Source organism: Bactrocera tryoni, unplaced genomic scaffold, assembly GCF_016617805.1.
Source record: "Bactrocera tryoni isolate S06 unplaced genomic scaffold, CSIRO_BtryS06_freeze2 scaffold_206, whole genome shotgun sequence".
Lineage (NCBI taxonomy): Eukaryota > Metazoa > Arthropoda > Insecta > Diptera > Tephritidae > Bactrocera > Bactrocera tryoni.
In genome coordinates, this window is record NW_024395929.1 from 68,186 (window position 1) to 140,274 (window position 72,089).

General features: G+C 36.3%; 2 protein-coding genes, 1 long non-coding RNA gene and 1 pseudogene across 3 annotated transcripts; 2 read left to right on the forward strand and 2 right to left on the reverse strand.

Moving 5' to 3' along the window:
• Positions 1–13,981: 13,981 nt before the first annotated feature.
• LOC120780166 lies at positions 13,982–14,402 on the reverse strand. The gene is made up of 3 exons (XR_005705827.1): positions 14,339–14,402; positions 14,120–14,275; positions 13,982–14,045 (listed from the first exon to the last, which is right to left on the reverse strand). It is a non-coding gene; the product is annotated as an uncharacterized LOC120780166 (long non-coding RNA).
• Positions 14,403–14,628: 226 nt separating this feature from the next.
• On the forward strand, positions 14,629–15,749 carry LOC120780170 (annotated as a pseudogene).
• Positions 15,750–16,038: 289 nt separating this feature from the next.
• On the reverse strand, positions 16,039–18,122 carry LOC120780171. Its single transcript, XM_040112448.1, has 4 exons — positions 18,089–18,122; positions 17,955–18,023; positions 16,610–16,791; positions 16,039–16,542 (listed from the first exon to the last, which is right to left on the reverse strand). The coding sequence occupies exons 1-4, from the start codon at positions 18,120–18,122 to the stop codon at positions 16,039–16,041; spliced, it is 789 nt and encodes a 262-aa protein (XP_039968382.1).
• A 763-nt stretch (positions 18,123–18,885) lies between these two features.
• Positions 18,886–49,417, forward strand: LOC120780173 (proton-associated sugar transporter A-like). The gene is made up of 5 exons (XM_040112449.1): positions 18,886–18,916; positions 20,657–20,680; positions 48,707–48,979; positions 49,032–49,133; positions 49,191–49,417. The coding sequence occupies exons 1-5, from the start codon at positions 18,886–18,888 to the stop codon at positions 49,415–49,417; spliced, it is 657 nt and encodes a 218-aa protein (XP_039968383.1).
• Positions 49,418–72,089: the final 22,672 nt, after the last annotated feature.

A 72,089-nucleotide genomic window follows, 5' to 3' on the forward strand; every position in this document is an offset into this window, starting at 1 on the left:
GGGTGATCTTTATTTTGCCTCCTATCGAGTTTGCATGAAATGGGCTATTATTTTCTATTATTTTCCTTGCTAAATGAGGCTGTATGTAGTTCTTGTTAGAACCTGTGTCTAGTAGTATTTTAAGAATTTCTCCGCTCCTTGTTCTATATTCGAAGTAAGGAAGCGAAGAAGTTTTCATTCTAAAAAATTTATATATATTATTCTGATTGTAGTTGAGAGAGTCCTGGTCAAGAATATGGTGGTATGTTGGTTCTTCAAGAGGGTTTTGCAGAGTTGGGGCCTTCCGGCTGTATCTGAGAGCAGTTTATATGGAAATTTCTTTGAATTTTGCGGGGTGGATTCGTAAAATTCGAACTTGGTCCTTCCTGTCGTTTTCCGGCATACTTGAAGTTCGGTCTATTGGCATAATTTATTGCGTTTGTTCTAATACTTTGGTCTATGTCCATTGGTTCCGGTTTTGGTAATGGTTTTTGCGCTAGAGGTCTTGGGGGTGGATTGTTGTAAGGATTATATTGTGGATTGTTATAGGTGTTATACTGTGGGCTGTTGAATGGTTGATAGGTGCGTTGCGCGAATTGTTGTGGGCGGTATGCGTTTGGCGAAAACGCTTGTTGTGTGCGTGGCATATATGCAGAGCTCTGGGTGAAAATATTGTTGAGAGGTTTGTGTATAGACTTGTCTTTGGAAATGTTGGTGTTGTGGCTTTGGGGGAAGTTGTGAGTCACCCATTCTGTAGGGTATATTGTAATTGTTCGCGTGTGTGGTTCTAAAATTTTGATTTTCTAGCTTCATGCAAAGCGTGCGCAGAGCTTCTGGCAGGTCGGCAGGTTCTTTCATACCAAGCAATTTGGAGAGGTCTCCTGAAAGTCCTCGTACGAATGTATCGAGGGCTTTCTCCCTATAGGTTCGAGAAAGAATTTGTATTGATTCTTCGCTCATCTCCATACAGGCGATTTTGTTAAGAATTAGTGGCAGATCTGCGTACACTTGCGAATAGAAGCTTTGTACCGATCGACGTCCTTGGATAATGCACGTCATTTGATATTCCAATGTACTTAAATCTCTTTTATCCGCGTAATGCGTTGTTAAGCATTTAGAGATCGCTGTCCAATTCAGCGGTGTGTTGTAAGATTCGAGTACCGCGTCGGCCTTACCAACTATTTTATTCCTAATTACGTTTAAAATTCCAAAATATTTTGGAGTGCCTATCAAATTTTCATAGATTTTGAGGATGCGCTCAACGCTTTTCCTCCAACTGCTAAATTCGGTGGGGTTTCCGCTAAATTCTCTAAGTGACCTGACAACGTCTGGGATTTTGTCCATATCTAAAAGATTGTTCCTATAACGTTCGTCAATCGTTTGGTCCACTATGGGTGCTTGGATCATGTCATTCTTAATTATACTTTGTATTATGTTTCGTCCATCTTTGAGTAGTAATTGACCTAGTAGTTCTCTTACTTGATTTGCTAAATCGGGTTGTGCAGGATTTGCTACGTTGTGTGCAATTGGATTAGGTGAGGGTAGTACTGGTGGCCTTATGAGATTATTTGGATTTGCCATTTTTTTTTTCTTAACCCTTCTAGGAAAGGTAGCTTTTCTACTTTGGAGGGTCCCTTGGGTGGTGAATCGCAGAGTTTTTATAAATTATTTTTGTAAATTATTGGCTCTACAAGCCGTGTTTTATATTCTAAGATTTTAAATATGTACCTAAATCTAGTTTATTTGATTCGAACTATGTATTCGGAGAAACCAAAAGATGAAAGATATTGTCTTCTTATTTTATAACAAGATCTAGTAGTGCTTATTTTTAGATAAATTTATTAATATAATATCTATTTGGTTAAAGTTTATTAATATGGTATTTATTTAGCCAAGTTTGTTAAATTTATTAAGTTTGTCTCTTGTAAACTGAATTTAGAATTATATATTTACATTTGAAATGTAACGTGAGCATTTATTTATTTAAAACAAAGGTGTTCAAGAATATTTTTATTTTGTTTGGGTTATCGATTTACTTACATTAATAATATTTTGAGTCGCATATTAATTAAGGCTTCTGCTTTCCGGGCTGGCTGTCCTATGACGTCCTGTTTGGATTCGTTTATTATCCTACTGAGGGCCTTTATTTCCCGTGATGCTGCCTTGTTATGTTCCTCGGGTGGAGTGTTGTATTCTGGGTAGCACTTTCTGCTTTACCCGTGGTACCATAGCACTGTAGTATGTGGCACTGTAGAACTGTAGTTTATAGCACTGTTGTACGTAGCACTGTTGAACTGTTGTTTATAGCACTGTTGAACTGTAGCACCGTTGGACCGTAGTATGTAGCACTGTTGAACTGTAGTATGTAGCACTGTTGAACTGTAGTTTGTAGCACTGTTGAACTGTAGCACCAAGTTACTATATCCACGCGAAGGAAACACTTTCTTTTAGCGCGGGCGCCAATTATTCATCCTTCCACTTAAACGTGGAAAAAAAAACAAATTTTTTTAAAGTTTGATTATGTTTTATTGAACTCTACTTTTCGACTACTTAATACTAACAATAATATCTTACTTTATACCTGTCAATAATTTATGGTCACATTGCACTTCAATGTGACCGTATAAAACTCGGCTGCGCTGTCGTTGTAACTCTGCTGTGGTGTTGTTGTTAATTTCCGCAATTTGTTATTTTGCGTTTCCTGTTGTTGAATTAATGCAGACATGTCGTCAGCAATATTGGTTTATTAATTTTATTTGAACTTTGTGTTTTTATTCGCTTGTGTTTCCGTGCTTGTATTATTGCTGTGTTAGCTAGATTTTGGTGTTAACTTGCACCTTCACAAGCCAATTCCTGGAAGTGCATCACGCCACCACACTGCAGGCTAGACGGAATTTAGGTATAAAATTATGTTAAGCACTAATTTTAGACACATTTTATGTCAATCAATAAAGTAACGCGGTCGCGCTGCCATCCATGCAGCACCATTGTTAAACGCGAAAACAATTTTGTTTTTTTTTTAGCTTTCTCAACGAGAGAAAGCTTAACTGGCGCCCGAGCGAATTGCAAGCGAGCGTAAAGCTGTTTGTACTAAAATTCACGTAAAGTGCAAGGACAATTTAGATGCAAAGGAGCGTAAAGCCACCTGTATCACGCGCCGTGTAAAAGTGTAAAAACTTAGCTAAAAAGTTAGGCGTAAAGCTATTTTGCTAAAAACAAAAAGCCTCGATCGGTCGGTTCCTTAGTAGCTTAGGCAAAAAGGAGACATTACGTGTCGGCCTAAGATCGCGGATATAAAAAAAATTTTAAACTAGAATAATAACAAAAAATACTGTAATAAAGTGTTGGACAATAAAGAAGAAAAATCTATATAAACAATATCCCTAAACGATCAAGGATAAAATGAGCATTGAATGTGTCAAAGAAAAAAACTGTGAAACAAGTTAATAGAAGAGAAAAATCTAAAAGTGAACTATTAAACAAGTTCTGTGAGCAGCGTGAAATTCTATATCGAAATAGTGCTGCTACCAAATCCTATTGAGCATTATAATCACACTATCAACTCCATATACAGCTTTAACTACAGAATCCGTAACAAGCACAAAACCAGCGCTACAAGCAGTGAGTCGGTGCTATATTTTTTATTATTTCTAAATATATTTATAATTATATACATAGTATTTTGTAAAAATAGCAAATCACAATAGCCTAGTTCGTTCGCCAATTCTTTCCTCAACTGAAACTTCTGTCGCCCCCCACAATCTTCTCAGTTATCAGTAGATGATTTGACTAGGCTAATATCGACAATTGCCACAGACATACTTAGACAACAAGGACCACAGGTAGTACAGTCAGTACTTAACCCACCTCCGTCGCAAGTAGTAGACCAACAAATCGAGGATAGACATAGGAACAATTTAGGGGAATTAGATAAAATTCCTGACATAGTTAAATCCCTTAAGAATTTTTCGGGAAAGCCAGGAGAATACAACTCCTGGAAGAAAGGTGTTGATCGAATTTTGGCCATATACGAGCCATTGAAAGGACAACCAAAGTATTTTGGCATATTAAGTGTGATAAGAAATAAAATAGTCGGCAACGCCGACATCGCCTTAGAATCTTACAACACGCCGCTTGATTGGCAGGCCATATCAAAATGTCTAACGATGCATTATGGCGACAAGAGAGACTTGTCCACTCTCGAGTACCAAATGACGACATTGATACAAGGGAACAGACCCGTCCCTGAATTCTACCAGCAGGTGTATACACACCTTTCGCTGATTTTAAACAAATGAGGATGCCTCGAAATGGGTAATGAATCCTTGTGCCTCCTGACACAGGCATACAGGGACAAAGCATTAGACACATTTATAAGAGGACTAAATGGGGACTTACCCAGACTCTTAGGAATACGGGAACCGGCGGACTTGCCACAGGCTTTTCAAATGTGTATGAAACTAGAGAACCAAACTTTTCGCACAAATCATGCGACTAACGCAAGGAAAGGACAACCCCTCAGCTGCCACCAAGGAGAAACTTTGTGCAGCAGCAAACATAACAATTTTATCCCCAACTGGCTCATTTTCCCAAGCCAAACCAACCTACTTGGCAACCACGGCCACAATTTCTTGGTCAAATAGGGCAGCATAACGGCAATTACCCCCCTAGACCACCCAAACCCCAACAGCTGCCAGAACCGATGGATGTAGACCCAAGCATCCACTCCCGTAGGATAAATTATATGAATAGACCCACCCAAAACCAGGCTTATGGCAAAAGACCTCAGCCGACTGCTCATCATCAACCAAATAAATATCAAAGAACTTTTCATCTAGCCACAGAACAGGCGGAAGATGAGAATATCGTTAAACAAACGAGCTTTAATTTTTTAGCATGATAGGCTCTTCGCTACCCTATTTTGAAGTAAAAGCGGAGAGCGGAAAAATCCTTAAATTTTTAATAGATACGGGTTCAAGCAAGAATTACGTAAAACCCGAACTTGCAAGGAAGCGTATACCAAACAAGGTGCCCTTCTATGCAAAATCCGTTGTAGGTTGCATAAAAATATGCGAGCATACAAAAGCAAAGTTGTTTGATATGAATGAGGAGATAAAATTCTACCTCATGGCTTCTTTAGTAACTTTTGATGGCATACTAGGTAACGACACTCTAAAGGAGTTAGAGGCCGTAATTTACACAAACAAAAACTACATGAAAATAAGAAATGGTAACGCAATAAGATTAAAGCAGCTGCCTTCTAAAGCAGTCAATGTAGTAAATATAAAAGAGGAAACGTTGGCTCCTCAAACGAAAACAAAAATGAATCACGTTGTCAACTCCAACGAAATCTTTTCTCAGAACCCGATGAGAAACTCACATATACAAACAAAGTTGTTGCCCAAATTAGGACAACGAGTGATTCACCAGTTTACACGAAATTCTACCCATACCCCGCAGCTCTAAAAGGCGAGGTAGAAAACCAAGTAAAAAAGCTTCTAAATGATGGTATAATAAGGCCGTCAAGGTCGCCGTACAACTCCCCAGTTTGGATTGTACCCAAAAAGGCGGATTCAGCGGGAAACAAACAGTACCGGATGGTCATCGACTACAGAAAGCTCAATGCAGTCACGACTGCGGATAGGTACCCTATCCCCGAGATAACAGAAGTTATCTCCCAGCTGAGCAACAGCAATTTTTTTTCTGTACTTGATCTAAAAAGTGGTTTTCACCAAATTCCACTAAAAAAATCTGACATTGAAAAAACCGCATTTTCCATAAACAATGGAAAATACGAATTCACGCGTTTACCTTTGGGCCTGAAAAATGCGCCATCCATATTCCAGCGCACATTAGACGATATATTGCGAGAATATATCGAGAAATGTTGTTATGTCTATATTGATGACATAATAATCTTTAGTAAAACCGAGGAGGAACATCTCGGACACATTAAAACAATTTTTAGGACCCTAGATGAAGCCAACATGAAGGTGCAGTTTGATAAATGCAACTTTTTTAAAAGGGAAACGGAATTTTTAGGTTACATCAATACACCAAATGGCATAAAAACCAATCCGGCAAAAGTGGAGCAATTTCCAATTTTCCACAGCCCAAAAATTTAAAAGAACTCCGTAGCTTTCTAGGTATGTCAGGATATTACAGGCAATTTGTTAGAGATTACGCAAAAATCGCCAAACCCTTGACATCCCTTTTAAGAGGGGAAGAGGGCCGAACGTCTAAAAACAAATCGGCCAACATTAAGATTGACCTCGATAAAAATGCAATCGAGCCTTTTATCAAAATTAAAAATTCCCCAACGTCCAAGGACATTATCCTTGCTTTCCCAGATTTCGAAAAGGAATTTGAACTGGCTACTGATGCCTCAAACTTCTCCATAGGCGCAGTTTTGTCGCAAAACGATAAGCCGATAGCTTTTATATCGCGAACGAAGTGAGTAGAGCCGAAGAGCACTACGCAACAAACCAAAAGGAGATGCTTGCAATAATATGGGCATTAAACTCCTTCAGAAATTACCTATACGGTTCACGCAAGGTAAAAATCACGACTGAACACCAACCTTTAACCTATGCGCTAAGCAACAAGAATAGCAATAGTAAAATGAAGCGGAGGAAGGCGATCCTTGAAGAATATAACCATGAGTTATACTACAGGCCTGGCAAGGGTAACGTCGTAGCTGACGCCTTGTCTAGAATACCTCATGATACACCATTGAATTCGCTCTCTACAGCGACTCATTCGGATGGAAGTTCATCCCACAATTTAATATATAGCGTTGAAGCACCTATTAATGCATTCAAAAATCAAATATTCTTAAATAAAGACGTAATCTCGAGTTACCAATTCAAAATTATACTTCCAACGTATCATCGCCATCTAATCACCGAACCCGAATATACTGATGAAAATTTGATAGATATTTTAAAAGATACCTCAATCCGTCCGTCATACATTGCATAAAACGGATGAGCATATTATGGGAAAAATTCAGTTATTATTTCCCCTTACACTTTAACAAATATAAAGTTAGGTTTACCCAAATAATGGTAAAGGACATAACGAATGAACAAGAGCAAGAAGAAATAATAGTTAGCACCCATAATAGAGCACATAGGAATTGCAGGGAAAATAGAATGCAGATCCTAGAAAAATATTATTTTCCTGCAATGGCAAATAAAATTAAAAAATTATGAAAAAATGCGAAACATGCAAAGTTAATAAATACGAACGGCATCCGCCAAAGCTGCAAATACAGGCCACTCCAATTCCACGGTTTCCTGGTCAAATAGTTCACTTAGATATCCTCATAATAGGAAAACAATTGATTTTGACAGCCGTAGATAAATTTTCAAAATTTGCTGTCGCGAAACCCATACAATCTAAAGCTGCAGAGGTAATCAGGCAACCTCTGAGAGATATACTACTTTCCCTTATACCGGAAACGGTAGTATTTGACAATGAAAGATCATTTAAATCTGAGTCAATAAATTTTATGATAGAGAATGAGTTCGGCATACAAATATTTCGAACAGCCCCTTACACCAGCTCCTCAAATGGACAGGTTGAACGATTTCATTCAACTGTACAGGAGATCATGCGTTGCTTGCAAAGCGAAAAAACGCATAATTTTTTTAACGAATTACTGGAGAAATCGGTAAAAGAATACAATTATTCAATTCATTCCACTACCGCAAAGAAACCCGTAGAAGCTTCTTTTGGCAGAAGAGTTTGTAGTGACCCAAAATTACTAGATAAGGATAGAGAGGAAACTGCTAGGAAATTATTAACTAAACAGAATATCGACCTTTTGTACCATAACAAAGATCGAACCCCGTTAAAACAATGCGTCAGAGGAGACGAGATTTTCGTAAAAATAGACAAGAGAATAGGAACAAAGTTATCTTCTAAATACAGAAAGGAAATTGTAGAGCAGATCTACAATTCCACAATTAAAGCTAAGTCAGGTAAAATCGTTCACAAAAAAAATATTAAACAATGTTAAAATTATTTTTCCAGTTAGTCATAATGACCCGCTACTATACCTTTCTGATTCACCTAACGATAACATTGATCGTGATCACACAACAAATCGACATACAGGATCTTACCAACAACAACGGGTACCTACCCATTAAGACAGGAGAAATGGGACAATCAACCATTACGACAAAATTTTACATTTCATCAATTTAACGAAATATGAAGAAACGCTATCGCTTATTTCAGGCAACATTAACACTCTAAAAGCAATCACTTTTGAGGACAGACAATTTCTTGACTCAATCCATAAAAATTTTGTTTTATTAGAAGCTAAGTTAGACGGTTTGCATCCGCACTTTAAAGTCAAACGAGGCTTACTCAATATCGTAGGAAAAGGACTAAAATTTATAGCAAGCTCCATTGACAGTGACGATGAAAAAGAAATTAGGGACGCTCTCACAGTTAGACGGTTTGCATCCGCACTTAAAAGTCAAACGAGGCTTACTCAATATCGTAGGAAAAGGACTAAAATTTATAGCAAGCTCCATTGACAGTGACGATGAAAAAGAAATTAGGGACGCTCTCACATCATAATAACGAAGAAATTACCACGAATAATGTTAACAATTTAATGCAAATTAGCGACTTTCTTTCTGGACAGATAACGAACATTACAGACCACATAAACAAACAACAAACTGTTATTGGTAGTTACATAAACGAATTTACTGAATTAGCACAAAATAAAATAAAGACAATAGAGGACGAAATTCAATTCATCATGCATACTTACCAAATTAACAACGACATATCGCTTTTACGCAATCACGTAGATGACATCGGACAAATCATTTTTTCAACTAAATTAGGTATCTTGCCGACGGACATTCTAACCCCTACTGAACTGAATCATATTAACAATTTTGAAAGTTACAGCCACATTAGAACAGCCGTACTATTTCAGGAAAATACAATCATCCTATCCCTCCTCATACCTCAATATTCCCAGAATACATTATCCAAAATAAAGTTTGAACCCATCCCAAACATTAATAATAAATCAGTAATACTAAGCCATTTAGAAATCCTTGTAGACGAGGACAATAAAATGTACCAATTAGAAATTAAGGATAATTTAGAAAAGAATATTATAAGAATTGAAGACACATGTATAGGCAATATATTAATGTTTAAAGAAGCGAGCTGTAAGCTTGAAAATTTTAATAAACCTGATGTAATAGAAGTGCTACCAGGCACCCTTGTATTTAAGAATTTTAATTCAAATACAACCCAAATTGGAATAAACAAAAGATAAGCCAAAAAGGCACATTTTTATTAAAGTTCGAAAATTGTGAGATAAAGATTTCTAATAGAACATATTTCAATGTAAACTTGAGGTTATTTGAAACATTTGTATTACCAAATGTAATAACAAAAATAAATGATACAAACGAAATTAATAAAGAAATTAAGATGGAAGCATTGTACATAAAAAAGCTTCAGCATGAAAATAATTTTAAATTACTAAAGAATGGAAACAGTGTATCCTCAATAATTAGCTTAAGTTCTGATATTTCAATTGTTTTAATTATAGTAGTCATTACTGCAATTTTATTTTTTATTATCAAAGAAAAACAAAAAACGTACATTTCGCTTAGCCCAGAAGCAGAATTTATTGCAAACGTGCAGAAAGGCCCGTTCCTGCAAATTACAACATCGCAGCCCAACAATAACACCGATCGCGGACGATCAAATTAAGAGGGGAAGAGTTAATACAACACCTATCCACAATTCGACAACATAACTTGCGCAACTGCTACATAACTTACTGACTTAAGCAAATCGCCGCAGCAATCTCAGTAACAACGACTTGACTTCTGGCACGCGCACCCGAAATGCTTATGCAGCTTCACAAGCCAATTCCTGGAAGTGCATCACGCCACCACACTGCAGGCTAGACGGAAGTTAGGTATAAAATTATGTTAAGCACTAATTTTAGTCACATTTTATGTCAATCAATAAAGTAATGCGGTCGCGCTGCCATCCATGCAGCACCGTTGTTAAACGCGAAAACAATTTTGTTTTTTTTTAGCTTTCTCAACGAGAGAAAGCTTAACTTATACATACATTTGTTGTATGTATGTATGTACTCTATGGAATTTCCATTATACATATAACATGCGTGCATATATACATACATACATGTATATACAAAAATATGTATTTGAAATAGATCAAAAGTGCAGTAATAAATCAGTGTTTAGGGGATGATATACAAACCAAACTCAGTCGATCATTTCAATCATTGAAGTATGAGTTTGCATCAGGTATAAGCTGATCGCTAGTGATTCAAAGTTGTTCTCTATCGCTGATTTGAAGACAAACAGTGCGCTTCGTGTACATGGACTGAATTGACAGAATCGGACAGAGTAACGGATCAGACTTAAGTATAAACAAAAATTTATTACTCGTTGCAGTTCCCATTGTTTCGTACAAGGAGTCACAACATTGTGTTGTTGGCAGAAAATCCAAGCTGTGCCGAAAAAAATAAACGAATGGCCGCCGATTGTAACCTCTTCCCTTGCCGCTATACACCTTCGCCGACACACCAGCGTAAATATGTATGTTTGTGTGTGAGCTTGCATACATATCGACGCAGATTTTTGCGAGCCGCGTAAAAATATTTCAGAACTTCAAAATATTTTTTACATTCCTTGACAAATACAGTCAATCCCAGTTATGTGCCACAATCAATGATACAGATTTTTGTGGTTTGTTAAAAATAAAAATATAGAATGGTACATAAGCGAGTGCGGATACTTAAGCGAGTCGTATTTAAAACAATAATTTCGATGTATTTAAAAATACAAAGCCTGAGATGCAGCAAGACATAGGCAGCTAAGAAGGATGATTTTCATTTAAGCTGAGTACTACTTAACCGGGATTGACTGTGCACAAAAATCAGAAGAATATTGAATATTTTGTTTGAAAAATTCCTTGACTTGAAATTCGACAAATAAACTATGTTGTCAATTTTATTCTAATATATTTAAATATACTTATATTTGCGGGGTTGTCACTTTTTCCTTCTCATATATTTCAGAAATATAATCAATTTATAATTTTTAGCTTTTGGAATCGTCGCGAAAAGGCGCTTGTTGGCAAGGCATGCTCGGGGAGAGGTGTATGGAATTGGTTTTATGAATGAATCGAATTTGCTTTTTGAAAGTGCGTTTGCGTTCATGAATGAAAATTTTGTTGTTTTGTAATTTACTATAAATTTTGACGTCGCCATATTGATTTCTGATGCTATTTGAGACGATTGTTATTTTTGTAGAACAATATTTGTAATTTTCGCGGGTGATATATCTACATGTGAACGCATATAAGTATGTATATTGTGTATGCATTCCCTACAAGAACGATGATAATCATATGATCAATCATATGACAATCACTAGTGACACAATTTTCTGCCACTGGTTGAGTGCAAGTTTCTATCACAGTTTTAAGGGCAATATGAAAAAGTTTACAAAAACTTTTCTATTCATGTAATATTGCATTTCTTTCTTACATACTGGGTTTAACAACTTGAACAACATATAGCTACACTGCTCACTCCAACGGTGTTTAGAATAAAAATTTATATCATTAATGATAGGTATAAATTAGATATCTGCATGAATATACCCATATCTAGCTTAACAGACCTGTACAGTAGTGTAGTGTTCTTAAAAATACTGCACACATTCTTTGCTGTACAGTATTCTTCTTAGGGCAGAAGTAGGTAGCACAGCATTTTTATCGTTCTCGCTTAGAGTGAGAACAGTATATGGTTGTACTCTTCGTGAATCAGTACTACATTTGTATTTTTTTAATACGAGGGACATCAAGCGATATTATAGGGACAGTTTGTGTGTGCTATTGTACAACTGTGCAGATGAGTTCAGTATTATTAACACGTGCATAAACATGGATTTTAAGGAAAACGAGGCTCGTGCAATGAACGCACAAGAAAATGTAAGTTTTTGTTGCAATGAAATTCTCACATTTTGATGGAAAACAAAGAAATATATAGAATTCAAGATATTAATTTAAATAATATTAGCGGACTGGTGAAACTTCTTGCTTCGTTTGAGGCTTGTTCGAAAAAGCTGGAGGGTAACAATTATCCAGCGTTGCATTTGACTATTCCACATATTAATAACCTAAAAAAAATATCCACTTCACAATACAATGACATCGAAACAGTACAAAAATGCAAGTTTTCACTTTTAAAATATTTTGATTCCATATTTCATTATAATTTAAACAAATTTCACAAAATTTTTTATTTTTATTTCCACCCACAAATAAATTGACAAAATTCATAGATTTAGAAAATGAACAAATTATCTGCAAGATTTTAGCAATTCCGGCGAGCAGTGCAGCATCTGAAAGGGTTTTTTCTGTAGCAAAAAATTTAATCAGCGAAAAACGCTCAAAACTTGCCACCACTGAAGGCTTGGTAAACAAAATAACGTTTCTCCATTCCAATATTAATGAATTAAATATAGAATCATTTGTGGCATAAAATAATTAATAAAAATACTTTGAAGTAAAATATTATTAGTTGCTAAGCTCTTTGTTTTATAATAAATACATTTTCACCGAAAAAATAAAACCAATATTTTTTTATCTTATTCTTGCATATGACATACCAGTTACGAAGATTCTCTCACTGTACAGTAAGTAAACTGCACACCAATTTTGCTGTACTCATTAACAGCTGTACAACTATGGAGTGTCAATACAGTCAATATTTCCATATTCACTCTCACTAAATTATACTGTGCAGAAAAAGAAGTGTGCCCACTTCAAGAATAAGTAATTCATTTGCCGTAAGTCTAATATAAATCTCTGTCGTGAATGTCTGTTATGCTTGATGTCAACATCATGCATGTGTGTCTATCACATATGATGTAAAAATCATGCATTTGTGACAATCATATATGATGTAAAATTCAGGCATGTGTGACTATCACATATAATGTAAATATCATGCAGTTGTGACAGTCATATATGATGTAAGCACATGTAAAAATTATGCATTTATTAATTTATTGTAATTAAGTTTATTTAGAAAAAATTAAATTCATTTTAATTCATGTAATATTAATTCATTCATTAATTCATATTATAAAAAAATTGTACAAAAATAATAAAAAAATTATGTAAAATTAAAGCTTCATTTTTATACCCTGAACAGGGTATATTAAGTTTGTCACGAAGTTTGTAACACCCAGAAGGAATCGTCGGAGACCCTATAAAAGTATATATATAAATGATCAGTATGTCGAGCTGAGTCGATTTAGCCATGTCCGTCTGTCTGTCTGTCCGTCTGTCCGTCTGTCTGTACATATACGAACTTGTCTCTCAGTTTTAAGATATCGTTTTGAAATTTTGCAAACTTCATTTTCTCCTCAAGAAGCTGCTCATTTGTCGGAACGGCCGATATCGGACCACTATAACATATAGCTGCCATACAAACTGAACGATCGGAATCAAATGCTTGTATGGAAAACTTTCACATTTGACAAGATATATTCACGGAACTTGATATATGTTATTTTCTAAGGTAACAATGTAATCTCCGAAGAAATTGTTCAGATCGGTTAACTATAGCATATAGCTGCCATACAAACTGAACGATCGGAATAAAGTTCTTGTATGGACCACTTTCACATTTGACAAAATATATTGACGAAATTTGATATTTGTTTTTTTTTAAGGCAACACTGTAATCTGTAAAAACTTGTTTAGAACGGATTACTATAGCATATAGCTTCCATACAAACTGAACACATAGTTACTAACAGAAATGCACCTGTGAAGGGTATTTAGCTTCAGTTCAACCGAAGTTAACGTTTTTTCTTGTTTTGTTTGAATTTGTTTAGTTTTTAAATGTAGTTATTGTTTCCGTTTGTTTTTTAAATAAGTACGCTGGTTTAATTTGTGATGGCTGAGCAGTATTGACCGCTTTATATTTTGTTCGAAACTCCTACACCCTTGTTGTTGAAACACATCTAAATTAAAAAAATATATATATTAGTAAACATTTTATGTAAACATTAAGTTGAATTTATATATATGTATGTACTTTTTAAAATGGTATCAACCAGCGCCAACTTGAATAGGGATTCTTGCTCCATCTGCCATCCTAATTATATCCTTCGAAGAGCTTATCTGAGAAAACCTTCGGTATTACGTCTGTTACATTATCACTGGCGGTTTTAAGTTTATGGAAGAATGTAGTCTTAAAAGAAGTAAAAGTATTGTAACTAGTAGTAAACTTATTATATTTTATTTTTTAGGTTACCATTGTTTGGGCATAGTCTTGGCTTTGCAGTCTATTTTCCACTTCCGCAACTGTTGCTTGCGACACCATCGGAAAAGTGCTAGCGACGTCGTCCAGCTCTTTGTCAATCACTTCGTCGGTCATGTGGCACACTGACTGCTCCAGTCGTTTTAAGAGAACTTTGCATTCTCTGATCGACTTATTTTACAAATTTTGTTATCGATATTTTCCCATTGTTTCCTCATTCTAAACAGCTGACAAGCATCTGAGAGGCTTTTATTGAAAATTTATAAATATTGTAAAATGCCATTTATTTTTTCAATTGCTTGTTTTGAAGCCAAAAGAAGGCGTAAAATTATGGAAATTAGGCGTAACAGACATCTGAGGAATGCCTCTAGCATTCTTAAAATTTCTGAAAAACGGTAAGTTAAATTCAACAACGTATTTGTGCCCATAATAATAGTGGCGAGTTTTACAGGTTTATTCAGTCGTTCTGTCTAAGTAAGGAATTATTTTTATTTGTTTTAAATAAACTAAGTCCCCATTTAAAGCCATCGAGGCTGTCCCACTCAATCCAATTGGCTGCTCTCCTTCGCTATCTGGCCATTGGTTCATACCAATTGGCAATAGCAAAGGACCACCATATCAACATTGGCAGAAGTACATTTGGCAAAATACTGCACAAAATTATTCGAAAATTGGAGATTTTAATATGCAACGATACCATTACATTGAAAATGACACCGCAGGATATGGAAAAGTCAAAGGAATATTTTAACAACAAGTTCCAGCTTCCTAATATTATCGCATGCGTAGATGGCACACATATCCGCATAAAGAAGCCCGTAAATAATGAATCTGTATATTTCAATAGAAAGGGATACTTTAGCCTTAATGCCATGGTGGTATGTTCTAAAATCAATATATTTGATTAAACAATTGTAAACAAGGTTTGTAATTACAACATGGAGATAATTGTTATTGATTGTACACATCCTGGGTCCTGTCATGACTCTTTTATTTGGAAGAACAGTCAGGCTCGGTTATATTTCTCCAGGGCGCTAAATGGACACTTTGTCCATTTGAGAATTTCGTTTTGACTCCATTTAGGAGGGCTGAAAATGGATCTCCGCAACATATTTTTAACAAAAAACATGCCGCTGCTAGAAATATTGTAGAGCTCACTATTGGCCTACTTAAAAGCAGATTTAGATGCATGCAACGGTCTTTAAATTATGAGCCCGGATTTGCATGCAGTATTATAAACGTATGTTGTGCTTTGCACAACATTTGCCGCAAGAATACTGGACCATTACAAGATGATTACTGCAGCTACGAAAACTTTGACTATGAAGACCCAGCAACTGAGTTCGAAGATCAACAAGATGGCACTTCAATAAGAAATGAAATAGCGCAATACTTGTCACAGTAATTGGCCAAATTCAATACTTTTTAAACAAGTCTTTTCTCTTTATCAATTAACTTTAAATTATACCAACGGATACTCAAGATTTAAACAATTTTGTTTTCTATGTATTTATTTGGAGTTTTCAGTTTTATTAATTATTATTAATGTTTTATTGTAGTATTGATTTGTATACTACAGCGAGATGCAAAAATAAATATACAATGTTCACATCGTTGTTTGTGCCACATTTTTTACAATAGATATGGTTATATTTATATATGACATACACCAGGTTAAGTTAAAGTTTAAAACCTCAAACATTATTATTTATCAGCCTTTTTAGAACTTCTAGCTTTTCTGCTTCAATTTTTTGAACTATGTGGTGGTGCTCAAGCTGTTGGCGGTTATGCTCCTCTTGATGTGTTATAAGTTTCTGTAGACTGGTTGCAATGGTTTTCATGGTGTCCAGTTGCGCAGCACACACTTCGTCCAAAGACTGCACATTTGATGTTTGGGGCCGTAACTTTCGACGTTTTGGGGTAGGCTCAGCTACCTCCTCAACAATTGGTGTTTCGGTTTGTATTGGCTCTTCAGTGCGTTGTGATATATTTTCTGCTTCTGTGTGCTCTTCCGGTACTCCAAAAGTAAGGGCACCTTCCAACCCATTCACCATTTCGAACAGACCACATATTTTTGCAACTTCCTCCTCAATTGGTAAAATAACGGTCTGATCATATGGACCTCCCCCGGTGGCTTTGCCTTCCTTCTTATTGTGCGCCAGTTTTTTGCGAATATGCATTTTCCAATCGAGCCATACCTTTTAAGAAAACCCGAACTTACTTTTGTTTAACATTTATATTTGCTGTTAACCTGAAATGCCTTACTTTTTTCCAACCGGCAATGTCCTTGATAGGTGGGCCAGCAGCATTTAGTTTGCAGACTAATGCATGCCTTTTGTCAGCAGCTATTGTCCGGTCACCTTTAATGAAGCCTCTGGCTAAATCCTGGTTCAATTTCATGAATTCCACGAAAACGTTATCTTGCATTTGGGTTTTTATGTTTGTCCCTGCAATGAAGATTATTTAATACTCATAATATATGACATCAATTAACAAATTTAATAGTTACTTACATGTTGCTGGTTTCGTTTTCCCCAAATAATTCCCATGACATGAAACAGCTGACGAGCTTAAGCATTGTTGCCACAGCAGTGATTTTAAAAATCGCGTTGTTTTTATTTAAGAATGCTTTGATATTGTATGAAAACTATTCATTGTTCTTTAAATAAGTTAACTCAATAATTTTTATTTTGGATATAATATGTTGGACATGCCAAGGATTGCAGAAGTCAAATCGTATGGTTTTTTTTTCATATTAATATCAAGGCAAAGAGGTTATCCTCAAAGCAAATATCATAAAGCAAACAATATTCAGTGCTCCCACATTTGTTACAAATACGATGAAAAATATTCCGGTTTGTAAGAAACATCGACGGACTAACAAGGTTATTAACTAATGTTAATTATTTAAAATTTCAAAGAAACCGGCAATACTAATAAAAGAAATAACATTAGTATTACTTAAATAAATTAAAGAATACATCTTTGCATAAAGTTTTATATAATTTATAACGAACACCAAATGAATAGTTGGGAATTTGTTCCGCAAAGCAAGTCAACAATGCCTCACAATCGGTTATCGTTGTAGCAATTCACTAACAGCTGTTGTTGAATATTTCCTTTCGGATTGAGCGATGCATGATTTTTTTGAGTATATCAGCAAATAATGTAAAAAATTCGTATATATATATATATAATTTAAAAAGGTCATGAGTAGCACCTACAAATATCAAAGGATATAGTAAAAAAATTTTCTTATAGAAAATAATTTCTCATTTTAACACATTTTCCCATTTACTTTTCATTTCACTGCCAACAAAGAACTCGGATTCGATTCACAAAAATAATGTGAATGTGAAAGTGGGAGCATCAAATATGTGATAATGTGATAATGTGAATATGAGGTTTGGTTGTGAACTAGTGTCGATTGGCCTTCACTAAGGGTTTTTGGTTCTGCAAAATGAAAATTAAAACACATTTTTTTCTCCAATTTGTCTAGCCTTTCTTGTATATTCTTTTGGCCCGCAATGATCCTTTTTAACTCTTCAAGAATATCTTAAATTTAAAAAGTTAATATATATTTTATTAGAAACTTTAAGTTAAAAATTACCTGTGTTTTGTTGTGTTCTTGATATTCCCACTGGATACTGGCGCCGCTCAATCACGATTGGAATCTCTACTAAAAAATTAATAATTTTTAATATATTTATACTTATTTCGATGAGTATTTTCCTTTTAACTTACCACCTTCATCTTGCGTCTCGAATAAGTCACTCATTTGTATATATAATAATTATATTTATGATTATATTATATTATAATTATATTATATTAATTATATTAGATTAACATCATAAAATATACAGTATTGTTAAAATGTCGTGCAACATATTGCATTTGGAGTTTGTTGCTTAACATATGAACAATACTGTATATTTTTATGATGTTTTATATTTGTTATTATATTTTTTATTATGTTGCATTTATATACAGTTTTGGTCGTATTAATAAAACCAAAATTGTATATTAAAGTGCTAAAGTTGTGGAATTGAAAATGGACTGTGCAAATCCGTGCTTAATGGGAAAATGTGTTAAAAGATGGTGTAAAGTGGTATTAGCAAATATTTCTCTTCGATAAGAATATTTATTTGCAATCAATGTCTTCGATAGGAACTGTTAACATTTCTTTATCTAACTCACTTGCGACTACAATCCCTAGGCCACTTGACGATTCTATAGGTTGATTAAAGTAGTTTTCAGTCTTTCTGAAAACTTTGCAGACAATTTCATACGACTGTTGAGACTTTATGACATTAAATACTTTAATTGGTCCTGTCAACTCACTAAAACAAAAACTGTCTTTCTGCTTGTTGTGATTTAAATCAAATGATGCAAATTTTGGCACATTCTCTGAATTTGATTCAATACCCTGTCTTTCATCAAGTCTAAGATATATTTGCAGTAGAATTTTATTGGGTTTATTTGCAAGTTTTTTATATTCTGCATATAGTTTTCGAAACGATACGCTGAAAAAGAATCTAATGGTCCAAACTGTTTCGCCCAATCTACCAAGTGAAGTAGTCCATGAATATTAAAGCTAGCCAATTCATCACCATATAAAATTCCAAAAATATTGACGAAATCTGTTAGCATTTTCTGGGCAATATCGGCTTCGATTCGGTGAGATTTTTCATTAGAGAAAAGTCGAATACTACTATGTAGCAGCAGAAAGTGATAGTATTGATCGGTACTGATACAATATTTAAGAACGAATATACCAGAATAAAGCAAAAACTGCCTAAACTCAGTCGATTTCCAATTATGAATCTCATCTAAACTTCTAGATATGCGGCCAAACTCTGATGGGATAAATTTAGAGACATAGTCAAGCTTTTCGTTAATAATAGTATGATTGGCCTTTTTTGTTGCAAGTTTAAGTAATTTCTTTGTTACTCCTAAGTCGACTAAGTGCATACTATCAAGAGGAAACTGGGAAACCATCCCAAAATCTGATTCTTCCAAATTGCTCTTTTTGAATTTGAAATCTTCCAAATGATGCGCTGGATTTGGATTTCCTGGTAGCATTTTAGACAATCATTTTTGCCGTTGTGTGATATAACACCTGTTACAAAAGCCCTCGCTGAGGAGTCACAAAAAAAAGACGAATGTTAAATTTTAAAACGTTTGGCTTAAATCCAACTTTAATGCCGGTTGCCCTTAGCGACACGACCTCGGCACAAAATTCGGACAGGAATAGATCTATATTACTTGGCTTCTTGAACCCGGAATAGCATACTATCATAAACGGGCTTATATTAGGGAAACCTACAACTGAACCTAAGATAGGACATAATACCCTGTTTGAACTTTTATGCAATTTTAACCCATCAACTCCTCTATCTAAATAAACCTCATTTTTCCCTTCCAAGTAATTAAACGGACTTGAAATAAAATAGTTTTGAATTCTAGGTACAAAAATTCTCCATCTTGCATTTTTGTGATATTTATTTTTTCTTTACTAGTATTTAATAGTGTTTTTGCAGATAGTGGCATACCATCAATACCTAATTTGCGCAGATCTTCTAAAGCGATTTGCGATATGTTGTTTCTGATGGCCCACGACTTGATTTCATTGCATTTATTTATTTCGCCATTATTTTCTGAAAAGACACTAAACCCTATAGAGGTGGACGCTTCAACGTATCACTAGCATCACTTTCATAATTTCCTACCACTGAAGGATCAGGTTCCCTATTGCTTACAAGAGGAATCCTTTCAAAAACGCACTAGAACTTACACTTCCACTTTCACTTTCGCCTTTCAAATATTTTTGTATAACTTTTATGTAGGACTGGAAAGTCCTTTTCTCTTTAGAAAGACAATTATCAAAATGTCTTCTTTTCATTTCACTTATTTTTTTATTGTTTCAAAATATATTCCACTCAAAATATATTAACTTTAATTTTATTTCACTTGCACTTGTTTTCTTCTACTTCCACTATACTATATTTACGCGTTTAACACGTTGACTGCAGTGCAGCATCTGAAAGGGTTTTTTCTGTAGCAAAAAATTTAATCAGCGAAAAACGCTCAAAACTTGCCACCACTGAAGGCTTGGTAAACAAAATAACGTTTCTCCATTCCAATATTAATGAATTAAATATAGAATCATTTGTGGCATAAAATAATTAATAAAAATACTTTGAAGTAAAATATTATTAGTTGCTAAGCTCTTTGTTTTATAATAAATACATTTTCACCGAAAAAATAAAACCAATATTTTTTATCTTATTCTTGCATATGACATACCAGTTACGAAGATTCTCTCACTGTACAGTAAGTAAACTGCACACCAATTTTGCTGTACTCATTAACAGCTGTACAACTATGGAGTGTCAATACAGTCAATATTTCCATATTCACTCTCTCACTAAATTATACTGTGCAGAAAAAGAAGTGTGCCCACTTCAAGAATAAGTAATTCATTTGCCGTAAGTCTAATATAAATCTCTGTCGTGAATGTCTGTTATGCTTGATGTCAACATCATGCATGTGTGTCTATCACATATGATGTAAAAATCATGCATTTGTGACAATCATATATGATGTAAAATTCAGGCATGTGTGACTATCACATATAATGTAAATATCATGCAGTTGTTGACAGTCATATATGATGTAAGCACATGTAAAAATTATGCATTTATTAATTTATTGTAATTAAGTTTATTTAGAAAAAATTAAATTCATTTTAATTCATGTAATATTAATTCATTCATTAATTCATATTATAAAAAAATTGTACAAAAATAATAAAAAAAATTATGTAAAATTAAAGCTTCATTTTTATACCCTGAACAGGGTATATTAAGTTTGTCACGAAGTTTGTAACACCCAGAAGGAATCGTCGGAGACCCTATAAAGTATATATATAAATGATCAGTATGTCGAGCTGAGTCGATTTAGCCATGTCCGTCTGTCTGTCTGTCCGTCTGTCCGTCTGTCTGTACATATACGAACTTGTCTCTCAGTTTTTAAGATATCGTTTTGAAATTTTGCAAACTTCATTTTCTCCTCAAGAAGCTGCTCATTTGTCGGAACGGCCGATATCGGACCACTATAACATATAGCTGCCATACAAACTGAACGATCGGAATCAAATGCTTGTATGGAAAACTTTCACATTTGACAAGATATATTCACGGAACTTGATATATGTTATTTTCTAAGGTAACAATGTAATCTCCGAAGAAATTGTTCAGATCGGTTAACTATAGCATATAGCTGCCATACAAACTGAACGATCGGAATAAAGTTCTTGTATGGACCACTTTCACATTTGACAAAATATATTGACGAAATTTGATATTTGTTTTTTTTTAAGGCAACACTGTAATCTGTAAAAAACTTGTTTAGAACGGATTACTATAGCATATAGCTTCCATACAAACTGAACACATAGTTACTAACAGAAATGCACCTGTGAAGGGTATTTAGCTTCGGTTCAACCGAAGTTAACGTTTTTTCTTGTTTTGTTTGAATTTGTTTAGTTTTTAAATGTAGTTATTGTTTCCGTTTGTTTTTTAAATAAGTACGCTGGTTTAATTTGTGATGGCTGAGCAGTATTGACCGCTTTATATTTTGTTCGAAACTCCTACACCCTTGTTGTTGAAACACATCTAAATTAAAAAAATATATATATTAGTAAACATTTTATGTAAACATTAAGTTGAATTTATATATATGTATGTACTTTTAAAATGGTATCAACCAGCGCCAACTTGAATAGGGATTCTTGCTCCATCTGCCATCCTAATTATATCCTTCGAAGAGCTTATCTGAGAAAACCTTCGGTAGTATTACGTCTGTTACATTATCACTGGCGGTTTTAAGTTTATGGAAGAATGTAGTCTTAAAAAAGTAAAAGTATTGTAACTAGTAGTAAACTTATTATATTTTATTTTAGGTTACCATTGTTTGGGCATAGTCTTGGCTTTGCAGTCTATTTTCCACTTCCGCAACTGTTGCTTGCGACACCATCGGAAAAGTGCTAGCGACGTCGTCCAGCTCTTTGTCAATCACTTCGTCGGTCATGTAAGCACACTGACTGCTCCAGTCGTTTTAAGAGAACTTTGCATTCTCTGATCGACTTATTTTACAAATTTTGTTATCGATATTTTCCCCATTGTTTCCTCATTCTAAACAGCTGACAAGCATCTGAGAGGTTTTTATTGAAAATTTATAAATATTGTAAATGCCATTTATTTTTTCAATTGCTTGTTTTGAAGCCAAAAGAAGGCGTAAAATTATGGAAATTAGGCGTAACAGACATCTGAGGAATGCCTCTAGCATTCTTAAAATTTCTGAAAAACGGTAAGTTAAATTCAACAACGTATTTGTGCCCATAATAATAGTGGCGAGTTTTACAGGTTTATTCAGTCGTTCTGTCTAAGTAAGGAATTATTTTTATTTGTTTTAAATAAACTAAGTCCCATTTAAAAGCCATCGAGGCTGTCCCACTCAATCCAATTGGCTGCTCTCCTTCGCTATCTGGCCATTGGTTCATACCAATTGGCAATAGCAAAGGACCACCATATCAACATTGGCAGAAGTACATTTGGCAAAATACTGCACAAAATTATTCGAAAATTGGAAATTTTAATATGCAACGATACCATCACATTGAAAATGACACCGCAGGATATGGAAAAGTCAAAGGAATATTTTAACAACAAGTTCCAGCTTCCTAATATTATCGCATGCGTAGATGGCACACATATCCGCATAAAGAAGCCCGTAAATAATGAATCTGTATATTTCAATAGAAAGGGATACTTTAGCCTTAATGCCATGGTGGTATGTTCTAAAATCAATATATTTGATTAAACAATTTTGTTTTCTATGTATTTATTTGGAGTTTTCAGTTTTATTAATTATTATTAATGTTTTATTGTAGTATTGATTTGTATACTACAGCGAGATGCAAAAATAAATATACAATGTTCACATCGTTGTTTGTGCCACATTTTTTACAATAGATATGGTTATATTTATATATGACATACACCAGGTTAAGTTAAAGTTTAAAACCTCAAACATTATTATTTATCAGCCTTTTTAGAACTTCTAGCTTTTCTGCTTCAATTTTTTGAACTATGTGGTGGTGCTCAAGCTGTTGGCGGTTATGCTCCTCTTGATGTGTTATAAGTTTCTGTAGACTGGTTGCAAGTTTTCATGGTGTCCAGTTGCGCAGCACACACTTCGTCCAAAGACTGCACATTTGATGTTTGGGGCCGTAACTTTCGACGTTTTGGGGTAGGCTCAGCTACCTCCTCAACAATTGGTGTTTCGGTTTGTATTGGCTCTTCAGTGCGTTGTGATATATTTTCTGCTTCTGTGTGCTCTTCCGGTACTCCAAAAGTAAGGGCACCTTCCAACCCATTCACCATTTCGAACAGACCACATATTTTTGCAACTTCCTCCTCAATTGGTAAAATAACGGTCTGATCATATGGACCTCCCCCGGTGGCTTTGCCTTCCTTCTTATTGTGCGCCAGTTTTTGCGAATATGCATTTTTCCAATCGAGCCATACCTTTAAGAAAAACCCGAACTTACTTTTGTTTAACATTTATATTTGCTGTTAACCTGAAATGCCTTACTTTTTTCCAACCGGCAATGTCCTTGATAGGTGGGCCAGCAGCATTTAGTTTGCAGACTAATGCATGCCTTTTGTCAGCAGCTATTGTCCGGTCACCTTTAATGAAGCCTCTGGCTAAATCCTGGTTCAATTTCATGAATTCCACGAAAACGTTATCTTGCATTTGGGTTTTATGTTTGTCCCTGCAATGAAGATTATTTAATACTCATAATATATGACATCAATTAACAAATTTAATAGTTACTTACATGTTGCTGGTTTCGTTTTCCCCAAATAATTCCCATGACATGAAACAGCTGACGAGCTTAAGCATTGTTGCCACAGCAGTGATTTTAAAATCGCGTTGTTTTTATTTAAGAATGCTTTGATATTGTATGAAAACTATTCATTGTTCTTTAAATAAGTTAACTCAATAATTTTTATTTTGGATATAATATGTTGGACATGCCAAGGATTGCAGAAGTCAAATCGTATGGTTTTTTTTTTCATATTAATATCAAGGCAAAGAGGTTATCCTCAAAGCAAATATCATAAAGCAAACAATATTCAGTGCTCCCACATTTGTTACAAATACGATGAAAAATATTCCGGTTTGTAAGAAACATCGACGGACTAACAAGGTTATTAACTAATGTTAATTATTTAAAATTTCAAAGAAACCGGCAATACTAATAAAAGAAATAACATTAGTATTACTTAAATAAATTAAAGAATACATCTTTGCATAAAGTTTTATATAATTTATAACGAACACCAAATGAATAGTTGGGAATTTGTTCCGCAAAGCAAGTCAACAATGCCTCACAATCGGTTATCGTTGTAGCAATTCACTAACAGCTGTTGTTGAATATTTCCTTTCGGATTGAGCGATGCATGATTTTTTGAGTATATCGGCAAATAATGTTAAAAATTCGTATATATATATATATAATTTAAAAAGGTCATGAGTAGCACCTACAAATATCAAAGGATATATAAAAAAATTTTCTTATAGAAAATAATTTCTCATTTTAACACATTTTCCCATTTACTTTTCATTTCACTGCCAACAAAGAACTCGGATTCGATTCACAAAAAATAATGTGAATGTGAAAGTGGGAGCATCAAATATGTGATAATGTGATAATGTGAATATGAGGTTTGGTTGTGAACTAGTGTCGATTGGCCTTCACTAAGGGTTTTTTGGTTCTGCAAAATGAAAATTAAAAACACATTTTTCTCCAATTTGTCTAGCCTTTCTTGTATATTCTTTTGGCCCGCAATGATCCTTTTTAACTCTTCAAGAATATCTTAAATTTAAAAAGTTAATATATATTTTATTAGAAACTTTAAGTTAAAAATTACCTGTGTTTTGTTGTGTTCTTGATATTCCCACTGGATACTGGCGCTGCTCAATCACGATTGGAATCTCTACTAAAAATTAATAATTTTTAATATATTTATACTTATTTCGATGAGTATTTTCCTTTTAACTTACCACCTTCATCTTGCGTCTCGAATAAGTCACTCATTTGTATATATAATAATTATATTATGATTATATTATATTATAATTATATTATATTAATTATATTAGATTAACATCATAAAAATATACAGTATTGTTAAAATGTCGTGCAACATATTGCATTTGGAGTTTGTTGCTTAACATATGAACAATACTGTATATTTTTTATGATGTTTTATATTTGTTATTATATTTTTTATTATGTTGCATTTATATACAGTTTTGGTCGTATTAATAAAACCAAAATTGTATATTAAAGTGCTAAAGTTGTGGAATTGAAAATGGACTGTGCAAATCCGTGCTTAATGGGAAAATGTGTTAAAAAGATGGTGTAAAAGTGGTATTAGCAAATATTTCTCTTCGATAAGAATATTTATTTGCAATCAATGTCTTCGATAGGAACTGTTAACATTTCTTTATCTAACTCACTTGCGACTACAATCCCTAGGCCACTTGACGATTCTATAGGTTGATTAAAGTAGTTTTCAGTCTTTCTGAAAACTTTGCAGACAATTTCATACGACTGTTGAGACTTTATGACATTAAATACTTTAATTGGTCCTGTCAACTCACTAAAACAAAACTGTCTTTCTGCTTGTTGTGATTTAAATCAAATGATGCAAATTTTGGCACATTCTCTGAATTTGATTCAATACCCTGTCTTTCATCAAGTCTAAGATATATTTGCAGTAGAATTTTATTGGGTTTATTTGCAAGTTTTTTTATATTCTGCATATAGTTTTCGAAACGATACGCTGAAAAAGAATCTAATGGTCCAAACTGTTTCGCCCAATCTACCAAGTGAAGTAGTCCATGAATATTAAAGCTAGCCAATTCATCACCATATAAAATTCCAAAATATTGACGAAATCTGTTAGCATTTTCTGGGCAATATCGGCTTCGATTCGGTGAGATTTTTCATTAGAGAAAAGTCGAATACTACTATGTAGCAGCAGAAAGTGATAGTATTGATCGGTACTGATACAATATTTAAGAACGAATATACCAGAATAAAGCAAAAACTGCCTAAACTCAGTCGATTTCAATTATGAATCTCATCTAAACTTCTAGATATGCGGCCAAACTCTGATGGGATAAATTTAGAGACATAGTCAAGCTTTTCGTTAATAATAGTATGATTGGCCTTTTTTGTTGCAAGTTTAAGTAATTTCTTTGTTACTCCTAAGTCGACTAAGTGCATACTATCAAGAGGAAACTGGGAAACCATCCCAAAATCTGATTCTTCCAAATTGCTCTTTTTGAATTTGAAATCTTCCAAATGATGCGCTGGATTTGAACGTAATATAAACGTTGTATCCGATTTTAAGGAACCGACGTTTTTTTGAAAACTTACTCTATTTTTTTTGCAAGTACCTTCCTGGTAGCATTTTAGACAATCATTTTTGCCGTTGTGTGATATAACACCTGTTACAAAAGCCCTCGCTGAGGAGTCACAAAAAAAAGACGAATGTTAAATTTTAAAACGTTTGGCTTAAATCCAACTTTAATGCCGGTTGCCCTTAGCGACACGACCTCGGCACAAAATTCGGACAGGAATAGATCTATATTACTTGGCTTCTTGAACCCGGAATAGCATACTATCATAAACGGCTTATATTAGGGAAACCTACAACTGAACCTAAGATAGGACATAATACCCTGTTTGAACTTTTATGCAATTTTAACCCATCAACTCCTCTATCTAAATAAACCTCATTTTTCCCTTCCAAGTAATTAAACGGACTTGAAATAAAATAGTTTTGAATTCCTAGGTACAAAAATTCTCCATCTTGCATTTTTGTGATATTTATTTTTTCTTTACTAGTATTTAATAGTGTTTTTGCAGATAGTGGCATACCATCAATACCTAATTTGCGCAGATCTTCTAAAGCGATTTGCGATATGTTGTTTCTGATGGCCCACGACTTGATTTCATTGCATTTATTTATTTCGCCATTATTTTCTGAAAAGACACTAAACCCTATAGAGGTGGACGCTTCAACGTATCACTAGCATCACTTTCATAATTTCCTACCACTGAAGGATCAGGTTCCCTATTGCTTACAAGAGGAATCCTTTCAAAAACGCACTAGAACTTACACTTCCACTTTCACTTTCGCCTTTCAAATATTTTTGTATAACTTTTATGTAGGACTGGAAAGTCCTTTTCTCTTTAGAAAGACAATTATCAAAATGTCTTCTTTTCATTTCACTTATTTTTTTATTGTTTCAAAATATATTCCACTTCAAAATATATTAACTTTAATTTTATTTCACTTGCACTTGTTTTCTTCTACTTCCACTATACTATATTTACGCGTTTAACACGTTGACTGCCAACTATAGTATGATTTCCCTTCCAGGAAGCCAACTACGAGTTATCTCGTACTACCTAAAACTATCACTTTTTGTGTAGCTACGAGTAAAACCGTATTATAATAGTGTTAGTATCGATAAATGGCTTCTGGGAAAATAAAAAAATTTTGAGTCTGGATTCCGTGAGCTTTTTTTTATTAAAAAAAAAAAAAATTATGGAAAAATTCATTCAATATAATGGAAAAATTAACTCAAATACAATAAATAAAGACATATATTATTGTTTGTGGTAGTTTTTAAAACAATTGTCCACTCAAAGGGCTGGCTTCTCTGGACGGGCTGGACAGAAGTAACGGGTTTCTCGGCGTTTTTTTTCTTGGGTACACACACGACATGGCTTTGTCGGACGCTGTTTTTTCCGTTGGTGGTAAACACTCTAAATAATGGAGCTCTTTAGATCTATTTTTTTTTTAAAGTGGTTGAAAATCTTCAATCAACGCCAAGACGAATTCTTCTCTGAACTTTATCAGTTTTATTTTAGATGAAGTTACTTTTTGGTAAATTCTGTGAGCATTTTGTATATACATATATCTCTATAATATGAAGTGAAACCTTTTTGTGCCATCTAATAGTCTTTCTTAGAGATGAGTAGTACGAAATCATTTGATCTGATCGGTCAATGCCAGGCATTCCATTATTGTAATCTCGAATTATATTCGCTTTCATAGAAATTGTTCCATTGCGATTGAGCCCCTCTACCATTTCAATAGCGTGCATGTTTGAAATGGAAAGGACTTCTCGTCTGTCTTTCCATTTGCATACAGTAACAGGACCATTTGTCTGCCAAAAGCACTCCCCTCTTTTTAGTTTACGATTTACCACATCTTTGGGGTTTCCTTTTCTGTTACTTCGTAGGGTTCCACACACATAAGTTTTTCGTGTATACAAAACTTTTGTAAGACTAACTGAATTATAAAACTTATCCATGTAAACCGCGTAGCCTTTATCGAGATAGTCCTTAAGTAAATGTAAAACAACGTCAGCAGTGTGACCTACATTATGGGTAGTTCCCTCAGATTTTCCGCTGTAAATTTTTATTTTTATTACAAGACCGTCGGACTCACCTAGTTCATATAGTTTGACACCATATTTGTGTCTTTTATTTTTTATGTATTGGCGGAAAAGCAATCTTCCCCGCCATAGCATCATGGATTCGTCAATACAAATATTTTTACTTGGTACATAGTTTTCACGCATAACATCGTAGAAATGATTTAGGATTGGTCTCACCTTGTATAATCTGTCGGTAGATGGTTGTGAGTTATCAACCAAATGAAAATAACGAAGTATCAACTGGATTGCGGCTCATATGTGTGCGCCAAAAGTTTTCATTATATATGGGGTGATTTTTTAAGAGCTTGATAACTTTTTTTAAAAAAAAAAAACGCATAAAATTTGCAAAATCTCATCGGTTCTTTATTTGAAACGTTAGATTGGTTCATGACATTTACTTTTTGAAGATAATTTCATTTAAATGTTGACCGCGGCTGCGTCTTAGGTGGTCCATTCGGAAAGTCAATTTTGGGCAACTTTTTTCGAGCATTTCGGCCGGAATAGCCCGAATTTCTTCGGAAATGTTGTCTTCCAAAGCTGGAATAGTTGCTGGCTTATTTCTGTAGACTTTAGACTTGACGTAGCCCCACAAAAAATAGTCTAAAGGCGTTAAATCGCATGATCTTGGTGGCCAACTTACGGGTCCATTTCTTGAGATGAATTGTTCTCCGAAGTTTTCCCTCAAAATGGCCATAGAATCGCGAGCTGTGTGGCATGTAGCGCCATCTTGTTGAAACCACGTGTCAACCAAGTTCAGTTCTTCCATTTTTGGCAACAAAAAGTTTGTTAACATCGAACGATAGCGATCGCCATTCACCGTAACGTTGCGTCCAACAGCATCTTTGAAAAAATACGGTCCAATGATTCCACCAGCGTACAAACCACACCAAACAGTGCATTTTTCGGGATGCATGGGCAGTTCTTGAACGGCTTCTGGTTGCTCTTCACCCCAAATGCGGCAATTTTGCTTATTTACGTAGCCATTCAACCAGAAATGAGCCTCATCGCTGAACAAAATTTGTCGATAAAAAGCGGATTTTCTGCCAACTTTTCCAGGGCCCATTCACTGAAAATTCGACGTTGTGGCAGATCGTTCGGCTTCAGTTCTTGCACGAGCTGTATTTTATACGGTTTTACACCAAGATCTTTGCGTAAAATCTTCCATGTGGTCGAATAACACAAACCCAATTGCTGCGAACGGCGACGAATCGACATTTCACGGTCTTCAGCCACACTCTCAGAAACAGACGCAATATTCTCTTCTGTACGCACTGTACGCATTCGTGTGGTTGGTTTAATGTCCAATAAAGTAAACTGAGTGCGAAACTTGGTCACAATCGCATTAATTGTTTGCTCACTTGGTCGATTATGTAGACCATAAATCGGACGTAAAGCGCGAAACACATTTCGAACCGAACACTGATTTTGGTAATAAAATTCAATGATTTGCAAGCGTTGCTCGTTAGTAAGTCTATTCATGATGAAATGTCAAAGCATACTGAGCATCTTTCTCTTTGACACCATGTCTGAAATCTCACGCGATCTGTCAAATACTAATGCATGAAAATCCTAACCTCAAAAAAATCACCCGATACATAGCTTGTTTGTGGTCCAGTAATGTTCTATTGTTGGAAAAGTACAAGGTCCCATTTGCAATAAAAGTTCAATAAAAACTTTCGTCTCTGTAGGACTTACGTATTGCCAATTTGATATCCTTTTAGATTTTTTATAGCATTTTGATTCCCATTTTCCAATGTTGCAATTTCTTGCGCAGCATATAAATTAGTTTGTTCTACCAGTAGTGCAAGAAACTCATCCGAAAAAAATAAGTCCACCAGCGTTTGTACTGTAAAATTTGATGTATCTTATTTCACACCAACATTTTCTTCGAAAAGAAATAATTCAGGATTGTGTTGAACTTCTGTCCACAAATCATCATTCTCATTTGACGTTGTTGCTTGAAAATTGTCGTCATTACTATCAGATTCGGGGACGTCTTCAGGTTCGGAGATGACTTCATCTTCACTAACACTTGTATTCTCAGAAGGCTCATAAATCTCGTTATTACCATCACTTAGATTTGCGTTGTACTCAATTTCACTTTGATTCAGTGACCTTTTCTTATCCATATTGTGTTCTTGATAATTATAACAGTAATTTTAGAGAATGTTTATAAATCTAAAAAGAAAGAAAATAATAATAAAATTATGATAATTTTAATAAATAATAATAACTATAAAACAAAATACTATAGAAAGCAAAAATGATGTTTTTTTAGGAAAAAAAGGATCTACCTACTACGAGATAATTCGTAGCGTTCTTTCCCAGAGGCCAACTACGAGATAACTCGTAGGTCCTATTTCTCCTTAAAAAACATCATTTTTGATTTTTGATGATACCAATGATCTAGAAATAGAGTTATTAGTAATATATTGTGAAAAAATCAAAATGTCATTTATGGACAGTTTTCAGAAAATGGCCTTGGCAGTCAACGTGTTAATAAGAATAAGATCTTACAACGGCTGATATACATACAGTGTATGTATGCATGTACATATATATGTCTACACTGTGTGTATATCAGCTATTTCAGTTTTGCACGTGTAATCATAGCCCGAAAGAAAATAATCTGAATCGTCTCTTTCTTACTTATGGATAGGTATACACTAATTTCTGAAGTCTATGCATTTGTGAAAAATGTGAGAAAATTGCTATTGTGTTAGTTTCTATCATTTAATTCTTGTAGGGTTGTTTGTGTGGGAATGTCATACGCACATATTTACATGTGTACGCATATACATACATAAGTATGTGTGATGATGTTTTAGACGATTGTTGGTTTTGTTGAACAACATTTGAAGTTTTTACGAGCGATATGTGTTTTTTTACTACTACCTACTACCACCTCATGTCTCTCCCACAGGAGAAAGTATTACTTCACGGGAGAGAAGAAGACGTTTAAGTCTCCTCTATTGCACGGACTGACTGACGCCTAATCTGTTCTAAATGTCTCCATTTTGTCGTAATTAGATTTGCCGCTTCGCTGACAGCTTTCCACTTTACAGAGGACAAGTACATACATAAGTGCTGTCAAATTTTCCACCGTGATACTACCTCCAAGGGTGGTTTTCAGCTTCTCCCTTATACTAGAAAACCGAGGGCAATAAAAGAACACGTGTTCAGAGTCTTCTATACACTCTGTACACGTCGGACAATATTGACTAAAGTCATGACGATATTTAAATAGGTAGCTTCTGAAGCAACCATGCCCACTGAGTATTTGTGTAAGGTGGAAATCCAGGTCTCCATGTTGTCTACATATCCACAAATGTACACACCTGCTCAAAATAATAGTTACACTATAAAACTTAGTACTCTCAATAGTTTAAAAAACTTTTTATGGGCTTTTTGACACAAGTTATGCTGTAAGTTTAATTAAGATAATATGCCATTGCCCTTTCTAAGAGAATGAAGCATGTGAATCCCCGAGATAATGCGTATTTCAGTTTTGCGTGAATACTCAGAAAAAAAACTTGCTCAATATAATAGTTACACATAAGTGAACTTAGCTTTTTGTGAAAACAAAGTTGATTTTATTCAGGTTTTCAAGTTTTTTTATATGGATTTGTAAGTTTTCTTTCATTAAAGCTCAAAATGCTGAAGATAAATTAAATTATTTTTTAATCAAATGGGTCTGAAGGCACATTGCACTGTTGAGGAAGCCCGGCTGGTTTCAAACCTCAGAAAGCAAGGAAAATCGCTTCGGGAAACTGGGAAATTAATGGAAAGGTCTCTTAATTTTGTTAAAAATGCTTTAGAGCGAAAATCTTGTAGAGAGACTCGTGGAAGGCCACAAAAAACGAGTACAGTTGTTGATCGCCACATTGTAACTATTTGTAAAAAGGACCCATTCAAGTCGTCGAAGGTGATAGCAGCAGAAATTAGAAATGTAGTAAGTGCTCAAACAGTTCGCAGGCGTTTGCAAAAGACCAAGCTACCAGGACAAATAGCCAGGAATGTTCCATTAATGCGATCAAACAATTTAGATATGGGGTGAAACTTTGCAAGAAATCATTCAGATTGGTCAGGACCTGAGGGAGTAAAAAAGTGGAGAAACATCTTATGGAGCGGTGAAACAAAAATAAATTTTTTTGGAAACGACTGTGAGAGAATTGTGCGTCGTCCAAAAGGAAAGGAGTTTCATGTTCGATTCATAAAAAAACTGTGAAGCACGGAGGTGGAAACGTCATGGTGTGGGGATGTTTTTCTTGGTATGGGGTAGGTCTTATATACCCGACAACTAACAAAATGACAGCGTTGGAGTACAAGGAAATATTTGAAAATGTCATGACACCCTATGCTGAAGAAAACTTACCATTACGTTGGGTATATCAGCAAGATAATGACCCAAAACATACCTCCAAACTGGTTAAAAAATATTTTGAGGACAATAATGTTAACGTTTTGAAGTGACCAAGCCAATCCCTGGACTTAAGAAAACCTATAGGGAGAACTAAAAACAAATTTGGCGAGACAATCTTTCTCTAACAAAGACCAATTATGGAAGTGCATACAAAAAACTTGGTATGAGATACCTAAAGAAACCTGTCAGGCTTTAATCAGTAGTATGCCCAAAACGAATAAATAAAGTAATCCAAAATAATGGTGGATATACTGGCTATTAACTCAGTAATGTTAAATATACAAAAAAACTGTTTTATCATAATTTGTTTTTCCAAAATAATTGTCTTATTAAAAGTGTACCTATTATTTTGAGCAAGTTTATTTTGGCTATGAAATGTTTTTGGATCTACATTTCTTTGTTTTGCTATTTTTTTAAATGAAGTTTATTTAATTTAGCTTGTAAATATTTGAAAAATATTAGTACGTTTTCGTTTTTCCTAAAAATTTAAATAAAACTTATTACTGATGAGCTTTACTTGAAAACGTATTGTGTAACTATTATTTTGAGCAGGTGTGTATGTCCGAAATCAGTCGGTAGGTCCACCGTCGTTTGCATGAAGTTTGCCACCGCTGCTGCCACATTGCAATGCTTTTTATTCTCTCTTCTCTTTTTGCTGTGGTAGACGTCTCTGATAACTTATATTTTCGCGCGAATTCGTCTCCCTGGATGTCAATCGGCGCCATAATCAATTTAGCTATTACCTCAGCAGCGTCAATTGAAATTGTTCGCACGTATTGCTGCAAGCCTATGCACTGTGTTAATTGGTCTAGCATATGATTTTGTTTCTAGCGCCTGTATCCATATTGGAGCCGCATACAGGATCACTGAGCTTATTGCCTTAGCTATTAAACATCGTCGGCTGGAACGCACACAACCTTTATTTGCCATCATTCTAGATAACGCAATATATATATTTTACTTGCTTTACTTGCCGCATTTTCTTAGGGGTTCTTGAACTTTAATCTTGAGTCCACTATTACCCCAAGATACTTCAACTCCGGCTGTGAAGTAATCTCATGTTCTCCTATGGTCAGTGATATTTTCTCCTCAATTTTCCTTGAGCTTATAAGCAATGATTCTGTTTTCTGCTCAGCCAGCTCAAGACTCATGGTAGCAAACCATCGGCGGAGACCATTTATGCTGTCATTGCATTTAATCCGGAAGTCATCCACATGTTTAGCTACAGCTACCACTATGAGGTCATCCCCAGTCGTACATCAGGTTCTATAGCAACGGGCCTAAAACTGAGCCTTGCGGTACTTCACTGGAGATAGTGTAGCTCTGAGTGCCCTCGTCCGTTTCGTATAGCAATCTCCTATTTTGAAAATAACTCATTATAATATTTATCAGATAATGAGGAGCGTGTATATCGTGTAGAGTTTTTATTATATTTGCCCACTTTGCGGAGTTGAACGCATTCTTCACATCCAGGGTTATTAGCGCGCAGTATTTTTTCCTACCACCTTTCCATCTTTTTCCACTTATTGCACATTTTGCAGTATCAACTACTTCTCTTAGTACGTCAATAGTAGACTTCTTTTTAATAAAGCCGTATTGTCTCTCTGATAATCCGCCGGTTTTTTGGATTGCTAACTCCAAGCGGTTTCTTACAATGCTTTCGTACACTTTCCCAATTGTGTCGAGCATGCAAAGAGGTCGATAAGATGAAGGTTCTTCTGGTGGCTTATTTGGCTTTGGCAGTAGAACCAGACTTTGGAGTTTTTGATTTTTTTCGCAATAGCCAATAGTTCGTCTTCTGTGACTAATAGGGGTTTCTCCGTAACTTCATTTCATTTAATATAGACAATGGAGGCATGTGTCGGGAACAACGCTTCGACAACATTTTTCATAAATAATGCGTTCTTGGGTTGCTGCGACTTATTTTTGAATTTCGACAAACAAATTTTGTATGCCGTTGCCCAGGGGTCTATGTTCGCCTCTTCACTGAGCTTTTCGAAACAAGATCTCTTACTACGGATAATGGCTGACTTCAGAAGCTTTTTTTGGCATTTAAATGCTCCTTTGAGGCTGATTTCGTTATCACCTCCCTGGTCACGCTGTAGGCGGCGTCTAGCTGATTGACAAAGCTTCCTCAGCTTGGCAATTTCACCGTTCCACCAGTATACCGGTTTTCGATTGTTATAGTATCTCGTCCTACGCATAGTTGCATCGCATGCTACAACAAGTTCCTTCCGCACAGCGGATACTAAGTGGGCTGCGTTTTCGCCTAATGCCTTTGCCGCACTCCAGACGCTCTCAAAAACGTCAGTATCAAATTCCTTTTGCCGCCAACTTCGTTTTCGAGATGTATTTCTTGGACAATGTTCCGTTTCTTGGGAGAACGAAACTTCAGCAATTATAGCTATATGGTCACTATTTGTGTACCTATCTGACACCTTCCACTTAGTATGCCTACTAAGCACGTCGTTAGCAAACATTAAGTCTACTATTGAACCTTTATTTCCCTTTTGAAAGGTATTTTGTGTGTCACTGTTTAAAATCGTAAGGTTTGTTTGGCTCAAAAATTCTAGAAAATTCAAGCAGTAGGCCATGCGTTAAAATCTCCCGCATGAGATGCGTATGAAAGTTTTAAATGATAAAAAGTGAGATTTAAATATATTATTGTTGTAATATAGTAAGTTTTTTAGGATATTATGATAATATATCATATATATAGCATATATATGCATACATATGAAATTATTTTACATTATCAAAGATAAGAAATAATTAAAAAGTAGCTCATTTGCCCATTAACTACAAATATTGCTTGGAGAATTGCATAACTTAATAATAATGTTATCAATTTTGCGTAAATTCACAAAATTCGCAAAATAATATTCATATCAATTGATATGATAGCATGTAAACGTATAAAAATATAAGCCGAAAGGCCAACATGCGTCTGTAAAAGCAATGTATATTTCTGAGCATAATTTTTATTGAATTCTCAGCTCTGTTCACTCATTTCTGTTAAAATTTCTCCTGCCGAGCCAAAAGTGGTGAAATCCACTTACAGAAAATCCATGGCTCTTGACAGTTTACACGCTTGTCAGTAGTTGGACCTTCTCTATAATAAACATTCTCTGTTATTAGTTTTAATATGTCATCTGTCATCCAATCATTTTTATTATTTTCTTTCTTTTCTATTCCAAGTGAGTTTATCAAATTATCTCTTTTAAGTCGATCCATATACTTTCTGCACTTCCTGATGGGATATCATTTATTTTTTCATTAATTTCACTTTCAAATAGGCGTTTCACACTTTCGTCTCTCAACTTATCAAGATTTAGCTTAATTTTAGGCTTACTTTTTTAAGTACGGCTAGCCTAATACGCAATTTTGCCAGTAGCAAGTTGTGATCCGAAGGTACATCCGCTCCTGGATATGTATTGACCTTTTTTACTGAGGAACAGAAGCGTTTAGTTATCAGAATGTAATCTGTTTGATATCTGATGATATTATCAGAGGCTTCCGATGGATATTTCCATGTATAAAGTCTTCTGGGAGGCAAGCTGAATAACACAGTACAACAGCTAATTTGGGGGTGAGAAATTAAAAGTCAGGGTGATGGTACTAGGTCACTATAGTAAAACCCTCAAAGGGTTTGGCGTTCGTATGTGTCAGTTTTTTTATGACGTTTTAAATTTTTTCCTTATCTTGATGTTTTTTCGCACACATACGAACGCCAAACCCTTTGAGGGTTTTACTATACTGACCTAGTACCATCACCCTGACTTGGTTTTTCTCACCCCCCCGACAATAATCCCAAAAATGTTCCACAGTGTAATGTGTTCGAAATTATTAATTTGTGTTCTTGACAAAATTGAATTAGTCGATCTCCTCTCTCATTTCTTTCATCTAAGCCGTATTGGCCTGCAACTCCTTCGACTTTTTCTCTTCCAACTTTTGCAATAAAATCGCCTTGAATTATATTTATTTCGTATGGTTTTGTTAATCGCATAAGTTCTTCTAGTTCATCATACAAAGTTTCTATTTCGTCATCACTTTTGTTGGCCGTTGGAGCATATACATACTTGAATAATATTAATATTCAGTGGTTTTGCAAATAACTTTAGCATCATTGATCTATCAGATTTCGGCACAAATCGGATGACAGATTTTGCAAGGTTTTCTTTAACTATAATGCCTACACCTTTCACTTATGCCAAGTAAATCGATGTCTATATTTTCCATTTCTAAAATCGTATTAGCTAGTTTTCCAGGCTCGTATAAACTTCTTGTGTTCCATGCTCCGATGTTCAAAGTTTGTTTTTTTTTACCTCCGGGGATTCTTAGCACCCTCGATTTGCTGAGACTGAGGGCCATTGTTTTGGTTGTACTATTATTGTCATATGATATGCTGGGAAGTATACTTCAGTGGTTTCCCTTTGCCTTCAGAAAGATTTACTGTTTTCCATCCTTACATATTTATATAGCGAACCGCTTGATACAAGTACAGACCTTCGCTTTCAGCCGTACTTATAGTAACAGACGCCGATATGTTGTGGATTGCTTTTAGCTTCGATATTCACTATCGACCTTACCGGCATGGACGGCCGTACTGGTAGCTCCGCTACCGTCAGCATCGCTCTTTGGATCATTATGTCTACTGAGCCCCCTCATCACGTCAAGATAGCAAATCCCCAAGGGGGAATTACAAAAAAAACACATACATATGTACATATATGTACATACATAGATAAATATATACAAAAAAAATAAAATATATATACAAAAAAGAATATTATATGTAAAGTGATATATACATATATACCTGAAAATTGCAAACTAATAAGAAATATACAGTGCTACAAAAACACGAAAAGTGCATTGACAAAACATTCAAAAAAATCCGGGCGCGAAAAATAATTTGCTAAATAATCTAAACGGGCGCGAAACTTAAAAAAACAATAATTTTCAAAAAAAGGAAAAACGAAGATTACCAATATATTGGGAATAAGTACGGAACATACCCAACAAGAAGCAAAGCGGAAAGGAGAGGAATACCCCACGGTGGCTTATCCCAATCTCATATACATCAGCAGCAAACGGACAGGAAACCGAGAGAAAACAAATTAAACGCAGTGCCATAACCTAACCCCCCTACATAACCGCATATAAAGCCCTCAAAAACAAAGTGATTGTGCCGACTCCATCTATTCTGTTTTTTTATTGGCATATACATATGTATGTTGAAAGTTTCAGTTTATCTTTCTAAAAAATGATTACAAACCTGTTAAATTTTATAGAACGGTTGTTACCAAACTGTTTGAACTTACGGTTGATTTCCAGGAAACCGAAAACAGTTTGGTACACTACATATGTACATTAGGGTGATTCAAAAATATTTTTTTTTTTTCAATTGGTACTCGCAAAAATAGGTTCCTAGACACCTCTAAGAAAGCCTCTCCAAATATGAGTTTTTAATTGTAACGGTAAGATCCTCCGCCAAACGGTTTTCTATTTTTTCTTATTATCAGATAGAAAAATTTATATCTCGCTAACAACTACTTGAAAAAATATCTTGTTAATTAGGTTTTGTAGGAAATTGAATGCTCTAAAATATGGTCTCTTATGATTTTTTCGTGAACTCAACTGTTTAAAAGATATTAACGGTTGAAATTTGACTATTTTTGGAAAAATTCTTTATTTCTTATTAATTTTATAACTCAATGAATAAAAATTATTATGAATGATGAAACACATAGTTTTGTAGGAAATTTACCGCTCTATACAAATGGTCTACGATGATATTTCGATTAAGTTAAGCGTTTACGAGATATTCATCGTCAAACATCAATGCATATTAGGGTGGATACAAAAAAAAAAAAAAAGTTTTTCGTTTGGTACTCTGAAAAATAGGTTCCTAGACACCTCTAAGAAAGCCTCTCCAAAAATCTATTCATAATAATTTTTTTTCATTGAGTTATAAAATTCATAAGAAATACAAAATTTTTCCAAAAATAGTCAAATTTCAACCGTTAATATCTTTTAAACAGTTGAGTTCACGAAAAAATCATAAGAGACCATATTTTAGAGCATTCAATTTCCTACAAAACCTAATTAACAAGATATTTTTTCAAGTAGTTGGAAGCGAGATATAAATTTTTCTATCTGATAATAAGAAAAATTAGAAAACCGTTAGGCGGAGGACCTTCCCGTTACAATTAAAAACTCATATTTGGAGAGGCTTTCTTAGAGGTCTCTAGGAACCTATTTTTGCGAGTACCAATTGAAAAAAAAAAAAAAAATTTTGAATCACCCTAATGTACATCCAAATATATGTATATTCTTCTTCTTTACTGGCGTAGACACCGCTTACGCGATTATAGCCGAGTTAACAACAGCGGGCCAGTCGTTTCTTCTTTTCGCTTCGTGGTGCCAATTGGATATTCCAAGCGAAGCCAGGTCTTTCTCCACTTGGTCCTTCCAACGGAGTGGAGGTCTTCCTCTTTCTCTGCTTCCCCCGGCGGGTACTGCGTCGAATACTTTCAGAGCTGAAGTGTTTTCGTTCATTCCGACAACATGAACTAACTAACGTAGCCGCTGTCTTTTAATTCGCTGAACTATGTCAATGTCCATCGAATGCGATATTCGCCGTGGAAGGACCATAAATCTTTCGCAGAATTTTCTCTCGAAAACTCGTAACGTCAACTCAACAGATGTTATCATCGTCCATACCTCTGCACCATATAACAAGACGGGAACTATGAGTGACTTACAGAGTTGGGTTTTTGTTCGTCGAGGGAGGACTTTACTTCTCAATTGCCTACTCAGTCCGAACTTATTGGCAGGAGTTATCCTGCGTTGGATTGCCAGGCTGACATTGTTGGTGGTGTTTACGCTGGTTCCAAGATGAACGAAATTATCAACGACTTCAAAGTTACTGTCAATAGTGACGTGAGTGCCAAGTCGCGAGTGCGACGACTGTTTGTTTGATAACAGGAGATATTTCGTCTTGCAGTCGTTCACTGCCAGACCCATTTGCTTTGCACCCTTGTCCAGTCTGGAGAAAGCAGAACTAACGGCGCGGGTGTTGAGGCCGATTATATCAATATCATCGGCATACGCCAGCAGCTGTACACTTTTAAAAAAGATTGTACCTGCTCGATTAAGTTGTGCAGCTCGAATTATTTTCTCCATACGCCAGCAGCTGTACACTTTTAAAAAAGATTGTACCTGCTCGATTAAGTTGTGCAGCTCGAATTATTTTCTCCACCCGCAGATTGAAGAAGTCGCACTATAGAGAGTCGCCTTGTCTGAAAACTAGTTTGGTTTCAAACGGCTCGGAGAGGTCCTTCCCGATTCTGACGGAGCTGTTAGTATTGCTCAACGTCAGTTTACACAACCGTATTAGTTTTGCGGGGATACCAAGACATCGCGACATAAAGGCAGCTACTTTTCGTGTTGTCGAAAGCAGCTTTGAAATCGACGAGGAGATGGTGTGAGTCAATTCTCTTTTCTCGGGTCTTTTCCAAGTTTTGGCGCTTGGTGAATATCTGGTCGGTTGTTGATTTGCCAGGTGTAACGCCACACTGACAAGGTCCAATCAGTTTGTTGACGGTGGGCTTAAGTCTTTCACACAATACGCTCGATAGGACCTTATACGCGATGTTGATGAAGCTTACCCCGCGGTAGTTGGCGCTGATTTTGGGGTCTCCCTTTTTGTGGATTGGAAAGAGCACACTTAAATTCCAATCGTTGGGCATTCTTTCGTCCAACCATATTTTACAAATAAGCTAATGCATGCTCCTTATCAGTTCTTCGCCGCCGTGTTTGAATAGCTCGACCGGTAATACATCGGCCCCCGTCTATTTTGTTGTTCTTCAAGAGGGTAGTTGCTATTCGAACTTCTTCATAGTTGGGCAATGCGCGCTCCAAGCGCTCATAGAAGGCATCTTTGGTCACATCGTCCTTTTTTTCCGTTGGGGCGTGGCCGCAGATCAGCGATATACGACCTACTCGTCTCAGTCCTTGTCCCGTTCATCGCATTTCTTGGACGGCGATGATGTCAGCTGTCACTCTGGCGAGGACATCAACCAGCTGAGCAGCGGCACCTTCCCAATTAAGGGTCCGGACATTCCAGGTGCATGCCCTTAAATCGTAGTCCTTATTTCGTTTACCATGGTCGTCATCAAATGGTGGGTCACTCATCCGAGGCTTGTTGTTTCTTTTCATTGGATGCGTTATTTTACGTGGCGGAGGGGATGTTTTGCCTTCTCTCTTTAGCTCGCCTTCAAACGGTTGTTCTTAGGCTACCCAGAGGATACTTGGTCAAAGACCGGAAGTCGTGAGCAGCTTGAGCCATATGTAAAATAATCGTTTCTGGCCACTCGCAAGTGAATGGCGATCAGAGAACTTTCCTCACTTGCGTGAACTTCTACACATGACTCCATCCTTCATACTGGCTTATACATATAATTATATTATGATAAAAGCCCTAGTTATGCTTACACTTGTGTGCCCAAACACACAAACTTTATAATAAAAAAATTGCAAGTATTCACTTGACAACAATTTTCAGCAATCCTTCATACTTAAAACGGTATAAGCAGGATTGCGCAGAGTAAGCTAAGGCAATTTCGAAAATTAAAAGAAAAAAGAAAAAGAACAAAAACAATCATACATACATATGTATATGCACAATATTCACAACGCATGTACATATCTTTATTACATCATCAAAGTTGGAAAGCAAAATAAATTAGCATACACACATATGTATGTATGTAACAACAACAACATCTAAATTCCACGCATTTGCATGTGTACTAAAAGTGCATACCTGCGCTTCACCAACTTTCTCTTAATAATTAATAAAATATAGACACATACATATGGCATACAATTTGCCGATACCGGTTTATACATATGACGTACATGGGGTACACAATTATATTACATTTTAAAATCTACCGAAAACAATTAAAAAATTTCGCAAAACTAAGCGGTGCGGTAAATGCCAATGTTTAATTATTAAACATTTTTTATTTTATTAACTAAAGACAAAAAAAAATATCAAATATATTCGGTCAAAATAAAACAGAAAAAAAAATTGGTAGCCAAAGCGCATACATATTGGCATTCAATTATCTATATTCAATTATCAAATCGGCACATTTTTAGCAATACCCCTTGTCCTTGTTAACATACAGGCAATCAGGATAGCAAACAAAACATTTGAAGCATATTAAGTATGCACATAAACACGCACATATCGTGCGGACTCAAGTGCTGAACACATAGAGCGCGACAGACTACAAACGACATCTGTCAAATATTAAAATACACAAGTTCTTAGGGACACAGTTATTGAGGCAGCTGCACAACTACATAACTGTGGCCATAAGAACGTGTGTATTTTAATATTTGATAGATATCGCTTGCAGCCTCTCCCGCTCTATGTGTTCAGCACTTCAAAGATCATTAACCTTTTTCGTTTCTCTAATTATTGCTCGTATACACCAGTATATACTAACGATTACGAAACAATAAATAAAATATAAAGAAAACAAGAACAAACACAATACACAACTAAATAAGAACCGGGAATATGGAAAACGAAATACGCGTTCGTTAGTTGATACATTGCGTATACAACAAAAATACAAACTTTTTGTCTTAAAGATTTCACACGTATTTATTGTCATCAGAAATACAATGAGAGATTTTTTTTTCTCATATTTTCCATTTTCACATATTATCTAAATGAACGGAGATTCTAAGGAATCAAAATCGATACAATATCTCAAAGTACAACAAATTATTTCTGAAGAAAAGAGCCCATATACACCTGCTGAAGCTACACGCTCAAAGCAAGGTGCTACAAACCAAAAAAAACTTAAAGATATTTCATATACTATGTTTATTGCTTAGAGTGACAATCTAATTAGATACTCTACTCGATTTTCATCTTCACCGATTCAAGACAATTCTGAATCGGTATTAGATATCAAAAAATAAAATCAATTTCTGAACACGTTTCCTAGCTGCGTATGACGAATCAAATCTCCCTGAAAATTTCAAATCCTCAACATACGTCAAATACGAAAACTGCTTAGGCCAGTTCGAAGAGACGAAGCTATGATCCCCGATCAATTGAAATTAATTAAAGTAATTGTACCTACTCCACAACCGAGAGTAGAGCTGCCACAAGTTCAAAGCCAAGATGCGATTTCAGGCATCCATCTCAAGGTGCCCGCATCTGACACTGAAATTCTTTGTGATGGTTATGAACAATGGCCGTCCTTCAGGGACATGTTTACGGCCATGTACATAAACTATCCAAAATTATCACAAGCGCAAAAATTGTATCACCTCCGATACAAAACAAAAGGTCAAGCAGGCGAAATAGTCAAACAAATCGCTCTTAATGACGAAAATTTCAATTTTGCTTGGGAAGCTTTAAAGATCGTTACGAGAACGAAAGAATATTGGTCGACAAACAAGTGATGATATTAATAAATTTACCAAAAATTCAGAAAGAAGTGAAAGAATTCATAAAGCTTCAATCCTCTGTTTCAAATTGTTTGTCGGTTCTATCGACGCAGAATATTCCCACAGACCATTCGGACCTCATTCTGGCAAATACATGCACATCTGCATTACCAGAAAAATCGTAACTTTTGTGGGAGCAATCGCTCTCATCAGGAAGAGAGTGCCCAACGTGGCAACAAATGAAAGATTTCTTAACTATCCAATATGAAAATGCGGAAAGTATAGATAAAAAAATGGTCAGAAGTAAAAACGTTCAACACGACCTAAATCAAAGCTTCATTAGGCCCCAAGTGAGTAACAACAACAACCTTCATCCCTTAATCATAGTTTTTATAAAACAATCGTTCAAATCCGAAAAAACCAAACATACGTCATGCGAACTGTGTGAAGGATGGCACAGGCTAAAATCTTGCGAAAAATTTAGAAAACTAAATATTAACGAAAGAAACAATTTCGTAAGAACGTAAAAACTTTGTACCAACTGTTTGTCAGATGCGCATGAGCTCAAAGATTGCGAAAGCAAATTTAATTGCGTTTATTGCCATAAACGACATAAACCAATGCCTCGCATTACAAATTTTTCCAGCTTCGCTCAAAATAACGCTAATGTTAGTGTATTATTACCCACAGCAGTGATTTCCATCGAGCACCGAGGAGAACTGTTTAAACTTAGGGCCTTAATAGAGCAAGGATCTCAACGATCATTTATAACGTCTAGGGCACAAAGAAGGCTCAACTGGCAACAAAACTAGCTAATTTTGAAATTGCGGGAATGGAGGGAAGAGTAGTACAAAACTCAAACAAAATCTGCCCCATTACCCTTATTTCACCCCAAGCGGATAAGCGCATTCAAGCAGAAGCTATTCTCTTATCGTAGCTAACAAACATGCTTCAGCTATCATATAAATAGCAAGCATTTGCAAAAGTTTTCACACCTTAAGTTAGCAGACCCCAACTGCAACACTCCCGCTCAAATAGAATGTCTGTGAGGCAGCGAACTCATACCACAAATTATTCTCGAAGGTGTTGAGAAAGTTACGAAAACACTTCTGGCGCAAAATATCATGTTCGGATGGGTCCTAAGCAAGTTGAGGAAATCTCAAACGAGTACCTCAATACACAACTGAAGAAATTTTGGGAGTTAGAAGAACTGTCCCCATATCAATCAAAACCACAGAAGATCGATATTGTGAGGATTTTTACAAATCCACAACTACTCGATTAGATAATGGCCGGTACGTCGTACGACTACCACTAAAGCCCCACACACTCGCCTTTGGTCATTCCCGTACCTCTGCTATCCAACAGTTTTAAAGTATGGAAAAAAACCTTCTTAAAAAAGGCGAGCTAAAACCAGAATACGATAGAATACCTCCATTTAGACCACATGGAGTAAGTCAGCCCTGGCGAAAAAATTATAAAAAGTAAATACCATTAATTTTACCTGCCACATCATGCAGTAATAAAGCCAGACAAAAAAACTACAAAGGTAAGAGTTGTCTTTAATGCATCAAAAGCCTCAAGTTCGGGGAATTCCCTAAATGACACTTTATTTACGGGACCCACATTTCAGCCAGACTTAATGCTCCTCATACTAAACTGGCGTATATACAAATACGCTTTCAATGGGGATATCGAAAAAATGTATCGATAAACAGTCGTACGTAAAGATGATCAAGATTTTCAGCGAATTATTTTCCGAAAATCTCCCAATAGTGCACTACGCGACATTGAATTACCAGTTACCTTTGGCGTCAACTGGGCCCCATACCTAGCCATTCGTAAACTCCACGAACTATCAGAAGACGCAAAGTCAGAATTTCCTCTGGCAACACAAGTGTTGAAAACACAAACGTTTGTAAACTCTCTGGAAGCACAAGTGATACAAGCGCTCAATACAGCAGCATTTCCGTTAAAAAAGATAACGGCGAACCACCCTAATATTGTAGAGGACATACTTAAAGAAAATCTATTAGACACTAATTTCCTTAAATTCGAAAAGAAAGGCACAACGAAAACGCTGGGGATATAATGGTATAAATTTTTCGACCCCGCAGGATGGCTTTCGCCAATTATGATACAAGCAAAAATTCTAATACAAGAATTGTGGCTATACGGAACTGACTGGGATGAACAAGTGAAACCACTTTGTTTAGAAAAGTGGGCCCAGTTCGCGGGTAATCTGAATGATATCTCACAGATAAAAATCCCAAGATGGATAAATTATGCCCCAGAGCACAAAGTCGAACTACAGGCTTCTGTGATGCCTATGAAAAGGCATAATGTGCCACCATCTATGTGCGCACACAATCCGACAAGCGACCACCAGTCACCTGCTAGTAGCCAAGGAAAATGTGGCTCCGCTAAAAACTATAAGTCTCCCACGACTGGAACTATGTGGTGCACTACTACTAGCCAAACTAGTATCCATGGTGCAAACTCATCTAAATATGATCAAATATAAATTGTATCTCTGGTCTGATTCAGAAATTATATTAGCCTGGTTAGAAAAACCTCCACATGCATGGAAGACGTATATTTCCAATCGAACGTCTCAAATCCTTGACATAGTGGGACGAGCCACTTGGCGACACGTAGCTAGTGCTGACAATCCTGCCGATCTAGGTACAAGAGGGTTCAAGCCTCTGCAGCTTGCCACCACCACTCTTTGGTGGAATGGTCCTGGATGGTTAACAGAATCCCCCGAATCTTGGCCACGATCGCTCATGCGCAACATAATTGCCCCAGAAAGTCGAAAAATCGACTGCTTTCACACGACATTGGATGATACTAACATCCCTGAGCGATTTTCGTCATACCCCGAGCACTCAGGGTAATCGCTTACATGTTAAATTTCATCAAGATTAGAGTGAAGGGAGAACCCACGCTTTTTCTCCCAAGGCGATATATTGACGCACCTAGACCTAGAAAAGGCAAAGGTCGCTCTTATTACTTATACTCAGTCGCGCCTCTTCAGTTGCGAGATGTCACTACTAAGAGGATCGAAGCCAATTGGTAAAAAGAGCTGGCTCTTAGTATTAAATGAATTTCTGGATACTAAAGGTCTGCTTCGTGCTAATAGTCGGCTTGCCAGCTCCAGCCTGACATATAACGAATGCCATTCTCTAATAATACCAGAGAAGTTTCGACTTGCAACATTGCTACTCAAGTATATACACATACTAATGTTGCACGCGGAACATCGCCTAATGCAACATATAATCCGCCAAGAGTTCTATATTCCCCAGCTTAAGCCTCAAATAAAAAAGTACATTTTCATGTGCAAGATCTGCACTAAGCATAAACATAAGATGAGGACGCAGATTAGATGCGATACCAATCGATTCAACCATAATACCGAAACACAAATGAAAACCAATTGAAATAAATCAATAAAGCCGCAACCCGCAACAAACCGTTAAAAGTAACAATAAAAATTACTGAAGTGGTCGGTAAATATGACTACTCAATCATGCCACATAACGTGGCATAATCGCCCATTCTATGTATATCCTACCATGTATATTCAAATATCATTTTTATAGAGATCAAGATGGACGTGGACATGCCTACCATACTCACACCAACTGTTCGGTAGGCAACCAACTCGGAACGTACTGGATCTATTCCTACGCCCCGCCCAACCAATGCTAGCATCGATCACCGCTTCTGGTAGTGGCTCAAGAGCAGCCCTATTAACGCCATCCACACAAGCCGAACCGCCTCGAATCCGATGCCCTCTATGACACCGGAAACACCTTTAAAGGATTGTTACCGATACAACGCCAGCGCCAACCACGTGATGTAGGACGGCCAGCTGCCTCAAGCACAGGTAGACCAAGGCAAGCAAACCGGGAGGTACGACGTCGAACCACTGCAGCCCGTCCTGAGCCCCATCAGTTGCGTCCGCACCGCTTTGCACCAACTGGGCATCGTCCGAAAGGGCCGCAACATCCCCCCGCTACTTGACTTAGCAACGTAGTGGCAACACTTCAACAACTCCAGCGACTGCTAGGCTGAATATTTGCCTAATGCCACTACCTCAACACTCCAATATACCACACACACAGAACCCACATACCACAGGACCCACACATCAACACCACCCACACGCGAGAGCACCTCACATCAACACACGTAAGCACATACCACACTGGGTACCACTCCACAAAAAAAGGGTCAGCATCTCAACAGTTCAGTTCTTATTCGTCTGCATTTTAACCTGCATGTCGCTTTTATTCGACCGTCGCCCTCTCGATTACCGCCTCCCGCTGTCGTCGTTACGCTATTACGATAACAATTTTCACAGTTTATTATTCACGTTGTTACACTTACGTTTACATACGCGGGTTTGTACCATATTAATACCTAAATAAAAACCTAAATTTCTAAATTCAAATATCATTGTTACCAAGCGAAAATGGGCGTTTTATTTCAAAAAAAAAATTTAAAAAGTGGTAAGTGTTCAAAAGGTGAAGTGAACAATGGCTTAAACAAAATTCAAAAATTCAACACTTTAAAGTGCATGTTCCTCTGATTTATAATGAATTTAACTCATATATTTTTAGCTTGTGTATCTAATAGCACTTCCATAATTCGTTTTAATACATTCAATATTTAATTTGTGTTCTATTCTTTTTATTCACACAATAACAAAAGGGTTGCATTCTGACAAAAAGTCAGTGATACCTTCTTATATTTTTTGGAGAGCCTCCTCTATCGGTGGATATCCATTTTAACCCCGAATTTGAGGGATGCTATTTTAAATCTCAGCCAATTAATTGTCAAAGTTTTTTTAACAGGACTTCTTTTAATACCTAATGGGGAACAATTGGGATACTGGTTTGGTGATGATTACCACGAATTGCACTCTTCAATAATTAATGTAACAAATACAAGTATAAATATGGTATCACATCGTGTGACTGCTTCACAAAATGAAATACATTCCATAACACAGAATAAACATCCTTGGGGAATCTTTTTCACTGTTTTGGGTACAGTCTTATTAGACTTCGACGCGGATGCGTGCCAAAGCCCAGCTAGAGCATATTTGTTGGACATATGCCTTCCAGGTAGTAATTTCTATCTAACATTATTTCGTCTTTAACCTTCTTTTAATTGTAGAGGATCATGTTAAAGGGCTTTCTACTTTTACAATAATGGCGGGCCTAGGCGGATTTATGGGGTACTCAATGGGAGCCGTCGACTGGGATACAACAATAATTGGTATTCATAATGTATTTATATGCATAGCTACATTAATTAATACAAATATTTTTTCAGGTCAAAAATTAGGTGGCCATATAAAAACAGTATTCACATTAGTTACTTTCATATTCATTTTTTGCGTAACACTAACAATTACAAGCTTTAAAGAAATTCCATTATGGGTTATAGCGGATTATACAAATGACAAACATCAAAGAGAAAACACTTCTAATGATGACGTGGAAGCATATAGTGCCGTAAATCAGTTAACATGTAACGATGAGGAGGTAAGTGTATCTTAAAAAGTAATAAATATAGTTTAAAAAAACTAAAAAACACGCTTTTAAAACATATCAAACTAAAGAGTGAAAAATAATTCTTTGTATAAACTAACAATAATAATGATGGAAAAATTCCTGCGTTATTGTGAGAAAAGCGTGGAATGCTCGATATATGAAAAATATGTCACTAAGCACCCCACGCTTTTCTCACAATAATGCAGGAATTTTTCCATCATTATTATTGTTAGTTTATATCTATATACAAAGATACAAAGAATTATTTTTCATTTTTTATTTTGATATGTTTTAAAAGCGTGTAGTTTAGTTTTTTAAACTATATTTATTTTTAATTTTTTAGTTTTATGTGAGATACCCCAAATTTGTTAAAATATGAACTATAACATGTAGTAGTGGTTAAGTATATCGATAATTAGGCAGCATTTAATATCTACTCGTAACCCTTCATTGACTAATTGATATATTATTTGCGACCAAGTTCTATTGACGACTTTACGAATTACTACTTCTTAATCCAATCATTTCTTCTAAAGCTTCGATGTTACATGGGATTTTACCTGTCAACTTTGAACAGGCTAGTTCTTCAATTCGAATACCGTCCAAAGATCTACAACGACTAAGTGCTATATAAGCTTGTCCAGCAGCAAACAGTTGAGAGCCCAGATAAATTACTTCATGATCTACTGTAACATGGACATTTATATATATGTTGCATGATTTTAAGCGCATCTTTTTGGTGAGCTGCTTAAACTTACTATCGCCTTATCGCCTTAAAATCGATTATATTACGAGAAAACTCGATTTTCGAGTAGAATCGGAATCGAGTTTACCATCCCTACTGGCAGCCATCGCGCGTACGTATAACAACCTCCGTACAATAACCACCACAAAAAAAATAATTTTTTTCCATGTAATTTATATGGGAAACAGAAAATTTGAAAGAGGCACTCTTAATATTAATATTAAGAGCTCATCTTTTGAGTGACTTTTTTTTTACACATTTCGAAAGTTTTGAGGCTGTTTTTCAGTTGAAAAAAAAGGTTGCCTGAAAATGGCACACCCTTATATATATACATATATGTATCTGTAAAAAATACTATCATAATATATAAAAAACTAGTAATATATATAATATGCATTCGTACATAAATCATTATTTTATAGTTTAAAACTTAAGTATTCATATGCACATGTAGCATGCACATTAGACTGGTCTTTTTTTGTACGGGAAATTTTTTTTTTTGCAAAAAGAGTGTACCGCCCCCGCAAATTTTTCCTTTTTATGCGAATAACGAAATTCCAAAATCTTAGACTGATTGCCCTAGGTTAAGGCGTGGCACATGCCCACTAAAGTGGCTAAAACCGGTTTATATGGACTTTTCAAGAGACAAGGCACGAAAATATAAGTAAAATGTTTCATATATGTCTTTAGTATATTATTATATTGAAATTAACTTACGTTTAATGAATTATATTCTTTATAATCATTTAAACTTAAGCGCAAAGGTCTGATCTATTAATGCTACCGTATTTTTTCCTATATTTAGTTACTGTTTGCATAAAAGTTTTAAGACATAAGCCTTCAAAAACATCGCAAAAAAGCAACTCTGTAAACATATATTTAAGTTGTAAAATAAAATGTTGGCAACAATAGAGGAAAGTCAACATCTGGTCAATACCGTTAATTTTGAGCCACGTGGCAATTAAAAGTGTGTAAAAAGTGAAGTGTATTTATTTTGAGCTTTGAATCATAGAAACATTGTTGCTTTAAAGAGAATTGATATTGATTGTATTTGCAAAATGGACACAAGAGCTAGTGAAAACATTTGTTTATTAGAATATGACGAAAGCCAAATTGTTGGATCTAAGCTGCCTTCCAATGGGCAAGTTTTGAAAGTGTTGTTTTATAACATGCGTAAAAGTGAAATTGGATCTTCGTTCAAGTGCGTATCTGGTTATCAAAGAGGCCGAAATTCTTTGGAATAAAGCCCGTATTCCAGTGCGGCAAATTGATAGAAGTGTTCAAAAAGTTGAAGCTTTATATAAAGAATGGAAAAATCTGCAAAAAATTTGCAAACGCAGCACACCACTTCAAAAAATGCGAGAAGATCAGTTTATTAAAAATATGAATAACTTATTTGACATTGCGCACGGAAATGCGTTAGATTTGATTAAAATAGAAGAATGTAAAGAGTTTTTGAAGAATCAACGTAAAGAAGGTAGACCTGGTGCAATGGTGGGATGCGATCGTTCATTATTTGAAAAAGAAAATTCAATGAATTGAATGAAATAATGCAATGAAGTAACGCTCAAGTTTTCGAATCACTTGTGGTACCTGACACCAGAAGCAGCAGGTCTTTCATTTTTTGATAATGCTGTAGACCTTGGAGAAAAGAGAAAAATGGTTGAAAATTAAAGAAAAGAACAAAATAATGAGAATAAAATAATAGTAACAAACATGAATGAATTAAACCAAAACAATATTTCAAAATACGGTAGCATTAATAAATCAGACCTTTGCGCTTAAGTTTAAATGATTATAAAGAATATAATTCATTAAACGTAAGTTAATTTCAATATAATAATATATTAAAGACATATATGAAACATTTTACTTATATTTTTGTGCCTTGTCTCTTGAAAAGTCCATGTAACCGGTTTTAGCCACTTTAGTGGGCATGTGCCACGCCTTAACCTAGGGCAATCAGTCTAAGATTTTGGAATTTCGTTATTGGCATAAAAAGGAAAAATTTGAGGGGGCGGTACGCTCTTTCTGCAAAAAAAAAAAATTAAGTCCGGTCTAATGCACACAAGTACTTATCTAAGTATGTACATACCAGAGAGCTGCAACGATTATTATTAAATCAGAACAAAGAATCGTACCAATAACACAATCAAATCAATTCAATTCATCATAGACAACATTGTGGATCAATTCGAGTACCGATCAGTGCCAACTGATTTGATGCAACATGAACAATCTGTTCTTCGGCAATCACGATCGAGTAAAGGGTATGGCTAACTTCGGTTAAAATCATATCATGTCAGTTCATAGCATTGCAATGATTGCTAGAATTGAACGAATGCGTAACTGCGTGTAATAACCTATACAGACGGCAGCGTTAATCCGGATTAAGTGCGCACTTAATCATATCTAAATTTGTAGACGACAGACGGCAGCTGTGCGAGTTTGAAACTCTCGTAAACAGCTGATTGCCATTTTTATAATACTTTCAATGAAAATGGATTGAAGATAAACATTGCGGTTGTTAGCCGACCAATTTTTACAAAATCATTTTTTATTACAAAAACATATAAACACGTTATTTTTAAAACTGCATCATAACATAACATCATAAATTAAAACTTCTTGTTTTATTATTGAAAATTTGAAAAACAGCTGCCAGTGATGTATGTTTATATATGATATATGTATAACAAGAACGCTGTCGCAAATTTCAATAACTGAAGTATGAGTATGAATCATTTACGGGTTGAAATTTCTCAAGCGTTTTTGAGAACTAAATTGTTCCGGGATTCGTGTTGTTTAATATAAATATTCACTTAATTATACTTTACCAATTGCCTGTACGGACACTTGACTTGCGGAAAATTGCGACGGCGAAATAGCGAAAAAAAGGAAACGCGTGCGATCTCGATTGCGGTCAAATAACAATTCCTTTCTTTATTTTAGCAACTAGATGACTTAGCCTAAATCTTAAAGCTAACAGGAAAAAACAGTTGGAATGGAAGTATACAGGTATGTACAAAAAGAGGTGAGTAGTTCATTTTGTTAACTTATAGTAATAGATTAAGGTAAGTATACATAACATTATTAGGGTAAGTATACAATACTAATATAATTCAATATTTATAATTTTTTATAATAAATTTTTCTTAATTTTAGTTTTAGGTTTAAATATATATTTTGTCGCTTGACGCAACACCGGCCACCTTGACAGAATCAGGATCCTTCAATATCCAGTGGAAGGACAGCCAGTTTGTGGATGGGGCGCTTAATCGTGCCCGTCTTGGTTGCTACTTCTGCGACTCGCACCTTGCCGTCTTGCCCTTCGACGGTGGCGACGACGCGTCCGAGTACCCACTGCTGTGGCGGCACGTTGTCCTCGTGGACGAGGACGAGATCGCCTGGCTGCAGGTTGCGTTTGGGGTGCAGCCATTTGTTGCGTTCCTGAAGGCCCGTCATGTAGGTTTTGGACCACTGTCGCCAAAACTGTTGCTTGAGACAGCAAACAAGTTGCCATCTCTCGCAGCAACGAATTGGGTCCGTTGGCACTTGTGCTGGTGGCAGTGCTCGCAGAGGGCAACCGATTAAAAGGTGCGCTGGAGTTAGTGCTTCTCCGTCGTTGGAGTCCTGTCCCAACGGTGCTAGGGGACGAGAGTTCAAAATGGCCTCAACTTCGGCCAGTAGTGTTGATAGCTCCTCCGTCGTGAGTAGAGCGTTGCCGAGTGCGCGAACGAGCAGATGCTTGGCGGACTTAGCGGCCGCCTCCCATAATCCGCCGAAGTGCGGCGCCCTGGGTGGTATAAAGCCGAAGCTGAATCCTTCTTCGGCTGCAAACCCCATTAGTTCTGGCGCTTGCGCTAGGAACGCCTCCTTCAGCTCGCGCAGCTTGCGGTCGGCGCCGACAAAGTTGGTTGCGTTGTCGCTGAATACTTTCTGTGGCATCCCTCGGCGACCAATGAACCTTTTAAGGGCGGAAATAAAAGAATTAGTAGACAGATCCGAGACTAGTTCTAAATCTACTGCTTTTGAAGTGAAGCAAACGAAAACTGCTATATAAGTCTTTACGGGTGGTCGACCACGTATTTTTAACGTTGTATATATGGGACCACAAAACTCTACGCCACATATCAGAAAGGGTCGTAACGCTCGAAGTCTTTCAACTGGCAAATTTCCCATAATTTGGGTTTGCAACTTCGGCTTGTAATGAAAGCAATGTGTACAATTTCTTACGGTTCTACTGCAAGCTTCTCTGGCATTATTTAGCCATATGCGTTCTCGAAGAAGCGCAACCAACGCTTTTGCCCCAGCGTGGTGATTTCGAATGTGCAGGAACCGTAAGTACGTTATAACGAAGTGCGAACTTTTATTTAATAAAAGCGGAAATTTGGCATCGTATGGATTAATTTGAATGACAGCGACATATCCGAGTACTCATGCAAAAACGGGTTGAGTTTTTGCAAGTTTGCGGGTAGCGTCGTGCCTTTCGTCAGTTTTGGATTTCGCTCGCAAACTCGGAATGTTGAGTCACCTGGACAATTTTCAAGAAACTCAAGTTTAGCTCTTCTGAAGTCAGGTCTTGTCCCCTGGAGGATTTTGGTGGTCGTCTGATCCATCGTAATATATATGCGACCACACGAAGCAATTTTTATGAGAAGAGAATTTTTCAATGAGGTCCAATATTGAATTTTTTCTCAGCAGTCGAAATTAATGTAAATGTAGCTTTCTTCTTCTCTAATGCTTCGTCTTCTGGTGAGAGCTGGAAGTGGTTATTAATTGGCCATAATGCAGGGTCTTCTAGGAGGAACTGTGGACCGCCAAACCATATTGAATTATTCAATTCGTCCACGTTACAACCCCGAGACACTTGATCCGCAGGATTTTGTTTCGTTGGCACATGTCGCCACTGTACATTATCAGTCAATTCTTGGATTTCGGACACTCTATTTGCGACAAAGGTTTGTAATGAAGATGGATGCGTTTTTACCCAGTGCAGTACAATTTCAGAGTCTGTCCAAAATGTAATTTTCTCGAATCGTCGACTCAACATTGGTGCAACTCGTGACCATAATTTGGCAAAAAGATGTGCTGCCGAGAGCTCGAGACGCGGAAGAGACTTGGTCTTCAGCGGAGCCACTCTAGACTTTGCAGTAAGCAGCATACATTTGACACCACTAGCAGATTGGCTTCGTATGTAAATGCAACATCCGTACGATCTTATTGAAGCGTCGGAGAAGCCATGGATTTGGCATGTAGAAGTCGACTCTAAGTTTACATACCGAGGAATGCTAATTGACGAGAGCTGCAGTAGGTTGGCTTTGAAATTCTGCCAGCTAGTGTTGAGGCGCAATGGAATCGACTCATCCCAATCTAGTTTTTGAATCCAAAGCTCTTGCAATAAGATTTTTGCTTTGGTAACTAGTGGGGCTAATAATCCAAGAGGATCGAAAAGGCGAGCGGAGACTGACAATATGTTCCGTTTAGTGGCTCGCAGATCATTAAAGTTGGCATCCAAAACAAATCGAAACAAATCCTCTTTCGGCAACCAATGGATTCCTAGTGTTTTAGTAGAATTTTTGTCATTGAAACTTAATGACTTTTCAGTGCAATCACTGTCGAAAAATTTAGGGTGGTTCGAAAACCACTTTGTTAAAGTGAATCCTGCCGAGTTTAATATTTTAATTACTTCACTTCTTATAAGATCTAGAGACTCAAAATTTTCAGATCCTGTTAATAAGTCATCAACATAAAAGTCTCTTTTAATGGCCAATGAACCGAGTGGGTATTTCATTGTATTGGCATCACTGAGCATTTGCAAACACCGTGTTGCGAGAAATGGAGCAGGCGCAGTGCCGTATGTTACGGGGTTAAGACGAAAAATTTGAATTTGCTCAGAAGGATGCTCTCTCCACACAATAAGCTGACAATTTCTGTCTTCTTCGTGCACCATTATTTGGCGGTACATTTTAGTAATGTCAGCCGTTAAAGCGTACTTGTGTAAACGAAAACGAAGAAGAGTTGAGTATAACTCTTCTTGGATGGTTGGACCTACCATCAAAGTTCATTCAACGCTATTTGAGTTGAAGATCGACTCGAGGCATCAAATACAACACGTAATTTGGTTGTTGTGCTCTCGGGCCTTAAAACGCATTGATGCGGAATGAAGTAGTGTGGCTCACTCGGGATCTTATTGTTCGTTGGGCTCATGTGACCCAAGGCTCTATATTCATTCATAAAGTCCAGATACATTTTGCGAAGTTCTGGATCTTTTAATGTCCTTCTCTCCAGGGCCTGAAACCGCCGAACTGCGGTTTCATATGAGTGACCGAGTAACTTACGGTCAGCTTTAAAGGGCATTCTAACTTGAAGCCGTCCTGAAGGCAATACTTGAGTTGTATTTACGAAAAATTTTTCACACTCTTGTTGCTCTGGTGTGAATTTGATGCCATTTGATTCTGAAGGTAATTCTTCTAACGCCCAAAATTTTTGTACCACCGAATTAATTGACGTTAAATCATCTTCAGATTGGCATAATGTGCTAGTTGCAGAAGGAGGAGGACTTAGATTCCTAGCATATTTGCCAGACACAATCCACCCTAAAAGGGTTTTCTGTAGCGTTGGTAGATTAGGGCCACTTTTAATTTGGCCAACCGCTAACAGATCGAAAAAGGTTTCTGCACCCAATAAGATATCAATCTTTTTTGATTTAAGGAATTCTGGATCCGCCAACTTAATATTGTGCGGAATTTTCCAGCCATTAACATTTATGTTATGGTCTGGATGATTAGCCGAAATGCAACGCATTATCCAGAATTCCGCCGAAAATTCGTAATTATTTACCCGCGACTTAACAAACGCGCTTAATTTTGTTCCCACTTTCGTATTGGAATTTCCAATTCCTATTATGTTTAATCCGCAACTTTTGTGCCAAGTCCTCCGTCATAAAGTTGACTTGGGAGCCTGAGTCCAGTAACGCTCTCGCAGGCAGGTATTCACCATAACTGGTCCTCACTTGAATAACAGCTGTCACCAACATTACCCGATCCGGCATACTCGCTGTATGCATGGCATGTGTGTTTGATGGTTGCGGATGAGATGCAGCGGGGAAGAAAACCGGGTACTGGTGCAGCAATGTGTGATGCGATCGATTGCATACATGACATCGATCCGCTCTGCACTTGGACACAGTATGCCCCTTACGCAAGCAATTTATGCATAAGGGCACCGATTTCACAAACTCGAACCTCTGTTGTACCGGAAGCGCCTTGAAAGTGGGGCACACGTTGGCTGCTTTGCATCTGCAGCCACTAAAGCTGATTTTGTCCTGTCCATGCGTGGCTGCTTTATGTAACTCATGCTGGTTGTGGCTCCGGATTTCGTCCCCGAACAAGATGCTCCTTCCGCTGCTAACTGCTGAAATCTTCTATTTAAAGTTGCTTCGCAATCCTTCCATAATGGTAAGTGATCATAGTCAAGTTGCTCTTCCCACTTGGATCGGGTGGCAGAGTCAACCTTTGTCATAACTATATGTATTATAATGGCGTTTGTTATTTGCTTCTCATCGCCCAGAGATAGCAAAGAGTCATAAACAGCAGACACTTCATCAATCATTGATCGCAATGAAGGCGCGGATGGCTTTGGGATGGTTGGCAGCTCAAAAAGTTTAGATATTGTATTGAAAAATATCAAGCACTTATTATCGTAAACTGTTTTGAGACTTGCCAACGCTTTCGGATAATTTTCATCCGACATCTGAAACGCTTTAACTGTCCCCAGAGCCTCTCCAGATAGACAATTTACCAAATGGTTAAATTTTTCTATATCTGGGATATTTGGATCATTATGAACCAAGCTCTCAAACAAACTCATAAAGTTTTTAAATTCTGAATATTCTCCCTTGAATTTCGGCAAATTCATTTTAGGGAGTCTTGAGCTGTGAGAAGCTACGAAAGATGTTTCGGCAATTGACGTTCTATTTTTGGCTAAAATATTTTTAATTATTGATTTCGTTTCAACAATTATGTCCTCTAACTCCCCTCGGGCCATGTCGTCTTCATCAATCTCTTCAATTTTAGATTGGCATTTCATTAGCTTTTCGCTATGTGAATTTAATATGTCGAGCCGACATTCCAATTCAATTGGATCTAACGACATGGTTTTTTCTAAAAGGCCCGTCTTTATTCGTAAAATACTATTTTTTGCCACCGTCCTTTGACGCTTTAATGACTTTAAGTCGATTAACTCTTTACTTGGAGAGAGGTTGGCGATAGTTGGTTTTGGCTTGCTCATTTTGCGTGTTTTAATTGAGTTTCCGGAAAAAAAACTACAAAGGTTGGCAACAGATATATTAAAAATCGATAACGAAAACGAAAAAATATATATATATCGATTACCAAATATACGAAAGCCAAACCAATAGCAATAAAGGTTGGCAACAAATATATATGGAATCGGTTACGAAAACGAGAAAGAATAATATCGATTCCCAAGTATACGAAAGCCAAACCGATGAGTTATGCAAAATGAGCACTAGCACAGTCGAAAATTTAACGCGAAAAAATATTGTCCAATAATTAAATTTGCGAAAACCCGATATAATATGCGAGAAAACTGACCGAATTAAAATTTTAAAATTATGCGATTTAAAAAAAGGTCGCACCTTAATGTAGGCGAATCCGCAATCCCAAAATCCCTTCACATTCACTTCAATACATGTATATAATACGTATGTGTATGATATATAATATATGTAGAAAACGATAAATAAGCGTGTAATGTGAAAAGGGAGAGCCAAAAACTGAAAGTGTGCGTTTGCAGTTTTATTATTATTGTTTTTTGTTTGCACCACTTTCAATAATTCGCACTCGTTACCTGGTGCGTCGGCTGTTTGCCGGCGCTTACGTCCCTCTGGCACAGGATGCAGCGGCAGCTCATTCCCACGACGACTTAAACAGCAGCGGATTGACTGCAGCAGCAAATTGAAGGCAGCAGCGGATTGACGGCAGCAGCGACGTGATGGCAGCAACGGAGCTATAAGAGCAGCGGCTTGGCACCAGCAGCGGCGACACCAACAGCGACGTGGTAGCAGCAGCGGTGTGACGATGGCAGCGGCTTAATACCAGCAGCAACGGGATGGCAGCAACGGTGATGACGATGGCAGCGGCAACGGGATGGCAGCAACGATGTATGGTGGCCGGTGTGATGATTTCAACGGATAGCGGTGGAAACTGTTTGTCTTTTTTACCGGCACTTTGGGTTTTACCGGTTTTTAGGCTTTTACCGTTTTTTTTTTTTTTAGCTTTGCGGCACTTTAAACAGTTTATAAAACTGTTTTTCTTTTTGTTTGTTTAAAACTGTAACGTAATTATTATTTTGGTATATTTCAAAAACTTTTGCGCTTTTATTTGCGCCCACCACTGTTCCGCATAAATAATTCACCTTGCACTGTACTTATCAAGTACCCCTTTTTATTTTAATTCGTTATTCTTCGCTTTGGTGAATTTTTTACTTTACACTATGCACCCTCCACAAATTTTTCCTTTTCCTCTTTTTGATTTTTTACACTGAGGTAAGTATACAGGTAAGTATTTCAGCACTGCACTTTACTGTATGTATGTAAATATGTATATTATTTTTTTTGTTTACAGATTTCCACTGGTCACGTATGTATATATGTATTTATTCTTTTTTTTTATAGGTTTCACTGCACGCAATTCGTATATCTCTATATGTACTTGCACATACATATATATGTATAATTGGATTTTTAATCCTTTTTTTTTATAATTCGTTTTGTTTTTCTTTTTTTTTCACCTTCACTGAACCGTGAACACCGAGACGCCGAAAACCGAACACCGAACACTTGGCAATTGGTTGCGAAAAAGAAATTTTTGTATTATAGTAATTATTTCACTGAGTGTAAATTTTGATAAATTTTTTATTTTTTTTTTTTGTTTAAACACGAATTTGTCCCTGCTCGGGCGCCATGAAATTTCTCAAGCGTTTTGGAGAACTAAATTGTTCCGGGATTCGTGTTGTTTAATATAAATATTCACTTAATTATACTTTACCAATTGCCTGTACGGACACTTGACTTGCGGAAAATTGCGACGGCGAAATAGCGAAAAAAAAAGAAACGCGTGCGATCTCGATTGCGGTCAAATAACAATTCCTTTCTTTATTTTAGCAACTAGATGACTTAGCCTAAATCTTAAAGCTAACGGGAAAAAACAGTTGGAATGGAAGTATACAGGTATGTACAAAAAGAGGTGAGTAGTTCATTTTGTTAACTTATAGTAATAGATTAAGGTAAGTATATATAACATTATTAGGGTAAGTATACAATACTAATATAATTCAATATTTATAATTTTTTATAATTCATTTTTCTTAATTTTAGTTTTAGGTTTAAATATATATTTTGTCGCTTGACGCAACACGGGTATTTTCTGCTAATGCGAACGTTTATAAATAAAACATGTACTTGTATAAGTTGATCACTAGTGATTCAAAGTTGTTCTCTATCGCTGATTTGAAAACAAACGGTTCGATTCGTGGACATAAACAGCTGCTGTAAACACACTGGTTGACAGATCGCGCTAATTTTTGGCATCATAATTAAGAACAGTTGTACAAACCTAGGAAAAAAATTTACCTGCCTTCCATATAAGCGGGAGATTTAATTGAAGAATTCCCGATACTTTCTGGACAGGTGTATATATTAAAATCATTAACAATCAAAAATAAATATAACATAAGTATGCGCATGAATTTTTGAAAGCAATAGCATATCAATACATGGCATAAAAGAAAGTCGATTTTTCTGTCCCTATGTCCCTTTGTATGCTTAAATCTTTTAAACTACGCAACGGATCTTGATGCAGTTTTTTTAATAGATAGAGTGATTGAGGAGGAAGGTTTATATGTATAATAACATCCATTAATTAGTGGAGAAATACTGTTATTTTTGAGTTTTCTTATGTGATGTAAATAACTAATTTTTTTTCGCTTACGCTGGGCAGGCTGAACCCTATGGAATTTATCAAAATAATGTACTACGTATTGTACACAATGAAAAGGTCTACAGAAAACTGCGCGATGGTATATGTTTATCTCTTATGGATATCCCACAATAAACCTTTTTTCTCATTTACTTTTTACGACAAATCATGGCTAATGTGCGGCCGGGGTCGGCGGGAGCTTGCTTTTAAATAGTGCGTTGGAGGCCGGTGTTCTCCCTATAGTACTTTGAATTTAGCAGCAATCGGACACGTTTATTAACGGAGCTCTCTAGCGACGAATATGTATTTAAACGGAAACGATATACCATTTAAAACTGAGCTTTTCCAAAAAAAAAATAATGGAATTGCTAAATGTTTGGATTAGTAGAATAGAACTGCAACCAAATATATCGTGCAATGACATATAACTGGCTCAGTAATCAGTCTATGAATGTTATAACACGTGCATCACAAAAGACTGATGTCATAACTTTGCCAGCCGACTTTTTCGTCTTTTCGCGCTTAAAGACCGGTTCTTCATGTGCTGTTCACTATAATGTCTGTACATTAGACTCCAATGTGAAATGATGGAGCCGTATTTCTATTGTCACACACCGACGCAAAAATTCGGGTTTATTACGATTAAAGAGCACTCAACCACTTCTCAAAGTCAGTAACTCGTTGTGTTTGTAAGATTATGAACTTGCGAGGCACCCATTTTGCACAGGGCTTTCGCCTCTTTAGAGCGTCTACTGCCTCCATTGCCCTCAGTGTTCATTTCGCCTCTTTCCAAGTTAATAAATCTTTTTCCAATGGTTGATCTCCCTGATGCAGAGCCCAAATTCAACAGTATTTTCCCCCAAAAAGCAATGCTTTATGAACACACGAAATGCTTTTATGATCAATTTTTTTGTAAACTAGTACAAGTTGCTTCACAAAAATACTTTATTTCATTAACTAATGGTGTAGGGAAGTAGTTAATCCCTAAGGTGATTCTACTTGATTTTGATCAATAAAACCAGCCACAAGAGCCAATGCTGTCTACTTGTGTCCAAGTTATATTGATCGTAGCTGACTTTGATTAATAAACCAGCCACAAGAGCCAATGCTGTCTACTTGTGTCCAAGTTATATTAATCGAAGCTTCCAAAGAAAAGTATAAAACGCAGCTTAGAATGTTAGGCGCGTGATCTTTATTGGTCGCAGTTCGAATGCCCTGAATTCACATTAACAGGGTACTTAAATAGACAAATTGAGCAAAGTTAAATATAAAAGGATTACAGTTATAAGTATTCAAACATTGAGTGAAACTGTGGTGAATTTAAAATGATCAAGAATGTAAACTTAACATAATGTAGCTTCTAACATTGTCGAGCTTTTAATAATTAACATAACTAACGAATAACGTATTAATAACTATAACATCCGTGCATCCGGTTACAGTCGTTACATCCTCCCCCTCTGACTCAGAAATCGTCCCGATGATGAAGTCAGCAAATATTATTTTCGCGGACGTAGAACTCTAATTGATGGGTTGGTATGATTACTGTGGGCATTTACTGTGTTATTGTCGTGTGACATAGATTGTTGCATGCTATTGTTAGTCGTTGTGTTTGCAGATGAACATGCAGCTTTTGGTCTTCCTCGTCTTCTGTGTAGATATTTCGGCTTAGCATTTGGTCCTTCATATAGCGTCAGTGCTGTTGCATGGTGTGTTCCAATAGGCTCATCTGGATTATCAATTGTTGCAATCACGTAACATGATGCACCTCTTTTTGCTATGATGCGGTACGGGCCATCTCTTCGTGTCGCAAATTTCGACGTGACTTTCTCACTACCCTTGCTTAAAAAATGTGTTGTAACAAGAACTGTATCGCCAATGTTGAATGAAGGCTGCGGTCGCCGCTTCTTATCGGTGTAAGTTTTATTCCGGTCTTGCTGTTTTTCTTGTACTTCTCCTGCTAATTTAAGTGTATTAGCAAGTTTGGTTAAATGCGGAGTTATTTGTGGTATAAAGTTTTCTGCTTCGATTACTCTTTTTAAATCGTAGTGTGCCTCGAGAGGGCTTCTTAATTCTCTGCCGAATGTAAGATAGGCTGGTGAAAAACCAGTGCTATCACATGTTGCCGTATTCATAGCGAATGTTATGGTTGGTAAGCATTCATCCCATGAAGTATGATCTTTGTCGACGTATATTGAAAGTTGACTTTTAAGGTCACGGGTTTTTCTTTCAACGGGGTTAGCCTCCGGGTGATAAAGTGGTGTAAACGTTTGCTTGATTCCCAGACAGAAAGCAAGTGTTTGCATTACAGCGGGAATTAATTGGCTGCCATTGTCTGCGTGTATACGAAGAGGTACACCAAATCTCAAAACAATTTTGGTTAAAACTTTGGTTGCGCAAATTTCTGCTGAAGCTTCTTTCAGTGCGAATAGCTCAACCCAGCGACTACATAAGTCTTCTACGACTAGTATCCAACGATTTCCGTTCGCAGTACGAGGTAAAGGACCAAATAAGTCAAGAGCGATGATCTCAAACCTTTGGTTACTTGAAACTGTTTGAAGTAGACCTGCTGGTTTCAGATTTGTTGGTTTGTACTTTTTGCATTCAATGCATGATTTTACATATTGAGCAATTTCCGTACGCATTCCAGGCCAAAAATAAAGTGGTGTGATTCGACTGATAGTACGATCAATCCCGTAATGTCCTGCAGTTGGATCAGCATGAAATTTCTTTAAAACCGTTTCTCTTAAAGTTTTGGGTACTACAAGTTGACCGTTTTCTGAATCTTCGTCTGAACAGAATCGGTGCAGCACGCCATTTACCATAATGTATCCACGACTAGTATGTCTGGTTACGTTTTCATCGTCTTTTTCAAACGATTCTACGATGTCCTTCAGTTCGTCATCCTCTAACTGCTCCTTTCTAAATTCTTCAGCGCTTTTGCGAGGAAAATCTATCTCAAAAGAATTTATGTTAGAATGGTTTTCGGTCAAACACGGTGGACGTGATAACATATCTGCAACAATGTTTTGTTTGCCTGCTGTGTACCCCAGCTTCAAATTATACGTTTGTAGTTGCAAAGCCCATCTGGCAAGGCGTCCAGTAGGAGTTTTCAAACTAAAAAGCCATTTAAGCGGCTGGTGATCAGTCAATACTGTAATTTCTGCTCCCTCAATATAGCCACGAAATTTCTTTACGGCCCAAACTACGGCCAGTGCTTCCCGTTCCGTTGTAGAGTAATTTCTCTCTGCCGGAAGCAAAAGACGGCTGGCATACTCAATTGGGTGTTCTTCTTCGTTCTCCCCCTGCAGTAAAACAGCTCCGAGCGCATAATCGCTTGCGTCAGTTTTCAAAACAAAGGGTTTGGTTTCATCAACTTGTTGCAGCACCGGTGGCGACGAGAGAAATTTTTTAAGGTTGTCGAACGCATTCTTTTCGTCTGACGACCATTTCCATTTCACATTTTTCTTCGTCAACTTAGACAAAGGTTTTGACACATCCGCAAAATTAGGAATAAACCGTCGATACCAAGAGCATGTTTGCAGAAAGGAAATAAGTTGTTTCAGATTTCTCGGGTATGGCCGTTTGATAATAGCGTCTGTTTTCTCGTTGTCAACTTTTAGTCCTTTTGTGGTCAAAATGTGCCCAAGATACTTTATCTCCGCTCGGCAGAAAACGCATTTTGCTCTATTCAACTGAATGCCATAGTTTTCCAGTTTTGAGAGTGTTTGTCGTAAGTCCTGCATGTGTGAGTGAAAATCATTTGAGCATATAATTATGTCATCTAAATATGCAAGTATCAAAATATGTGGTAATCCGGATCGAAATTTATCGATCAGTCGCTGGAACGTGGCTGGAGCATTCTTCAGTCCGAAAGGCATTCTATTAAAAACGAAAACTCCGAAAGGGGTTGTAAATGCAGTTTTCGGCTTGTCATCCATTGCCATTTTGATTTGCCAATATCCGGCTTTCAAATCAATCGTAGACATGAACGGTGTTGCTTTTGCTGCATGAAGCAAGTCATCCATTCGCGGTAGTGGATATGTATCTGTCGTGGTAATTGCATTTAATCGCCGATAATCCACGCAAAGTCTCACTCCGCCATCTTTTTTCGGTATTAGTACAACCGGAAATGACCAAGGTGATTCGCTTTCCTCTATTATGCCCTTTTTCAGCATATCCTCTAATTCAGTCTTTAATTTATTTTTCATTGCCGGCGAGATTCGGTAAGGTTGCGACGAAATAGGTGCATGCGCCTCTGTTTTTATGTGATGTTCTATATGCGGTATTGGTAGTACGGCATCTTCAAAAATTTTCTTATGCTCATACAACATAGTCTCCAGCATACTCTTTTCATCTTCATTTAAAAGCACACCTTCATCAGGACGCAATTTTATTTCAACGGAACTGATTTCGATAATAGATCCTACTCTCGCTTTAGCTTTACTACTCTTTTTCAGTTTTTTCATAGGTGGAAATAAGTCGAATTGTTCCGGTGTTTCGAAACCTGATGGTATACAACCTGTGAATATGTCGTTTATTGCATTTGGCGAGTATTCGTATGACGATTCTACATAACTATCTGCAGTGATAGCGTCCCTATTATTGGTATTTTCGAACCAGGACATAAATTCATCTACTGCCTTATAATCGCTGTTGCGTGTATACGCGCTCGTTGTTGCTATAGATAAGCAATTTTGTATTTGAGTTTCTTGCATCTTAAACTCGAAAACAGTATTAGGGTCATCCTTAAAATGCCATGTGCGCTGTGCAAGATCCATAACTATGCCAGCTTGTTCGAGAAAGTCAATACCTAACAACGTTCGATTATTTTTAGCGTTCGCTAAGCAAATAAATCGTATACGTTTGAAACGTTTGCCAATTAAAATGTCGACGATCGTCGAGTAAACCATCTCCTGACGAGCTATTCCGTCCGCTAATTTAATTTCCGCAAAAACTTTTTGAAATTCAACATCTTTTTCTTTGAGTTTTTTATACAGTTGTGTACTTGCAACACTGGTTCTTGCAGCCGTATCTAAATATGCTTCACCTTTTAAACCGTTTATATTGATGTCGACGGTTGGCACATTCCTACCTATTACGGTGGTTACAACTGTGTTGAAGTCGAGCTGTTCGGGACTACGTAGTGGGTTTTTCTTGTTGCAATTTGGGCAGTTTGACCTGTAGTAACCTGGTGTACCGCAACCATAACAGCTAAATACGGTTTCTTTCATTTTCTTGGTGGTTCTTTTCTCTGCTTCAATTTTTTTAAAACAATTTTCTGCGGAATGATTCTTCTTCCTGCAGTAAGAACAACGAGTAGGAATTTTCTCTGTTGCTTCGCTAATTTTGCTGGTGTCTATTTCTTTGTTTTCAACCAATAATAATTCTGCCTCCCGTGCTTTGTCTAGCAACTCGTTAAAAGTTCTTACGCTTTCACGGGGCACCTTTTCTCGTATTTTTAATAGCAATTGCGAAAAAATGATATCGATCATAGTTTTTTCGCTAAGTTTTTCGGAAAGTTGAGCAAATAACTGTCGCTTCTTGCATATAATCGAATCAGTTGATTCAGCAAATTTCTGCTTTTCTTGATTTAGATCAGAAAAAATACGCCAGTCTGGTTTCGGAGGAGAAAATGCCTTTCGAAGCAAAGCAATGGCGTCGTTGAACGTTTCCGATTCTTGTTTTACGCTCTGCCACCACGAAGACGCATAACCTTCTAGCAATAGAGGCAAACTCAGCAAAGTTCATCCGTGATATTTTCTGCATCTTTGTATACTAGGACGGTAGCTATAAAATCTTCAATTTTGCTGGTATTCCTCCCACCATTAAAACGCACGCTACATTTACTAAAAGTAGCCCTGGTATCTACGTTTACGTGTAGATTTCCTAACAGCTGCCTAAATTGATTGTCTGTTAACGTAACATTAGAAGAGTTATTTGTTTGGTTAACATCCGCTGTAACATCCACATTAACATTAGGGTTAGCAACATCTGCGCTAGTCTCCATTTCCATGTTAAGCCTTTGCCTTTTCCTGCTCATTAAAAATAATCAAAACCTTTGTGCTAATCGAAATCAACTTTTCTTATGCACTTATTGAGGTGGATATTGTCCGATTTATTAACAGGATCAGTAACAGTACGCAAAAGAAAGGAAAATATAACAGCAATGCACTTAAGCCCAAAAGTATGCAACGGTACTTTGGCAAAGTAACAACACTAACAACGTAGTACAGCCAAGCCTAATTTTAAAGCCAATGTTTCCTATGCAACAACTATGTATGTGCCTTTTGCGGGACCTTCGAGGGATAACAACAGCAACTCTTACTTGAATGCAGCAACAATTTAACACACGAATCAGGTGATCTTCTCAGCAAAACGAAACCCACAGTAATGCACAGCTGAACATTTGTTGTTGAAGAATTTTTGGTTTATTGTTGTTTTATTTTCGTTTCTGCTTTTATAATTAGCCGCAAGAGCCAAAATTTGTCTTCAAGCGTCTGAATTTTTTTTTGATTTTAAGCAAATTTTATTTGGTTTCACTTTTTTATAATTAGCCGCAAGAGCCAAAATTTGTCTTCAAGCGTCTGAATTTTATTTTGATTTTAAACAAACTTTATTTGGTTTTACGTTGGGCGCCAATTGTAGGGAAGTAGTTAATCCCTAAGGTGATTCTACTGGACCTTGATCAATAAAACCAGCCACAAGAGCCAATGCTGTCTACTTGTGTCCAAGTTATATTGATCGTAGCTGACTTTGATTAATAAACCAGCCACAAGAGCCAATGCTGTCTACTTGTGTCCAAGTTATATTAATCGAAGCTTCCAAAGAAAAGTATAAAGCGCAGCTTAGAATGTTAGACGCGTGATCTTTATTGGTCGCAGTTCGAATGCCCTGAATTCACATTAACAGGGTACTTAAATAGACAAATTGAGCAAAGTTAAATATAAAAGGATTACAGTTATAAGTATTCAAACATTGAGTGAAACTGTGGTGAATTTAAAATGATCAAGAATGTAAACTTAACATAATGTAGCTTCTAACATTGTCGAGCTTTTAATAATTAACATAACTAACGAATAACATTGTGAAGTATTAATAGTTATAGCATCCGTGCATCCGGTTACAGTCGTTACAATGGTTATAATCTAACTAATAGAAATTATATAGATGGTGGTAGTAGTATTATCTATGAGTCACCCACAGTAAAGCGTGGACGGGTCCTCTAGTAGACATAAATAAAGGAGTTGATTTGCTCGACTCAAGAGAAGATGCGTCTGATTTCCAAGTAAGAAATAAAGATTTAAAAGATGGAACAGTTGGTGTCTTGAAATCCGAATAGAAGATATAATAACAGATGGACTTGTTATAGCTGGGGTCGGAAGATATGGATGGCACGGTAGGTGTCTTGGAATCCCAAGAGGGGATATAATGATCGCACCATAACATATGGACTTGTTATGGCGGGGGCCAATAAGTGAGTGTAAAAGGAAACTCATCTTTTAAAAAAGATAATTTATTTTGTATGAATTGTAAAATATGGTTAAGAAGAAAATGTAATGAAAAGAATTTATGAAAAGTTATCCAGAAACAAACTTATCATTTGTCTTTTGCTTATTTTTGACTATTGCTTGATTTTGTCTAAAAGCCTCAAACTTTATGTGAAGAAAAGTTAATAAAATGTTTGTAAAAAATAAAAAAGTAACAACTGATGTGTTTGAATATTGTGGTTTAAAGTAAACACACGAGGACGTGTGATTTGTTAGGAAGTCCGTGTTGGAGCGGTAGTATGTACTTGTATTTTGTATGTCAGTGTACAAGCGTATATGGGAATGCTAACATTTTGTAGGCAAATGTATATGCCACAGCGTCGTTTGAAGTAGGCGACGCATTGGCGGCCTATTTTACGGTACTTTGGATTGTAAATGACAAAATAAACATGGTAGTAGGAATAGAGAAACTGTTCCTGAGTGAGCTCTGATCGTATTTTGCAAACAAGATCCACAAAGAGAGGCAGGAGCCGTTAGATACTTTTAGAGTAAAGAAGGAGTGTGAATTAATTAGGCGCTGTTCCTAGCAGAATCAACTGCTGAACACATTGAGCGCGACACGACATGGCAGCACGACAGTGAACTGTAAATGGCGTCGTGAATCTTTCTACATGAACATTCGTAAGAAGGCAGCGACATAACAATGGCCGGCATGAACACAAGACAACACAGCTGTCCATTTTGCATGTACACAATTTCGTTGTGGCAATATTAATACCTTTCTTTTCAATGAAATTTTAGTATTTTGTTCAAAGTGAAATTTTTAATAAGAAAATAGGTAAATTTATTTGTTTTAAATTATAAATTGTTATTACAAATGATATAATAGAGCTATTTTATGCTTTTATTTGTAAAATAACGTCAGGTTTGTTGGAGATTTGAATAATTTTACATTTTACTTATTAGTGGCATCCCCACTCTACCTCAACTCTCCACTGTCAACTCTACTGTCGTCCTACTGTCGTTGGCAAATATAAAAATTTATTGAAGTTAGCGAGAGCGACAACTGCAGTCGTGCAGCTGTCAAAATAACTGTGTCCATAAGAATGTGTGTATTTTAATATTTGACAGATGTCGTTTGCAGTCTGTCGCGCTCAATGTGTTCAGCACTTCAGTTCAAAAAGTGACATCGTTAGGATCAGAACTTGCTGTGCTCTATTAATAAAATTATAAAGTGAAGTTATTGTACTAAAGTAAAATAAAAGTGTAAAGTGATACAAAACAAATGGAGGCATCTACGAACAAAATCTCCGACTTATGTAAATAAGTAAAATTCAAATTTAAATAGTGATATCAGTTACAAAATGTTAGTGCACTGTCCCATATGTAAATACATATGTACATATGTATATATGTCACCCACTAAAACTACAAACATTGTTCTACAAAAACAAGAATCGTCTCAAATAGCATCAGCAGCGCAAGAAGTCTAATTTTAGAAGGAACGTATGTATTCCTTATGATAAAAACAGAATGTATCAAAACTTTATAGAAAATGCATCAAAACAACCTTGAGTTTGAATACCACAACATTCTTATCTTAGAACAAAGGAAATATACATACGAGTATATATCCAAACAATTTATAAATTAGTATTAAGTAAATATACTAGTTAGTATAAATGGAAGTAAGAACCATGTAATAAGTTTGTATTAAGAGTATTAAAAAAAGTACACATTTCGGTGCAGCTCAAAAATATATTAGAGGGATTATCTTGCTCTTGCAAGATTGCAGATTGCAAACATCCTATACCGAAATATACAAGGGCACGAGGGCACCCATTGCAGAATCTTGTGATACATGAACGGATGATTCGATAAATTTATATAGAATGACTATTATGAATAAGCGCACCTCCTGCATTCATTCTTAACAAAAAAATGTAACAAAGCTTTATAATTTAAATAGAAATTATAAAATCTATTTAAAATTTACCTTTCAAATATTTTTCTGCGTGTGTTTGTTGTTGTGCCGTTGCATTAGGTGGAAAAATCTGCAACTTGTGCACCGGGCAAGAGTTTTGCAAGAGCAAGAGAATACCCCTATTCTTTTGACTCATTTTTACTTCATGTAAAAATTAACTAACGCAAGAGCATTTTTAACAGGCACACTCGCTTCATTCATAAATGCAAACACCATTCCATCTCCCCGAACATGCCTTTGCCAACAAGCGTCTTTTCGCGACGATGGCAGAAGCTAAAAATTATAAATTGAGCATTTTCTGATGTTTTTCTAGGTGTCAAAAAAAGTGCAACATAGGTCTTGTAGATTAAAAATATTTGTCTATTGTAAAATATTTTTCAGCGGCTCGCAAAAATTTGCGTACGAATTCTCATATATAAACATACATATTTAACCGACCGTTCGTTTTCTTTTTTCGGCATAGCTCGTATTTCCACCAACAACACAATGCTGTGACGCTTTGTCATCGCGTCGGTCCTTCGACACATTGACTCTTTGACAAAACGTGAGCTTCTGCAATTAGTTGTCTGTGTGAACGCAGATTTCGAAAGAAGCACTGCTCGCATGCCTTCTTTCATATTTTTTACATGAACATATGTATATGTACATAATTATATATGAATGAGTATATGTGCTATTGCTTGGTCTTTTCAGATGATATCAAAACTTTAAATGATATATGACTTATCAGACTTTTATTAATTATATATTTAGATAATACCAGGTTGTTCAATAAGTTTTGTCGTTCGATAACGACAATTTTAGGTTTTAGAAAGCTGTGTGCACAATGAGTGCCGCACTCGCTAACAAAGGAACTAAAACACATGCGAAGTGTTTTTTGTGCGTCGATTCATCACTATGAATGAGATTTGGGTCTATCACCATGATTCTGAATCAAAACAATTCTGAATCAAAACAAGAAGTTAAAGAGTGGTGCGAACCTGGTTGCTCGGCTTCGTAACAGGTTCGTGTCAGGAAATCGGCCAAGAAGATTATGGCATCAGTTTTCGGATTATGAGAAGAGTTTTGTTTCTGGATTACTTGCAAACCGGTAAAAAAAACTTAATTTTGAATATTATTGCAACCTTGTGGACCATTTTAAGGAAAAAAATCGTGAAAATAGAGCCGAGCAGCAGAAGAAAAAATGTTTTTTTTTTTTCATCAGGACAATGCACAGTGTCAGAAGAGCATTTTGACAATGGCTAAAATCCATGAATTAAAGTTCCAATTGTTGGAGCATCCACCGCATTCATCAGATTTGGCTCCCACTGACTTCTACTTGTTTCCAGAACTTCAAAAATTTATGCGTGGCAAGCGTTTTTCATCAAATGAAGAGGCCATAACGGCTGTTAAAGCGTATTTTGCAGACCTTCCGGACTCTCACTTTAGGGATGGTATCCACAGATTGGAGGATCGT

What these genes read in the sequence shown, in the direction of transcription:
- LOC120780173 (XM_040112449.1), top strand. Translation starts at nt 18,886, where the DNA reads ATGGTCCAAACTGTTTCGCCCAATCTACCAA. An exon ending in GTTGGACATATGCCTTCCAG is followed by an intron (nt 48,980 to 49,031) that starts GTAGTAATTTCT and finishes TTTTAATTGTAG; the next exon opens with AGGATCATGTTAAAGGGCTT. An exon ending in CTGGGATACAACAATAATTG is followed by an intron (nt 49,134 to 49,190) that starts GTATTCATAATG and finishes ATATTTTTTCAG; the next exon opens with GTCAAAAATTAGGTGGCCAT.
- LOC120780171 (XM_040112448.1), bottom strand. Translation starts at nt 18,122, where the DNA reads ATGAGTGACTTATTCGAGACGCAAGATGAAGGTG. An exon ending in CGAGACGCAAGATGAAGGTG is followed by an intron (nt 18,024 to 18,088) that starts GTAAGTTAAAAG and finishes TTAATTTTTTAG; the next exon opens with TAGAGATTCCAATCGTGATT. An exon ending in ACATTGCCGGTTGGAAAAAA is followed by an intron (nt 16,543 to 16,609) that starts GTAAGGCATTTC and finishes TTTTCTTAAAAG; the next exon opens with GTATGGCTCGATTGGAAAAT.